This window comes from Cariama cristata, unplaced genomic scaffold (assembly GCF_000690535.1).
Source record: "Cariama cristata isolate BGI_N322 unplaced genomic scaffold, ASM69053v1 scaffold6760, whole genome shotgun sequence".
NCBI classification, from domain to species: Eukaryota; Metazoa; Chordata; class Aves; order Cariamiformes; family Cariamidae; genus Cariama; species Cariama cristata.
The window spans coordinates 1-50,982 of NW_009592858.1; the positions used below are offsets into that span (position 1 = coordinate 1).

The window sequence follows — 50,982 nt, forward strand, 5'->3', positions numbered from 1 at the left end:
TTTCTCCTCAGGTTTTCCAGTGCTAACGCTGCCGTGGGTTCACTCTTTCACGTGAAACACAAATCAGTTCGAATTTAGAACTAAAAGGTCGATCCACTGCCCAATACTCCTCGGTGTAGATACAGGGAAATCATGGTGATGCGCCTGACAACCGCTGGTACCAACACGCGTCCCCTTCCCACCTCCCGCTTGGATCCTGTGCTCTTTAGTGCTTTCCCAGGTCCCGATGTCGTTACTGTGTATTGCTTTTTTTTTTTTTTCCTTTTTTTTTGAAGGGCACGGGCAGTCAAAACACAAACCTCGGCTTGCCAGCACGTGTTCAGGCCTAAACAGAAATATTTTATATTAACTCTTAAATCAAGTTTGAAAATAACTTTCCCTTTCGAGCAGGGAACTTGCAGGCTGTTTCAGGGATATATATAAACGCTGTGGTTTTGACATCTCATTCACATACCACCTGACCACACTAAAGCCAAGGCTTTTCTGTGACAGAGACTTGTACAAGTGGGACTCTATACATGAACACACACAGAAAATGCTATTTGAAGCAGGATTTACCTGGAATGCTCAGGCATTTTTGGAGACTGTTTTGTGTAAGTTCAGTTCAGCCTGTATTTAGTGTGCTGTATTGTGCTTGAAGTTGTAATTAAAAATAGGAAGAACAAAATTAGGAAAGGAGCTAGACTTTCAAAGACAAAAGTTTGATCAGCAATTTTGAGAAGCATGGGACACTTGCAACTTGAGCTTCAAATTGTGTTGATTAAAATTAGAACTTGTAAAAATTTCAGATAACTGATTCATAAGACATTGAATTATCTTAGAGTGTAAGATAAACCACTGCCTGCCGTCAAAATGAGTTCGTATCTAAAACTGGAACTGATGAAAGAAATCTGTCATAAAATATAATCAATTTTTAAAATAATGATCTGGTCATTTTTAACTATGGCAATAAATGGGTCTGTGCTGTTATTGAAGTTTGCTTGTAGAATTAAAATTTCTCCAGTGAGCTTCTTAGTATGTCTGATGCTAAGAGGTGCTGAGCACTTACATTTTGATGCATGTCAGCTCCGTGGGTAGATGGTACCTCTCTGCATGGGACCACGTGAAATGGTCAGGATGGATCCCAAAATGAGGCCAATGCTATTAAGGCTTGCATGCCTTCTCTACAAAGTAAACCGGCAGATTTTGTACTCAGAGCAAACATGGCCACGCTGTCTGCGCCTTTTCCCACCACTTTGGTCCAAACGAGTTTATGACTTGGCAATGCACTACTTCTGAATTCGTGCAGGCTATTCACACTCATTTCACAAGGAGATATTTGTGAAAAGTCCAGAAAACTGCACGGAAAAACTAAGCAAACCTAGTCTGACTTTCATGGAGCTTGTCTCAGATTCCACAGGATCTTTGGTGTTAAAAATTCAGGAATATTTTCTGCTGACAAAATTCTTTTATCCCATTTAAAAATGGCACTTTCTAGCTGAAATGCACAGCCCAGCCTTGGAGAGAGAATACAGGATTTTACAATATTGCTAGCGGTATCACCTCTGAAACACAGATTTTGTAGCACCCTTCCTAGGATAGTCTATGAAGAAAAAAATAGTACGTATACATACACTTACATTCATGTCTCTTCAATTAGATCTAATTCTACATAACCTCTTGCTGCAGTGACTAGTCCCATTACCTTTAATTCAGAGATACTTTCTGCCATCAAGATGTATTAATTTTAGTAAGAAGAAATTGCAGAATTGAGCCTTTTGTTTCTGGTAAGATGAGTTTAATTAAGTCAGAATGTGTAACAATTAACAAGGTTTTACAAGTTACTTTGTCTTTTCTTGGCTTTACCTGAGTTGTATCCCTCCACAGATCAGATTCGCTCTTTTCTCCCTTACATACTTCTACACAAGAAAACTTAAAAGAGCAGAGTTTTGTATACAAAGATGGGAGTTACTGGTCAAGATACAACTTTGCAGTCTAATGTCTGCATCTCTTTCTTAAAAAAAACCAAAAACAAAGCCAAAAAGAATAAAAATGGAAAAAAACTTTTTGGAGCTGGACTTTCACCTGAAACTTTTTTCCATTTTAAGTTTATTATTTATCTCTGCTTTATTTAATTCTTAAAAATAAATAAATAAACTTGGAGAAGGGTTAAGTGTGTTCATTTTTCTGAAGAGTTTCCTTCAGCTGGACCTAGAGAATTAAAATAAAATATAAAAGCTAGAGAAAGATCAAACATCACTAGAATGCGGGATAGGGAAGAATGATAAGACTGTAATAGCAAGTTATAATGGTTGAGTCTAAGTCCCTAATACTAAGCACTAAATAAGCTCAGGAGCTCTTAGGATGCTTGTTTTACTATGTCTCTTTAGGTCAACAACTGCAAATAATAATTTAAAAACATAGAAAAGTGATTAGTTCTGTCCATCAGTTACAGATTGCAGAAAACTAACTAGCTGCAGATCAAAGCTTGGGAATTGCTGGTGCAGCGAATAGCAACTGGGCAAAGAACTGTGCTTAGAAACTGCTTACAATATTTTAAACATCATTTACTTTCCCAAAAGTGCAAGTCATTGTGCTGACAGCATTAATGAAAGAGTAGAAATAGCATCCTAGGGAAGTATCCCTATTAGCTTACATACACACACCCACACACAAGTACTTTCACTACAACTTATTCTTTCAAAGATTAAAATAGCATACATAAGCTGCCTTCTTGCATTTATTTTTCCAGAAAAGTTAGTAGCCTAATAAATGACAAATTGAAAAGATCTTGAACTTTAAAAATACTACTATTGTAACTTGGTATCAAGAGCATTAGAGCAAGGGAAAACTACATCAGCAGGTGTCACTGCAGGCTCCAAAACCAGTCTAAATTTCCAAGGAAGATTGCAATTAAAACCTTTTTTATGTTAGACCTGCATTAGGTCTTGTTCTTCTCATAGGCAGCAAGAATGAGTGGAAATTAATCTCCAATTTAAGATTTCAAACAGTGTTAACATTTCCCATGTGCAGGACTTGTTTGCACTGGGCATGCAAACGGAACCATGCTCGAGTGGTGGCTTACCTGCTGCACGCCGGTGCTGACAAGGAGATCCTCACGAAGAAAGGAGAAAGACCGGCCCAATTAACGTCAAAAAGAGAGATAAGGAAGATGTTGGGAGGTAAACCTGTTGGCTATGCGATATGATTGTCAAAGACTGTAGTAAAAGGCTGTTTAAAGCATGTATGTTCTGATCTTTATTTTGCATGTGAAGATACTGTGTTCATACTTTAGTAATAACTATGACCTTGGTAAGAAATCGAAGTTTAAGAAAAGAGGATTACCAACAAATTCCATATCCAGCTAGCCAAACTTTTTTCTAAACACTGAAAAATTAGAAAAACTGTGTTTTGAAAAATGTCATGATTAAACTAGTGACAGATAGATGCAGCTTCCTATTTTCAAAAGGGTAACAGGAGAAAAATCTCTCAAATTTGTATGAAGCCCTTATATGAGCAACACCTAATTTTCCTGATGTTCTATGGAGCTTAGATCATGTGTTGAATAAATTGAAAATTAGCAGCCCAGATAGACAGCTCATTAAGAGACATTGGTAGAGCATTTTTACCATGTTTTGTAACCGATGGAATGGAGTAGGCTTTGCTGCTAGAGGTGATAAGTAATTTGAAATACGGTCGATTAACAATCTCTTTCCTCCCCTTTGTATTCCCTTGTCTGGTTTTGTTTTCATTATTGTCTCCCAGCTGTTGAATTGGTAATGTTTCAGCTCTCCCAGTACTGCTTGTTCTTTTCCTTTTAGCCCCTGCCTTAATATCGAACAACACACTACCCTTTGTGTTTCATTGCCTTATACATTATGAAGACGATAGCATTATACCACCAGAGACCATGTTAAAACCTGCTGGCTACAGATTAAAACAAAACAAACCAAAAGAAAAGTATTGCAGTTCTTAGAAGGAAATAGCACCCCCAGAATTACTAGAATCAGACTCTGCTTTTGTGTTGACTGTATTGCAACACCTGAGCATGGTTCTGTTTACTGTACAAAAAAAAGGCGTAGTGCTTCTTGACTCATCTTTTAACCTGTGATGCTTTTAACACTCCCTCCCCATAAAAAAAAGAAACCCCATGGTTCATAGCAATACTTTTTTTTTTCCCCCTCTCAAATCAGTCTTGGAAAATGTTGTTTTGTTTGTTTTACAGTGGAAGATGATGAACTCCCAGACTTAAAGAAAGATTCCGATCTGCCAATCATCCCTAATTATCTGGCTAACCCACCTTTCCCTTATGTTTATAACACCACGAGTAACAGTATTCCAGACCCCTCCGTGAATGGGAGTCTCTCGCACTTAGAACCACAAGCTACCGACTCCTCTTCCTTACCTGATGTGGAGACTTACAGATGTGCACCGTTACGGCATGGGAACCCTGCTCCCGAGGCGTGTGACAATGGAGACACACCGTCACTGCCCAGAGGGTGCACTCTGCCACCACACTCAAGATCGGTCCTTCAGAGAGGTCCAGTTTACCAGGGATCTGTGTCTTGGAGCAGAAGTCCTCCTTCGCCAGCTGGATCAAATCAGTCTGTACCTCAGCAAGAGAATGGCTCCTGTATGGGGCCTGTGCCAGCATTTCAGCCGGTTTTCTTCACAGGAGCTTTTCCACTTAATATGCAAGGTAACAGTAAAAGTCTCTTCTCGCTTTATCTTAGAACTTCTGTCATCTTGGGACAGTGAAGATAAACTAATCAGGGTTATGTGTATTCACAACACTTCTACAGATTTTCAGGTTCCCGTGCTCAGGCATTCAGGAAACATTTCAGGGGCATTAAAGAGGCAGATACCCTGTTTCTGCTGGAACTGTTATTAAAATATTCATGAAAATATTTGCTGTTTGTCTCAAATGCTATAAAAGCATACAGACACCAGAGTAATCTAATTCTCTACATAGCATACTCCAAGCTTCCAATAAAGAACGTGAGTACACAGCCAGTGGGCTCGAGAGAGAACCTCACATGGCTCAATCTGCAGACCTGAGTCCTGAGGTGAACTATCACCATTTCTGCAGGTAAATTTTGCCTGCCCAAAGAGGGAAATCTGGAATTTCAGCTTCAGTTCAGAATGTCATTCTTGAAATAAAAGGTGTTCTGATGCCATGAATTAGCAATGAGAAGTTAACTGATGACCAAAAGAATCAAAAACCAATAAAAGCAATCTTGGATTGCTGAGGAAATTGATAATCAGTATAATCTCCTTTTAAGTTACCTTAAATCCAGTAAGATGAGTATTCACGCAAGAGTTCATACATGCATACACACACTGTATTAGATTTGTAATGATTTTTTTCACATAGGTTGATGAAAGTCAATCCAATGAAAATTGTGGTCATACAAGTCCAGTTGTTTGCTTTCTGAGGATTCTTACATTGTTAGAAGTGATACAAACAAAGTTACTAGAACATAGAAATATTTGGAAGTTAGCATAGAGGTATCTTTTCCAATTCCTTTATGCATCTGCCTATTAATGTACCTTTTTATTTCTAATAGAACTGGTGCTTAAAGTTAGAATACAAAACCCTAATCTTAGAGAAAATGACTTCATTGAAATTGAACTGGACAGACAAGAACTGACCTATAAGGAACTGCTACGAGTGAGTTGCCATGAGCTGGGTGTTAACCCGGAGCATGTACAGAAGATCAGAAAATTACCAAATACAATGTTAAGAAAGGTAAGAACTCTAAATTCTGAAGTGTATTAAGTTATAAAAAAGATTTTTAGGTTACCATTAAAAAGGAATAATTTGTTGGTCATATGCATAGGCCCATGTTGGAAAAAAAAACCCAAACCAAAAACATCCCGAACAAGACAAAAAACCTGCCTTCAGTTTTTTTTTTGTTTTTTTTTTTTTTAATAAAAATGTCCTCAAGTTTCTTGATCATTTCCCTTCATAAGCATTTGGTGTTGAGCCCAATTAATACCTGATTTCTCTACTACATTCTTAAATTCAGTGCAATACCACACTGCTGTGACCTGTCATCAGCATTTAAAAGGCCTGCCGTACTCAGCTGAGTTTTGCTAGTTCCATAAGGTCTGTATGCAGTCCTTTCAAAAGCCAGAAAGGTGTTCCAGAATTATTCTGAGTGCAGGTCTCTGAATGTAACTGTCTTTTCTCTTCAGTGACTTTTACCCCTGCAGCAAACAGAAAACAGACCCGCTGACCTGTTTTACTGCTTCACCGTTGACCTTTTTTTCACTCTTAAATCCCTCTAGAGCATTGTTGGCATCAGTTGTGGAGCTAATCTGATTAGTACTAGATTAATAGACTTCGCTGTACTGCATCTTCACTGACTATAAGATGACTTACTCTTTGTTAGTCAAGAAGTGGCGGGGAGGGGGAAGACATAAGCAATTCTATCACTTGCCAACTTAGGTTGTTGTTGAAAGGACTGGTTTTATTTCCAGCTCTAATTACTTCAGGCTGTCTGGGTAGGACTGCAGGACACTTATTGTTCCTTGAGGTGATACCAAACTAATCCTATTTAATGCTGTTTAGCAGCAGAGTACTGCTGCAGAGGGGATCAGAGCTCAAGCTGTACTGTGGGATGGCGTCTTCTGTTGCTCTCTAAAGACCTTGGCAAAGGCAGCTCTATGATGGTGTTGGTGGGCTGCTCAGGAGGAAGCTGCACGCAGGACCTTCTTGGGCAGGTGCAAGAATCAATTCATGAGCATCTTAAGAATTATCAAGGGAGAAAAACAGAGGAGTTGGGGTGGCATGCAGTGGATCTTTCCAAGTGTAATTGCACTCATCACTTGCACTCACCATCAGTGTTGCATTCCTTCTAAAAATAGACTTCAGTGAGTAGCTGAATAGGATCCCAGCATAAATACAAGTTGGATGTTTGCTTTCCAGTTTACTGTAAAGAATTGTCATATTTATGGATAAATACATACCTTGTGTTAGGAGGAGCCTATTATTTTAACTTACCTCTGCAAAACTGAACAGATGGTTTATCACCTAACAACTTACTCTATTTATTTAAAGGACAAAGATGTTGCAAGGCTACAGGATTTCCAAGAGCTGGAGCTTGTCCTAACAGTAAGCGACAAAAACTTACTTTTCAGAGTCCCAACACTTTCTGAACGGAGTGGTTATAACAAGAAGGCATCAGAACTTACATATTAATTGTTTAAAAAATAAAATATTTGTATCTGTCATTTTAAAATTACGTTTGAAATACAGTATCTATAAGGGCTAATGATGTGAAAAAAAAAATCTATTTTGTTAACCTTGAAATAAACTAAAGTTGTTATGCACAGTTACAGCCTCTAGTTAATCTAAGAGTAATGAGTCTGATACGAAAGTAGCTTAATGTAAAGGAAGTATTAGTAGAACTATCTGTTATGCAACACTTTTGCTTATGAAAAGATAATCTTGAAGTGCTGCAGAGTTAGCAGCTCTCAGGGAAAGGCTTACTTTAAGCTGTTCTAATAATTTGTTTGCTATAAAATAGCAGAGGTACTCAAGCTAAAGAACCTGTCGTGAAACCCGTTTAATATTTGTACTGAGTCCATTACTATTAACATTAACTGTTTAGCTTGTATATTTTAAGTCATATCTTACTTAGGAGGAAAAAAAACAGAAAGGTTTAAATCTGTGGAAGAAGCACAAAACCATGTCTAGTTTAAATACTATCAAGTGACTTATAACCTGTGATTTCTTAATCCCTGTTTACACTTTTCCCTATTTCTCAGGTTGAAAATAAAAAGTGATAGTGATTATTCAAATCATAAATATGCTCTGAACCAAAATCCCTTTTATTGTTGTCCATCAATATATAGTATTGACATGTGCAATTTAAAATACTATTTTTGTTACTGTATTGACATCACGTTTCTCCAATGCTGCTTTAATTTTCCCTTATAAAAGCACAAAAATTGTAATTTTATTTTCCTTTTACTGCTACATTCCTGAGAAAGATTGCATCTTGAACCTTTAAAAAGTTGCCTGTGTAAAAAGAAACTAGTGAAATGCCCAGGGTTTTCTGGGCTGGTATTAAATCTTGATGTTCCTATGCAATGTATTTTCTTTTTTTCCCAATGACTTGTGTTTACCCATGTTGTTTACTGGAAAAAAAAAAAAAAATCACTTTTCCTGTTCCTGTTACTTAAAATTCAGAACTAGACTACTTTGCCATGAAATTCTGGAATAAATAAATTGGAACGTATTTAAAAGCTGGATTTTATCAATTTTTTTAGGATTTTAGTATTTACTCAGTCATTTGCATTTGAGGAAGTGTTCTATTCTGGTAGCCTGACTGTAAAAGTATGTACCATGAATTAGATGAACGAACTAAAGTATGAGATGTAACAGGCAAACAGAACATACCAAATTGGACTGAATTTCCCTCTGTTTCTTCATCTTTCCCCTCCCTTCCCCCAGTTTCTTGGGAAACTACAGCAACCAAAGGATTTTTTTGTTGTCTTGTCTAAGCATTTCCAGCCCAAGTTAGCCATACAATGTATGTGGACCCGTAAATGGGATTTATAGACGTAGGCTGCTGAGCAGGGAGCCACCCAAAACAGCTGGAGGAAATGCTGAGGTGAGAACTGCATCTGAAACTCTCTTATGGCTGCAGATGACTTCCCCTGACAGGAGTTAGGTTCCACCACAGCCTCGTCTCCTTTCTCGGAGGCTGCGGCAGGTAAAGAAGTTTGTTCTTCCCCTGCAGTCAGAGCAGTCACCTAGATTCCAGCTAATACAATAGGTATTTTGGTACCCAAATTTACCCACGCTCTCTCTTTCTCATCCAGTGCATAAGTACTTTGTGCAAAGGGAAGCAGCTTCAGCAGGAGTGGCTGAGCACACAGGAGGGAGCCCTCTCCCAATCCACCTTGTAGTCGGAGGTCCACTGTTCACCTGGAAGGACAGATTCATTCAAACACCCAAATTTCCTGTCTGCCAATTAACTAGACTGAAGCTCAGGCTCCTATGGCTAATAGGAGAACATTTTGTCATAACCAAAAAGCCTCTTCTGAAAAGGGTTGGAGGTCAAGGAGGTCCGCGTCATTGGCAATATCTGGTGTTCATACCAAATTGCTGGTGGTATATTAATTTCTGTATAATGGAATAATACAGTTGCTGTTCCTCGTATCACACTGTGATGTCTGTTGCCTTCTCCCTGGCACACAGAACAGATACATGGTTTAGGCATCAGCTGTCTAAACGCCAGCTAAATCCATGAAGGTACCAGGATTAACCAGTCAGACCTACTAGAGAAAAGCTGAGCTGTTGGGCTGATGACTTCGTTGTTACACTGATATTATCTTGCAAAGATGCTGATCGCTATCTATGCATTCCGAGGAATATTTTTATACCTTATGCAGTTTATACACAGAAGATACTAACACCCCTAACAATCTGATCAGTGTATAATCATTACATTACTGTGTATGATAAATAATTCATTACTTTGTGCTCTGCTATATGAAATGTTAATGTCAAATGAATGCTTGGCTGCAGATTCTTGTTTCTATTTAATAAGTATCATTTATAAGAATTAATAAATGATAATTTTTTTCTTCTCAAAGTTTTTCTGAACTTTACTTGTGGTAAAAAACCATAGGAACCACTTCTTGCTGGCTAGGTTTCTAGAGCACTTGGTGTAGGAAGTGAACAACGAAAGCAAAAGACGTTCTATCGGATTCTGGCAGCAAATACTGTTTAAACACAGTACTCCTTTTATCTGAGGAGGCTAGGTTATCTATGATAAGGTAGAGATTTATTTCCGCAAAACAAATCACACATTATTTCAGGCGATTAAGTGTTGAATGAGATAAATTATATACACATCTGCTCAGCATGCACGTTCCGCTTAAGTGGAGTCTTACTCATAGTGACTTCATACATAATACTCCTGTGACAATCATGTCCCTGCAGGCTTATGTGGAGCCTACTACATTGGTAGAAATTGTGTAGTTAATGATTTTTATTAAGCCATCTGTAGGTTTAGTTTTAAATACATTACTTGTAATTCTTATGCTGAAGAGGAATTTTATAATGCTAAAGTTGCCCTGGGCAGGGATACCAAGAGTCCTGGGATAGCTCACAGCTTTGAAGCCATAGCATTCAAGTCCCTTGTCCTGGGGGAAATACTGAAAGGAACAAGTTGGAACTACTCAGAGATTACACGTTATTTCACTGTTTTTCAGCTTAGTCACTGCTTAACTGGGCCTGTCTTTCCCTTCAATGAATCCTTATGCAGAAAACACACAAACCAGGTATATTTTGTACCATTATTATAATTTACTAATTATAAACCTGAATACAGTACATATTGCCCTGCGATACATGTATTTTCTTGGCAGAATGTTTGGCATTCTTTGGGAAAAAAAGCACATAATAAAATACTTTATGTATATAGAAAATACTTAAAAATATAAAATTCACTTTCTGGTCCTTGTAATTGTAAAATACTTTGTTCACATATCACAAGTTTAGTCTACTGAAAAACTGTTTTGTAAGTTACAGTACATTCACAAGTCACTTTTGTGGCAAGTCAGTAATATTAAAAAAAAAAACTAAACACACCAAAAACCCCGGGGTCTTCTTTTCATGCTAGTCCAGCATCTTTGGCCATACTGTAGAAAATACCCTTTGATGCTATAAGGCTTGCAGGTGTATCGAATTCAGCTATGGTTCCGTTGTCTAGAACAAGAACCCTGTGCAAAACAAAAGATGATGGTGGGGGGAGGGAAGATAAGAGAATTCCTCACAAGAAATGTGATATCCCTTTTTATCACAAAGCAAACTGCTCTAATCTTTATCTTGCCTTTGTTTTGCTCAATTATTTTCACACGTTGAAACACAACAGATGATTAACATTCTCCCTGAGCTGCTGTTTGATTTAAAAAGGTACAGGACAGTCACTATCTCCCAGGGGTAATAAGGGGGGGGGGAGGAAAAGCATCATACTGGTAGTTCTGGAATTGAAAATATAGTACTAGAAAGCCAAGCAGATAAAAGCTCATGAGGTATAGCAATATATTTTGAAGTAATTAATATGACATGATGTTAGTGAAAAATTTACAGCAGCTGCTAGTTTAAAAAGGATCCATAAGCTTGCTGACAATGCCATTAATGTCACTGGATAGTATCTCCTGTGCAGCTCTGGTTAGTGAATGTAGAACCTGTTTCTTAACGCCAACAAAGGCAAAGCTGGGTCTGGATATTCTGGGATTATATGGCTTAAACATCATTGCTTACATCCTACCTGACAGGAGCATCAGTGTGACTATCTTGAGACAAGCCAGACCCTTTAAGTGCTGCTTCAGATACCCAGTAAACTGGTGAGCCTCCCCCTCTCCAACACCATTAAAAGATTTTTACCTTGTGTAATCCATAATTGTGTTCAGCCTGTGCGCTATTGTCAGCACTGTACAGTCTTCAAACTGGGTCCTAATTGTCATCTGGATAAGATCATCTGTCTCGAGATCGATAGCAGCTGTCGCTTCATCTAGGATCAAGATTCTCGTCTTGCGAAGCAGTGCTCTTGCCAGACAGACGAGTTGTCTTTGGCCAACACTGCGAGCAGAGACAGAGCTTTCACAAACGAAGCCCCACTGCCCTTAGCTCTCCACTGCTCGGAATCACTTGTGCTATGGCAGATTACTCATCAGGTAAAGTTACCGAACCAAAAAAAGTATTTAGCAAACAGCCCGGTCTGTCAGCCCTAGAGCTAATACATACACACTACAGCGTTACTCAGCTAGTTTTAGCATGTGTGTTCACTTCTAGCCTGACCCAGTACTGACAGAGCCACCAAATGCCCCCTCTCTATCACTGTGACAAAAGCCAGGGAAACTAATGATTACAATGCTGCTGTCTGAGTTTTCTGAAACACACACAGTTGCAACAACACTGAGCATATGCAAAGAAACAAACAAACAATTAAAAAAAAAGAAAAAAAAATGTTCTGAGGCTGTAAGTCCTTTCTACCATCAAATAAACAAACAAACAAAAAAAATCCATGCAGACCGCACTTCCTCCCCTGCTATAAATGCACCCCAGAGGGAGCCTCTGTCTGAGTGTCTCTGCGGGATGAGGAAGGAGCTGAACATTCATCACATACATATTCTGGTTACACCACAGTCTCAGAAGCCAACACAGCATATCACAGCATGGCGTTTTATCATCTCCATGCATGTCTTCATGGGTTTTCCAAACAATAATGGAAAATAAACATTGCTAAAGAGGCAGAGGACTCTAACTCAGCACAGCAGTTATCTAAGTTATCATGGCATTTCCCTTCCTACCAAACCACGTTTAAGGGACTGCCTATTCCTAATACCCTGACATCCTGAGACTTCTTTCTTTACTGATAAGAGAGGATTTTGGCTTGGGAGAAATCCTTCCCAGCAGCAAGGAAGAATCACATCATTTGTGGCAGAGGCAGAACAGTAGGCAAATGTTTGAGCCTTAGTGGTTTTCTTGAAACAGGAATAGGTGGCTAAATAATTTCAGACACAACAGACTACAGTGTAAACCTGAGCTCAAGTGTTCCTCACTGCAACAGCTAAATGAAAGCTCAGTGTGCATTTCTAGTCAAAGCATTCCTTACCTAAGATTTTCTCCACCTTCTGAGCATTCATAGTCCAACATGGATGGCTGACTGCTGACAAACCTCTTCAAATGAGATAGTTCAAGAGCTTTCCATATTTCTTCATCTGAATACTTATTAAATGGATCAAGGTTCATCCTCAGTGTTCCAGAAAAGAGAACAGGATCCTGGATATAAAAGCAACTTTCATTAGACAAGTGCTTTAGCTGTTTTAAATACAGATATTATAGCTACTGCTTTGAAGTCTCCATTGCATTGCAGGTAGGCCACCTCCCAAACCCATCCACTCTGAAAACACATAATGTTATACACATTTTAAACTCAAGTTCCAAACGTAAAGATGGTTTATCCTAAATTCTGTTTTATCACCCAGCATCATCTTATAAGGTGGCAGGACAGGACCACTTAAAGTATAAATAGTTTGTTTTTCTGAAACAATTTTCTGAGTGTAACAAAGCATCTTCCTCTGTGGATAAACCATTATTTATGGTTTGCTAAGCTGTTAGAGATCTGTCCTCTACTGTGATACACAGAAACAGTACCTGAGGAATAATTGTTAGCCTCGATCGAAGGTCATGGAGACCAATCTCTGAAATTTTCACGCCATCGATTTTAATTTCCCCTTTTACAGCTTCCAGGATCCTAAAGAGACAGAGCGTCATGGAGGATTTCCCTGCTCCAGTTCTGCCAACAATTCCAATCTACAACAAATTGCAGGTTTAACAAGAAGCACATTGTTAAAACCAAAACAAAACCCAACAAGAAAACCCCAAACAAACCCCCCAAGAGGGGGGCTGTAACTGTCCTTCCTTAGAAATGCCCTGTCCCACATTATAATGTATATATTGCCATTCCCGTAATTTGAATGATATTGCATATAAATACGTACATAGGCCTAAAGCCATCCTACGTAACTTTGTGTGATTAGCTGAAGTACCCGTGTTAGTCCAATCATTCAAGGAGAAAAAATCAAGGCTTTTCAGAGGACAATTCAGACTTTATGGTAAGCACATGTATCTCTATTCCAGAAGGTGCTTGTCACCTGTCTGCTTAGTGTACGGATAATTCTCTTCTCTTTTAGTAACAGCCTGTTAAGTGGAGGACTTGCCTATGCTAATTGTTCTGTCACTAGCATGCAAAACCCAGAACTTTCAAGTGAAGCATGAAGAAACGAGTCTCCCAGAACAAAGACAACTTCCTGATTAAGGAAGCAAAGAATGTCATTTCCTTCCATGCCAAAAATTTCACAGGGAAAGCCAGAGAACAGAAAAAGCTGGAATTCCTCCTCCCATCTGCACTGCTTCAGAAAAGCGTTCTTGTCACTGAATTTTTGTCACTTGTGCTGGTGCCTCCTACATGGTGTATGGTAGCCTGTTGCCAACCTAACTTGGAAAGTCCCATGAAATTGGTCCTACTGCTTCCAGCCTGGAGGATGCTAGCACACCGACAGCATGGTTGTCACTGCTGGCTCCTGCACACCAGCTTGAGTAGGTCTCCACCACTGGGGCAAGTGTGCTTGCAGACCCTGTCGTCTACTCCATGGTTGTCACTGGAGGCCCAGAGCAAAGTTCTAGCAAAGACATACAGCTGGTAACTCACCTTTTCTCCACCATGCACTTGGAGGTTTAGACCCTTCAGCACTAGATCCAGACCCTTCCTGTACCTCACTGAATAATTCACAAACTCCAGCTCTCCCTTGGATGGCCAGTCTTCTGGGGGACTCTTGCCCTCAATGATCCAGGGAGCCTAAGGAAAACAGAAGTCAGAAATGCCTCAGAGGTTTCAGAAAAAATAATTCAAACTCAGATATAAACATTAACATTTGTGGGTTACTGGAAATAATATATCTGATAAATCAAATCTCCATTAGCAAATAAATTTATAATAATGGGGAAAAACACGGGTTCCTAAGTATCCACCCATTTTGGTCTTTGTTGTCAAGTTTACTGGAAAAAAAGTCTGAGCATATAGGGCCAAATCCTCAATGGATATACATTTACATTTTTTTCTATTAACTTTAATAGAACACTGCCTGTTTCATGCCAGCTCAAGGTCTGGCTTATAACGTGTATCATGCATCTTGTCTAGCTTCCTTTTAGTATCCAGATTAAATACTTGCTCTCCAGAACCATACACTGCAGCTCTCCTCAGATCCTCCATTTCCTAATTCTTAGTCTCCCGTCATGTACACCGGGCTAACAAAACCCAGTATGTCCACAGAGCAGTAGATTTCCCAGCATGGATCCATCTGCCACCTTTAAAAGTCTTTGGCAATAAAGGCAGATGATTAGATGATTTTCCTGGATGAGGCAGTACAGTTGTTCTAGAGATGTTCTTCTCTTATGGGAGACGAGGACTGATTAAGCTGATTAAATAAAAATACTACTGAAAACATGTGCGTAGTCTGATAATCGTACTGCAGCTGTGCTCACTAGCAGGCTCACAGCACCATCCAGGCAGGTAGGACTATGCATCAAACACTTCAAACCCAAGGGGAGCAATATTCCGATGCTGAAACTCGTATCTGTTGTGCTATAGCCAGTAGCAGAAAATGAGATGCTAAGCACAGGCTGCATGATGGCATAGTAATTTGGAGCTGTGATAGCATAAATTAGAGTTCAGAGCATGGCATTTGTTCAGGTTAAACGATAACACTCTCAAGAACAGGAACTGTCTCTCAAGAGTCTAAAGAAAGACCACGTAAATGTGTGCATTAAAATTTGACCACACTTGTTGGTGAGCACGCTTGAGGCTTGGTAGCTGACCTCTGTTTCAGTTTCTGAATACTCTTTTATTCTTTCAACAGCCACAATGTTAGTTTCAAGTTCAGAAGTCATTCGGACCATCCAATTCAGAGACAAAGTCACCTTGGAGAAAACAATGAACAAAATATCACCCACAGAAAACCAACAGATTTAATTATAATAACAAAACCAGACACTGTTATTCAGACACAGATTCACATTAATATTACAAATGGAATAATTATTTTTGCATTGACATTAATACAGTTACTGAGACAAAAAGTCTACAGATAACCAGGTGCTCATGTGAAGCATATGCCTCCCACAGTGATTTAACAAATGGCCCTCTCAAAAATGTTGGTTGGAAGTCATTCCCCTCGTCATGGGTCTCACTGGAAAACTGGCAACAGCAATCCTGCACACTCTTGGTATCTAAAAAGCTTCCGGCAAGAGTGAGGCCATTACATCTGCTAAACTGTCCACAGCTTGTGCGAGTACAGTTTATCTTCCCTATTTATGAATCCTTCTGATCTGTCTGTGATTACTGGGACACACCACTGTGCTACATAGCAGGCATGATGCAGGACATGTTAAGCCCATGCTGCTCAAATGACCTGTTCTTGATGGGTGCACCTGACACTTCCTGAGCTTCCTGCATACTGCTGCTGGGGATACTGGGGTGCAACACAACCTTGGTGCTCCCAAAGTGCCCTGAAGTCCTACTGCACGTGAGCACGCTAATGAACCTCTAATGTTTCTGGATGTCCCACAACTCATTTTTACTGTTTCCTTATTAACTTCAACTTTAACAAGCATTTAAATTACTGCTAATACATCTGTACCATCTATAAAATGCAAACCCATCAATGATGGTAAAAACCCAATCAACTATAACACATACCTGTAATGCATAAGATACTGAAAGTCCTACCAAGCCAGCATTCAGGCTGTTTTTACCAATCACAGCAAAAAGAGCAGCAAAAAGGACAATACAGTTCCCCACAAATTCAACTCGAATGCCCAGCCACCTGGTAAAAAGGCAGACATAAGCAGAGTGGTAAATGATTGCTTGGATCAGTTATGCAAACACAGGATTATCTAAGTAGAAACAAGAAGTCATATGCCTTTTTACCTGTTTGATACTATGCCAGGATAGTAACTCTTTTGATTTTCATCCACCTTCAGATCACTGATGTCTATGAAGGACTTCACCCTCCTATAGGCTCTGATGACACTGGCCCCTGATACTGTTTCTGAGAAGTGCGAGTAGATGGGAGATCTGCTCACAGACTCCAGACGCTTCAGCTGGCGGGAGGTAGCTACGTAGAATCGCTGCCATTTTTTGGAGAAAATTGAAGGGTATGTGAAATACTTTCTATTTAATTAACAGTGAAGAATTTTTTAAGTTAAGGATTTAAAGGAGACTGCTACTGATGCACTTCAACCCTCCAAAATATTCTCTATGATTAAGAAGAATTTCAAGAAAGTTATCTTTGCTTCATTCCACAACAGAGGATTGGGTAACTGCAATTTCTATAGACTGTAAGTTGAATTTATCTATGTCCCTTTAAATTTAGTTAATATAGCCTAACAAAATAAATCCATTTTAGGAGCATCATTTTCTAACAAAATGAAACATGAATTTGCACCTCCATTATCAGGTCTCTATTTATGGCCTATAAAATAAGCTTCATTTCTGCTCAGAAGTCAATAAAATTGATGCTTTCTATTTTCAACATTTTAACTCCTCACCACTTTAAAAACTTGTCAATATGTCAAACATATACACACTTCCATAGAGCTGCAGTGCACATCGATATATCTGTAGCAGTATGCGTATTGGTTATTACTTCAAAGCAAAGAAAGGTTATGACTATTTATTTCACGACCACATCTCACAGGATGTTTCTTTTTCTGAGAGAAGTAAATAATTTTTTGTTTACATAAACATGTAGTTACTTCAGATTTTTCAATTTTTCCCCAAATTCATGTTGTTTTTCCTAAAAAATCATGAACAATGGAATAAGAGTTATTGCAATGGTAGTCAGATATTTTTCCAGTTACCTGAACAAAGAAGTACAGAATTGCAAGTGGAACTATAACCACAGCGAAGAGCGGAGTACTTGCTATAATTACAATCATTGTCGATAAAGAGGTGAAGAACGTTCCAAGGAACATCAAGATGGTTGGTGGGATTACTTCATCGATCACATAGATGTCCTTTGAAAAGCGGTTGATGATTCGGCCAGTTGGAGTGATGTCGTAGAAGGACTGCGGGGTGTGAAATTTGTTCTCCAGCAGAGCAGCGTGGAGTGTCCGGGCTGCATTAATGCCTCCCACGGCCAGGGTGAAGGAGGAGATGAGTACTATGACGCCTAACAGGTGAAGAGGAAACATGTTAACTAGCAAACGTGATGTTCGCGATTTGCCGCTCTTTGACTCTCAGCAGTTTCTGTTGTGCTAGAAGCTTTTTTTCCTTTACTATATTCCCTGTCCACCCTTCTCTTACCATGCATGTTAGCACTGCAACATTGCAGTCACTGCTGCCTTACCATGCACGTTAGCACTGCAACATTGCAGTCACTGCTGCTTAAGGCACAGGAACATGTCCTGTAGGATTTCACCATGCTGTCCACCTAAGACAGATGCACAACCATCTTCCCTCTGCTTGCTGCAAGCCTCCATCAAGTCCTAATGCTACAACTTCACCCCAACCCTTCAGTCTCTTCTGCACCTAAGCCGCTTGCTGCAAGCCTCCATCAACTCCTAATGCTACAACTTCACCCAACCCTTCAGTCTCTTCTGCACCTAAGGTTTCATGTTTTCTCTCCAACTTACCTCTCTAAAGCTTCCATGTCACCTGTTCAACCCCTTCCAAGGGCTTCACAACAAAATAAAGTGTTGAGCTGAGCTCAGACTTTGCAGCTCCAGGTTATGTTACTTCCCTTGCTTAGGATAGGATTATGGGGGCAATTTTGGGCCACCAGCAACCGGTGCTGTGGCTTTCCCACCTAGTTCCTCTTTACTAAACATTGAGTCATCCTGATTTTATCTGGTCTCACCTTGCAAGAGGCCCAAGGCAGCATAGACTCCGATTCGCATGGCTGTGTTGTGCTGAGTCCCATTTATCACCGGCTCGTTGGTCCAGTCGCTGAGCCACACGTTGGCCCCAATGGCAGCAGCATTTTGACAGCAATATAGGAAACATATCACTAAAGAAATGACAGGGCCGACAGCCTTCAGGTATTGCCAGAACACTGTTAGCTTTACCTGCAAAATCACACACCAAAGCTGGTTGGTACAACTGACACAATCAGGAGTTTAGACAGAAGAAGAGAAAAGAATTCTTCATCAGAGGAACTGCTAAGTTCAAAACTGCCCAAACTCTAACATACCACAGAGAACAGTTCATCTGCCTGAGCTCCACCTCAGGGTGATTACTTTCAAAACAACTGAGAAACTTCTCTGAAATACTCTTTCCTCCATTTTGAGGAACTGTATTTTATTAGTTTTGTGGGGTTTTAGTTTTTAAGACTATGCTGGGGTAGGGGGAGGGGTGTGGCAAGAAAAGAGGCTGATCAAATAGCAGCGAAGGATGGGTAACAAGAACAGGAGCCAAGTTTTTCAGGCCAAAGAAGCAACTTGGCAGGCACACTGAGCTCAGGACTACTTTAAAGGAAACTATTTAAAGGACTGTTTAAGGAAAAGTGCTGAATATGCCCCCATTCAGGTGTCTTTACAGCAGCTTAAATGAGATACCAAATGCTAGGGCACCCCAATAGGAACATAAACAGATGATGCTTGTGGTAAAAAGTAAAGATGCTATCTCTAACGTAGTGCAAAAAGGCAGGGAAAGAAAGAGAGGCAGAGATTCAGGACAAAACTCTCAAAACAAAAAAGCATAAGAAGGATTAGTTAAAAGAACAAGTGTTGTTGATTAGGGACTTTGAAAGCTAAAATAATCCATAGAAACAGTTAATGACATGTCTGTGCCATGGACCATGTACATCAGACTAAACAGGACACACTGAGCCTTCTAAAGTAGAGGGAAGGGCCTTTCTTTAACAGAACCTCCCTGCTCCTATTCCATCTGCTGCTTCTTTCTGTCCGTTTATTTTTTTATTCCCATCTTCTCTTTATTTTCCTTCTCTTTTTTCCTGTTCCCATTTCACTCCCTGTCCCTGCTCAGGAATAGTACAGCCCCTTTTGTACCTATAAGCACAAAAAGCTCTCCAAGATGGGGTGGCAGGTATCATTTAGGCAGAACAGATCTGCTGGCACACAGCGGGCAGCTGGCTCCTGTAACCCACTGCTGCAGTTCATCAAACAGCCAGTGCTGCAGCTGGACTCAGCAGCAGCCAAACAGTTTAAAAACCAACACTGCTGAAAGCTCTGGGATGCGAAGGCAGGGCTGACAGAGCACAGTGCTACATGGTATCAGATGACTGTGGCAGGAGCTGGAAGGGATTTTTTTTTTTTTTTTTCTTTTTTCCCCTAAGTCCATAGCCCTTGCCAGGTACAGAAATCTCTGCCAAAGTCCAAAATTTGAATGATCAGTGGCCACCAGATTAATGCGTAAAGCCTGCAGTCATGATTTATACAACACATTTAACAGAACTAGATCAAATTTAAAAATAAAAATTATTTTTTCAAACAGCCAAAAAAATGTAGAAAAAGGGTGGGGGGGAAATCAAACCATACCGTTCCCATTTCAGTTGTTTCAGCCTGAATAAGTTTCTCGTTAGGATTTTTTCTTGGCAGAGGAGGCTCTGCTGGCTTCTTTTCACAGACTCTTCGCTTCGTTGACATTTTGTTGGGACATTCTCCTCCTTCAGAAGATATTACACTAAGTTGCCTAGTTAAAACAAAAAGGAGAAAAAGGGCATATTGTGGCAGTGCTAAGGCAAGACTGGGTTGCAGCAGATTGGACTTATTCCCAGCTCTTCTGCTGAGTTCCCATGCCAGCCTCACTCACAGTTATGGGTGCCTGCGCCACCCCTCTGAATGTTCACTGATATTCAGTGATCCCAGAAATATAGTACTTAACAAAGGCTGTGGCAGGGACTGGGCTCTTTGGTAAAGGCCTTTAGAGGCTTCACGGCAAGACAGACATTTCAAAGCTAACCTCTGAGCTTCTCTGTTTTCACACCAACAGTAGCTGGACAGCATCTGTGGGTATGGTTATGAAAACGTTTAAAGATTTCCAAGATTCCCAATGGAAAGGCACAATTCAAAGGCTTTATTTATCATACAACTGGTAGCAGTTTAGTGTTGTGTGGGTAAATACATACAGTGGTGTTACTGAGAACCAGAGAGTTGCTTTGAGAAATTGGTTCAGTTTGGATTAAAAAGAGGATTGCAGGAATAAATGTTTGATCTCCTCTGCATGTTATTTCACATTTATTTTCAAAAGGCCACTAAACCAATTCATTTATAAGAGGAAACTAAGGAAACTAAAGCCCAGACTGAGAATCAGTAGGTCACTAAGATCTTTCAGATGTGTTTCACCTTGGACACAGACTATAAACACATGAACCTCATGTTTACCTAAGAAACTGCTTGCGGACTTCGTTTGTCACTGGTTCGTTATCTGCCAGATCGGTGTGGATGCTCAGAGTGTCTTCAGCTAGCAGGACTTCTTCCTCCTCCAGCACTGCAAGACAAGATCACACCTCAGATTTTCTGCTGAATAAAGCAGAAAGCTCAGAAAGAGGTGGCTATACAAAGCAAGGGTCATGAAAAACAATACCACAACAGGAAAAATCATAGTGCATAAACTCCCCCACAGTTTTGCTTACATCCCTTCTGTGCATCATTTCTCCTCATTAAATTGCAAATATCTTGTAAGGCAGATTGGCTGCCAAATGCATTTACATTACATTCCTTTAGTGCATCAGAAATGTTAACCAATAGTGTTATAGCTAAATTCACTTATAGGGCATGCTCTAGGCATGATCTAGGGATGGGGAAGTCATGTCAGGAACTACTGCTGGCATCTGCTGTTGCTAGAAGATGTCACGCATGTTCCTCCCTGCCTGTCTGGAGAGAAGCAGTGCTGCAATCAAAGAGCGTGCGAACACTGTCACACAGAGGAAACATTTACCAAAAATGCTTTAATCTTGTATCATTTTATCAGAATCAAACCAAGCTGAAAAGTAACCCAAGATTCAAATGTCACTTGAACTTTGCTATATGACAAAAAGAACAATATATAAGCACAGAAAAAATACCAAACTCTGAGTAGCCCCTTTGATAGCAGGCCCAGTTTGTTCTTGGCTATTCCATTTTCCTGCTGAGCTTGACCTTGCTAATTGCAAAATAAATTCCTAACTTTAAAATAATTTCTAACACAAGAATTTCTTTTTTCTAGGACAAAGCACATGAAATTTTGAAAGAAATTTGTGAAAACATTTATCAATAATACAGACCTGACCATAGACAATAACTTTCATGGCAGTGCAGAAAGGCAAATGCCAGGTTGTCATGAAGAAGCAAGGGACACTTATATAGAGAAAATATCTGTAATCTGGTTGACAGAAAAAGACATGTTTTAAGAAAAAGCAACACTGTACTTGTTGGTTCATCCTCTTCAATGTCTTCATCAAGTGCATAATTTCGCAGGAATTCTGCAAATGCCTTGTTTTGTTTCAGAAGGTCTTGGTAAGATCCCATTTCAGAGATTTTGCCATCTACCAGGACAACTACATGGTCTACCTGAGGCAGGAAGCTGATGCCATGGGTCACCAGAATTCGGGTCTAGATAGGGAAAAAGAGAAAAAACCCACATCTCTCAGTTGTCACTGTGGGGACTAACACTACTCAGAAAGCCAAATACTATCACATTTTTGGGACAGGGAGTGAGTTTTTTGTCAAGGTGAAATGCCAGGGGAAATACACTGTCCTCGTTAGCCAAATTAGCTTGGAAATACGTACATGAATGCATTATGCTGCTCATTGCGTGCTGATATAACCACAGAGGGAAGTAAACCAACTGAAAACTCCTTTCCCTTTGCTGATTTTCTTTGCAGCCCTTCCCTTTTGAGCTCTGAGACAGTATGAGAAGATCACAACAGGAGTAGAAGGGGAAGCAAAGAGATTGCAATTTGGTTGCATACTGCCAAAGATCTCTGTAAAATCAGTAAGCTGTTACAACTTCCTCACTGCACTGCCTCCAAGTAACAACAAGCAATACTAAGCTGACAACCTTAACAAGTTTCTGCAAATGCCTTGTTTTCAGAGATCTCTCAGCAGGGATTTTAAAAGACAGACCAGGTTTCTGCCTCTACATGTTCTGACTAGATCACATCACTTCTGGGCATGCCTAAATAGCAGTTCACCAGAGCCTGTGCTATGGAGAAAAGGTGTTCACATTGCCAAGTAAACACAAAAATTCAGGAATGATTCAGCACTTGAGCCTCGGTGGTGAAATAGCTTTCTTGTAACCCATCAGTGTCTCTGAGTTTGTGCGCATTTTTAAGAGCCAGCTTACTTTTCCTTTAAGTACCCCATCTGGACCAATGACTTTGTCAAAGATGTGCTTTGCAACATGCGAGTCCACGGCAGAAAGAGGATCATCTAATAGGTAAATGTCAGAGTTGCTATACACCGCACGAGCGAGGCTCACTCGCTGCCTCTGGCCGCCTGAGAGGTTGATGCCCTGAAGGGAGAGAGGAGAGAACAAAACATGTCACACAACAACAGCTATGACTTTTCATGGCTTTCACTCAGTCAAACACTCGGATGCTAAACTGAAATATGAGACGCTGAAGAGAATAACCCACTCAGAGCTAGAGACAGGAACAGAACGCCTCTAAATCTGTTTGTTCACTGCCAAACTTCCACTCACCCAGCAATGTGGAGATGGAATAAGCCTCTTGCTTAGTAAGCTCCTAAAGGAAGCTGTTAAAACTCAAAACTATAAAAAGGAAGACCGTCAACCAGGATGTAAAATGCAAACACTCAAAGCAGGGCTGTGGCACCTGGAACATCTTCGACATCTCTCATCTTACATACAAATCCACATATCCACCCTATTTCATGAAATCTATCTCAAATTTAGTGGCCTATAGAAAAAAAAAATCTTTGTTGGTAATCACAGATGTAAAAGTTTCTCATTAAAATGAGGTGTTAAGGGATGATCATATCACTTTTTCACTTGAAGCACACCGTATGTTCCCTCCTTTTTTATCCCTACAGGAAAAGGAAGAACGTCATATATTCTGGACAGATGCACCTTTACAACTGGACAACATATAGAGGATGCTCTGATCTTCCAGGGCTAGATGTGCAATTATGCATCACAGTACAAACACTCGTTTAAAGTTAGCAAAAAGCTTAAGTCCAACTGCCTTCCACAGAACTGCCCCACATGTTTCAGTGTTGATTATAGCAGGGATGCGGTTGTAAAGATCAAACCAAACCAAGTACTGACTTTACAGCATTGTCTCTTTAGCTAGAGCAGGAATCACCAAGCAGGTCTGACTTGGGGGAAAAAAAAAAAAATAAATTACTTTCTCTCCTATCTCAGTCTGATCTCCTCCTGGCAGCACTTCCAGGTCAGTTTTTAAAGCACAGGCCTCCAGGACATTTTGGTATTTCTGTTCGTTAGAAGCTTGGCCAAACAAAATGTTATCTTTCAGCGTGGCATTCTGGATCCAGGCTTGTTGAGGCACATAAGCAACAGAACCCTAGAATAAGGAGGGAGAAAAGAAACCTGAGATTTGTAACAAGCAGCAATTCATGCTTACAACTCTGATTAAGATCTGCAGCACATATATCTATAGCTCCTGTTTGATACACACTCACATTATACATATATGTGTGCTAATTGCTAATGTATAGTTGATAGAATCAGGAAAGTCATTTCATATAAAACACAGCTGAACAGATGTGGGAAAAACCCAAATAAACACGCAGATAAGATGCCATAGGTGCAAACAGAATTCGCTCTCCAGCCTGATGCGTGTTATAAGCAATGACAGGCATAAGAAGCACATTTCCATACCATCATTAAACAGCATGGTAAACAATACCAACCTTCACAGCCACTTCTCCTTCCAGCTTTTCCATTTCACCCAAGAGAGCAGACACCAGAGAAGACTTCCCACAGCCAACATGGCCAACAACAGCAACCAAAGCACCACTGGGGACCAACAGATTTATACTGTGGAGGAAACAGGCTAGAAATTAATTAACATCAGTTTACTAAAGACATTATGGGTATTTAAACTAGGGCTGAAATACACAGTGACAAATCAGCCTGACTGGACATAGTAAGCATAGCGTGGTCACTGGTCTTCTCCTCCCTTTCTTGTGTACAATCAACTGTAAGCAGAACTGTAGGAGTAAATGGAAACCCAGCATTAATTTATCTCGTTGGTTGTTAAAGTAGTAGGATTGGTAGCAAACCTTCTAAGACACTTTGCTGTGTCATACGAGTCCATCAGCAAGTCCAACTGGGTTAATAAGCGTTTTGAAAGCAGACAATCTTCCAGAAGTCTTTTGCTTTTCGATTTTAAAATCAAGGGCAATTGTACAAAAGCAGTGAGTGAATACATCCCATCTAAGAATGTTCAAACCACTTTAGTACTGTATTTCCAGTACTAGTAAATAGGGCTCACAATGACACAAGAAAAACAAAACTTTCCCAACTAAAACCCTTTACTGTTTTCTCCACCATGCTCTTAAAGGTACCGATTTAGGTCCTGGTTTTGAAGGTGAACTGATATGGAAATGACAGATGGACACAGTCTCTTTGCCATCAAAAATGCCTTTCACTAATGAAATCAAGCCAAACTTCTGATTGTATAGATCCTGATGCAGAACTAGGGCTCCAGTTCTCATGCAGATTCTTACCAAGCAGGTAGTTGACGTTTTGAACACTGCAAGAGGGTTTTTTTTTTGGTTGGGTTTTTGTTTTGTTTTGTTTTTTAAAAGAAACATTCAGAGCAGGAAAACTCAAAAGCACTACATTTTTCATTATTCTTTCCCTGTAGCTGAGTTTTACCTTACTGCTATTTTAGGAAGTCACCAGGTAATTTTTAGGTCCAGGTGGCTAGCAATTTGCTCTGGAAATGCATGGTTCTTTCTGAAACAAACCCCAGAAAACTGAAGTCAACCTGGCTGCAGATTTTGATTGTCTGAACCAAACTGGCTCCTCTGAACTCTAAGCCTCTGGCTTGCAGGTTATCCAGGTAGCATAATACAGCATAATACATATACCAGGTTAACCTGGTAGCATAATACACTCAGCACAGCAGCACAAGCTCCTTGGACTGAGAATTCTAAGAATCTACCAGGTTTCTGTGATTTTGATCTGACAACAAAGCATAACATGAGGAAGTATATGCTTCCAGGCAAATTTTGTTTGTATTCAATCCAATAGGCAAATGAGCAAAACATGCAGACTCATAGTCTGGGAATGGTCCATCTACAGCCACAGAGGTGAGCCTGCCACCAGACTCTTAAAAAGAACAGACCACTGTTGGCACACCCAAGTCCAAATCCAGACACCTCAACTGTCCTCACAATCCATCAGATCAATTTGATTTGTCCAACGCTTCAGTTAAAACAATGTCTATTTAAGAAATGTATGTAGCTTTTCTGTCCTTTAATAAGTAACTATTTTATTCTAGTTGCTGAGGAGTTCAAGCCTTACAGCACTGTTCTGTAAAGTCTAAACACCATGAGGCATGAGGATTAGCTCGATGTTTTAAAGGCAGAAGAGATGCACATATGTGATGTGTGGAAACAACCTTTTCTAGAAGTGAGCCTGCAGATATTACTAGACACCTTTCAAACAGACCTCCCAGAAGCCAGAAACCAGGAAGGAGGTAGATGCTGTACTGCAATTGCATAAAGAAATCTTACTCTTTTAAAGACGGCTTAAGTTCCTTTCCCCAGCTGAATGTCGCATTTGTCACACTGATGGCATTGCCTGAATGACAAAAACACAACAATAGAGAAGGCAGGAAATGTATTACACAGAATAGTATGGCTGAGAGACTGGCTGGCAGAGGAATCTTTATTTATGGGTGTTTCGCGTACACTGCAGTTCCCTTTTCTACTGGCATGGGAAGCACAGTGGGTCACAAGACATGCTTGTTCAGAGTGAAAATAACTGATCGCAGCTTAAGCTATAGACTGTGAGCTTACAGACCTATGGAGCTGGAAAGCTGTCCTGCTTCATCCTGTCCCAGCGAGGCTGGTCGCAAACTTAGCTGCTCAGAATCCCCATGCAACTGTTAGCACAACTTTACTTAAGAAACCACTTCCAAGTCAGTAGATCACCGCATGCTGTTGACTTTGATGTATCAGATTAAATTTCCCTCTGCACAGCTTTTTGCTCACCACACTAACAAGTTACAGATCTGCAGGCTTGCTTTACCTCCTGGTGGGGTGGTATATAACAGTAATTGCATGACAGCCACACAGCCATCCCTCCTCCTCCTCCTCAGTCTACGGCATCACACACAAGAGAAGTTTCAAACCACTATCACCAAAGTGCATTGCACAAGAAAACACATTTTTTTGAGACCACCTGGTTTGCTCATTTGTTTTGGGATACTGTTTCCAACAGAAGAAATCAAAACTGTTTGCAATGTTCCTGAGCATTTGTGCAGCGCGGAAGGTCTGAGCAGGTCTTGCTGTCCCTAGTCAGTGGATGCACTTCATTATTCAGTGCTGTTAGCATCCAGTACATTGCAGACGCAAACTCAGGCCCAGTAACTCAGCTCAGAGCTCAAAAATATAGCCAGAAACTTTTCTAATTTTCACATAGCTTGAACAACAAACACATACTTTTCAAAGCAGTAGCTTCTTTTTTTAAAAAACAAGATTATTATTGTTATTTTCTTTTTGTTTTTTTTTTCATAACTCAACCAGTCCAGAACAAATACAAGATGTTTGCTGTATTAGCATAGTTTAGAAAAATACTGATGTCTTTACCTGGTGCAATCACTGTTGTTTCCACACAATTTGGATCAAGTTCATCATGACTCAGGAACTGCTGAATTCTCTTTAGGGAAACGCTTGTCTAAGAAAAGAGGGCTACATTATTTTATCATTCTTTTAATTGGGACTTAATGCTCTTACTACTGAAAAAGAAAGCATGCAGAATGGCTTAAGCTGTCACCCCAGCTTCCTGAACAGTGACTCATTCCTTCCCTGCAATCAGTCTTATGCTGAAATTCAAGCTTTTAACTGTGAAATTTCTCAGACCAAGCTGAGTTCACCTGAGTGAAGCAAAATTCACACAGACAAGCTTACTCAGAAGATGTCAGGCTTTCCAATACAGGGCAGCAGTACGGAAAGACTATTAGAAAGAAAACCAGCTAACAGGCAGATGCAAGGGATCTCTGCATTCCAGAAATCAGGGACATCTGGGATTCTTTTTGTTCAGATTGTTCAAAACAACGTATGCACCAGATCCTCCTTACCTGCGCGATGTTGCTAATGACTTGTGGAAGCATACTGAGGGGAAACTTTAAGATATTAAACAAGGAGAGGGAAACAAAAGCCTTTTCTGCATCCAGGATATTATTTTCATCCACCGAGACATATACAGCAAATGTTGTCAATGCTACCTGAAAGCCAGAAAGCAAGTTTACTGTGACACATACGTAATATTTTGACATTTTAACAAGAAGTCAAGCCTGATAGGCATCTTTGAAATAAAAGTATCAATGACAAAATTGGGCCTGCTCCTGACCTTTTCAACACACTTTAAGAATGACAAGTCAAGTTGATACAAGAAGAGGTTCCCAGAATAAAACAACTTTCAGATTACTAATGGCTACATTTACTTGAACTAGGAGATTTAAGAGGTGAACTACAGAACTCAGATAAATAAAAACATGAAGCAGTTATCTGGCTGTGGTTTGGCTGCATTTCCAACTCCACCCAACCAAATTTTCCCATTGTAAACTCCAGGCTAAGCAAACAAGACTTACTGATCAATAGGAGAGGGAGTAAAATCCAAGTTATTTGCTGGATCGCTGTACGACAGGGACCATCCACTGTGGAGGGACCATCCTATGCAGTAAACTAACGGTGAGCAGGAACGGGAATGTGTATTTAAGGACGTGCATTAACTTAAGGAAACATGAAAGAGGCAGGATCTTGAGGCCATTAAGAATATTTCTGCAGGGTTGGGCCTTTGATCTCGAGAGTAGTTGGCTAGGAGTATTTTTGACAAAGCACTCATCTGAATGTTTCTATTCACCAAAACCAAAACCCTTGCTGCAAAAGGGATCACAGTGCGATGAAGTGGAAAATAGAGGGAAACAGAAAGTTGAGGAAAAGGCATTTCAGAATTGGCAATGTATCATTTGGGTTTTATTTTTTACATTAAATCAATCTTTTTTTTAAGTTGTAGAATAATTTAACAACTCCCTCTCCCACTAGAACAAGCATAGCACTGTAACACGAAAGGTAGGAATCAGAGCTTAAGACAGATGTTGTCCTGACTGACTCAATTAAAATTTTTTTTGCTATTCACAAATATCTCTGAGGTTTCAAATTCTAGTTTCAATTTGTTATGGGAAGTACTTTGAAGTGGTTGGAAATTCTCCTGAGAAAGCAATTCCCAGCTTCCACTGGCAGGCTTTATCAAGAAATAACTTTAATACCGATTAACAAAAAGGCTCTAGAGAACAGAGAACTTTGCTTCAAAGCATGTGAGTAATTTTTTTTAAAAAGTATTTACATTTTATTCCTATGTATATCTAGCAAACAGAAAGCCTCACACTTATCCTTCAAGGATATACTTGTACAGCTTAGAAAGTCATGCAAATTCAATTTACCAGGAATGGTGCGCTGATCCATGCAAAGGTGGACAAAGAATTGAGATAGGCAGACTTTTTTAAAACTTGCAGCTCATTCTTTCGTATCTCCAACACTTTTTCTGAAAATGATGGTTCCCAAGCATACAGCTTCAGTACTTTCATGCCACCCAGAATCTCATTCATTAATTTAATGCGTGAGTCTTTATATCGCATTTGTTCCACCTAGGTTATTAGTAAACACAGGAGACAGAGTGTCACAGGAATGACTAGAAGAGAGCTTTCAAAATGTTGTCTCACAGCTGTGCTGGTCCTTGGGCTATTTCTAAACAGGATGCAAAAGGTAATTAAAGAAAGCCAGACTGTTATCAATAACCTTACTGTGCAAGTCTATAAATCCAAAGAAAGCAGAAATCAAAGAAAATGGCTGAAAAGCAGAGTATAAAAACTTTCCACTCATCTTCACTGTTAGGGGTTACATTTTCAAAACCACCTTAAGGAACAATTCAGGCACTTCACAAAATACTAATCTACTTCTTCCCTTGATTTCTTCAGATTTTCTTCCTGATATGAATAGTTGTATTTCTTCGGGCATCCCTTGAAAATTGTGCTTGCTCCTAGTTTGTTGTCGGTTTTTTGTTGTTTTTTTTTCCTATACATTAGAATACAGTACTTCATTCAGTTACTTTAAAAAAAAAAAAAAAAAAATCCCTGCTCAGCTGTATAGACAAAATGAAAAACTGTGTTCACACTCACATGCACACCAAGTTATGCGGCTCTGGGCATCTTATAATGGGCAAGGGAGAAAAGGAATGTTAATACTAACATGTCAGCATCCAAGAGATTTAATGGGAAGTCTGGATGTCTCTTTAAGGCACGTAATAGTAACACTGTTACTGAGGCTGGGCTTAAATGTCATAAATTATAATCGTTTTCCGACTCTTACTTTTTTAACATCAACAGCTTGATTTTTTTTTAAATCTGCCAAACAGCCACCGATAGGTTGCACAGCACAAGCCACTTATTAGATTTTTCTAGCACAAAGCCAGAGGGCACTATTATATTGATTTTTTCAGCCTTCTATGACTATAGATGACTAAGACTACAAAGAAAGTAATAGAATAGTAATACGAAGAAAGGATCCTTTTACCTTAAGACAGTAATTCAAATTCAGCCCAGCTCAGTAGCAGTGAAAGTCAACATTGGCTATTAGCATAAAAAACAAGTTGCCAGTTTTCAGTTCCCATCTCTGAAAACAGTCATTCACAGCTCAAAGAACAGCATTTGTTTGCCCTTTCTCTAAACACTCCTAGAAGAAACTACCAGGTAAAGGGATATGGAGACAAAGAAACTTCTTGCTAATCCCAGAAGCTGCTCCAGCACTACGAAGACCGAGCCACTGACTCAATGCCACACCCTTCCCTTAAACAGCAGTGAATCCACTATGGAAAAACTATCTGAAAGGATACAGTTATTAAATGTATCACTACAATCTTACTCACAAGTAAATTGGTGCAAATGGCAGCTTATTAACAGCCAAGACAACCACTGATGTCTTCATTTCTCATAGCACAGCTGCCAATTCAGATAATGTCACCTTCTCTGCTGGTACCTTACCTGGAATGCTCTGGTTTTCATTGCTATTGCAGAGTTAAATGGGATAAGTAAAACCATCACGGCAACTCCTGCCAGCACAGAAGGCCCTAAAGTCTTGAGTGAAAGAAAAAAGGTAAGTTGTTGTGGTACCCAAGTACTGCTGTTCCTATGGTGAGCATTAAAACAACAGTAGGTTATGGAAATAGAAATGAATGTTTAACGTAGGTAAGTTGAACTCCTCCCAGTGAAATGTTCTGATTCCACAGAGCAACTATGAGGAGGAGATAGAAAAATACAACAGCATCCACCTTGAATTATTATTATGCTAGTATTGGTGATAGCAGAGTACTTTGATTTACCTGTTAAGTGGGTCCCAGTGGGAGGGGAAAGTTTGAACTAATGCAAATACAGAGCTACTGAGCAAATGTAGAAAGGGAACAAATAAGCCACACAGAAGGAATTTTTCCATTGACTTCTCTCTGACCTAGGGAACTGTAATTACTGAATTAACCGAGTACAGTCAATGCGAGTAAAAGCATACAAACTGCTAGCTACCAGAGTTCAGCTTGCCAGCAGAGCAGTAACTCATAAAGCTGCTGCAACTTAATGGCTTTCAAGTCTAAATCAATATGTTTAAGTTGGTGCTACTGTTTTATGCAGTAAACCAGATTAATTGCATAGAAATATTTTAAGGATGAAAGCCAGTGCTCAAACTGAACCCGGAACAGACCGGAAACAACTTCACTGTAGCAAAGGAAAAGTTATGGTTATTCCAGGTGAGAGTTGTTTCATGTTGACTTGCACAAATCTTCTTTATATGGCATGATAAAATCTTTATACATGGCTTACATTTCCTATGTCCAGGGTTTTTTTGTTTGGTTTGATTTTTAAATCATTTCCCTCAAGCTCTCATTTGTATCAACTGCTGGGAATACTGTGATGAGTCCAAGACTGATCCTATCAAAGCATGGCAGAGACAGAGGCGACATAAAGGCTATCTTTTGCTTCAAATGCCTTATCTTGCCTATCAGCTGAAGAAAATAATTAAACAGACTAATTGATCATGTACACCAGTACAAGCTATTTCACTACAAGGCAGGACAACAAGTTTCTAAAAAAGCAGTGGTGGGTTCAGCTGAACAAAATAATTAAACAGACTAATGTACACCAGTACAAGCTATTTCACTACAAGGCAGGACAACAAGTTTCTAAAAAAGCAGTGGTGGGTCATATTAACAAAAAAATAATAAGCTTGCACATCATTTAGATGAATTCTGAAAAAAACGTGACAACGTCTGTACCTGCCAGAGGAAATACAAAGCTAGAAATATCTGGAGTGGTGCTGACCACAACATGTTCAGGAAAGTCACCAGGTCCATGAAACGCTGGGCATCCACTGACATCAAGTTGACAATTTCTCCAACAGTAGATGAGCGCTTCGCTGAGTTTGTGATGACTAAGGACTGAGAAATAACAGATTCAGTGGATTCACAATCTTGATATGTATGGAGAAACACAGAGAAGAAATCCTCAATTATAAGCAAAGCAAGACACTCCCCAAGAATGTGCTTTTCCAATAAGAAAAAAATAATTCACACCTACATCACTTCCTCATCTCCAAAGAACAAGACTTCATGAAATGGTTTGTTTGTGAGCACCTCTATCTCAAGTAGCACGTAGTATTCTGAAGAAATCCTAGTTGCATCTAATCAACTCGTAGCACAATCACGCTATTCTCATGGATCCCTTTTCCGAATATTTAAAGTGAACCGATATTGGCCTGTGATATGTCTGGTAACCTACCAGTACACTCACATTAAGCTGCTGATTGCTAGGAAATTCTGTAAAGTGTGATAGAGCTACTCCTAAAAACTCACCAAAAAAACCCCCAATCTTAGAGGCTATTCTTCTCCAATATGCCTGCTCTTCCTCGAGTATTTGAGAACTGAGGCCACTTGGTTGGCTATACACCGGTGTTCCATCCCATAAAATGCATTCAGTCTTACCTTTCGGTATATCATTCCAGTGATTCCAGTTCTCAGCCTCATCCCGGTAACAAAGCAGTACTGGAAATGCTGGTGAAGTATGAGTGTCTGCAGCACAGCACAGATAAACATCAAAGCCGCAATCAAAAATCCCCACCAGGCTGGGGCATCTTTGTTCTTAATGAAGCTGATTAATACACTGTTTTTCCAGAAGATTAGGGAAGGAAAGGAAAAAGAAACAAAAATAAAAAACATGCAGCAAGATTAATGGGACATAACACAGCTTCTCTCAACTATGGCATCCTGCCACATCCTCTCTTTAACCACAAAAAGTAAACAGCTCTCCAGGATGCAAGCTGAGTTACGATTTCAGTCAAACAACATTGCAAAGATCCAACAGCAAAACCTTAGGCTTTGCCAGTGAGAAAGTCCGTTTGCAAATGAGCCTGTAGAAAATGAAACATGATGAGAAACACTATGTTTCCCCTAAGACCAGCGTTTAAACACATGGCTCACTGTCTGAGCTCTGTTAGGCAGCCCCCCAGGGCAAGAGGTGAATGATAGGACACAGTAGGGCAGTGTAGTAACGCAGCCGAAACCAGCTTCTTACCCAAATCCTTTTCAAGCAGCCTGACTGTTCCTGCCTGGGGTGTTTTCCCACAAATAAAACCTAGATTAAAAGACATCCTCCTGGATGGATGCATAAAGATTTCTTCACTCCTACTTTTTTTTGGTAAAATAGTAGTACCATTAAACTGACTATATCATCTCTTATTAATACAACATTTCTTACTACACACAGCTGCTCTCCCTGTGAGACCTGCACACTGACATACAGCAAATGAGCAGAACAACATATGGCAATGTCCAGTGTTCTCAAAAATCACATTTGTGATTTCAGCCTACTGACCAGTGTATTGAATTGTCAAAATGTGGGAGGAGCAGAGATTTGACTCCATGGTTCAAATAGCCAGCAGGGGGAAAATTCACCTGGAAACTACAAATCAGGCCCCAAAGCCTTGCATTAGAAGCATAAGGTTGCTACATCTTTCTTCTTCTGGTCCAGAGAGATCTTCCTTCTGCACTGCACCAGGCATTCATGCTCTAAGTGGACAGCTTCAGGAAAACCTCTTCCTCATAGTACCAGCATGGGATTCAGCAGTCTTTTTAGAAACATAAAACTATCTTACGTGCAACCTGCCAGACAGCCATGGCGTTTTGATTTTTGTCTTACCACTAGCAGTCCATTTTCCAGGACTGCAGGAATTTAGACTTGAGAAGAAATTCCCCATCATATGCCTTGAGACATCACTGACAACATATCCAGGAATTCATGCAAATTTGAGAAATTCCCAGAACAGATTATACTTAATGTGTTCTCAGAAGGAAGCCAGCTGCCTCCTCTTCACTAGAGACTCTGGAAGAAGATAGACTGTAAGCTATTAAATGTCACCATACTGGGTCAAACCCTCTTTTCAGCAATTTCTGGGTATGTCACAAACCACCCGCAGAACAACATGATCTCAGAACACAGCTCTTATTTTAAGAGACACTTGTACAACAGGGCCCTCTCCTTTCCCCTTCTGCACATCCACCTGTGGCCTCCATCAAATGCCACTCCTCTCTCATGCATTAACAGGACTATGTGCTTTTCCATTGATTTGGACATTAAAAACGTAATTGTTTGATAGAAATGTTGGTATTTCTACTGTTACTTTCTTCTTACTTAATGATTATCTGGTGAAATTCCCACTTCAAAAATAATACTGACAGAGAAAAAAATGTGGGGATCATAAAAAAATCCCTTTATGGATCAGACTGAGCAACTGGTCCCCCTGGAGATGGGAGATACAGGTGTTCCTCATACGAGGAGAGTTTGAGGACATACCATTTTTGTCAAGATCTTTCTTTTTTTTTAATAGAACTATAATTTTCTTTCAGATGAAAATTTACTGCAACTGTTCCTCACACATTCTCATTTCTGTGCACAACTAAGAAAACATGAACCCATCTAAATGGTCCCAAATCTTTCCCAGATGACAGCAGCATGGCCAAGGCACCACATACTTGAGCATCACGCTTCATTTGTACATCAAGTCATGCTACAGCTGCAGCCGCCACCAATGCAGGTGGGTATCAGAGGTACAGAGACTACTAGATCCAGCAAGCAGTGCTTCTCTTTGATTTCACAAATAATCTTTTAGAAACAGGGAGAAATTGCTTTTCGCTGCTGCATGGAGCAACAGGTAATGTGTAATTCAAAGCTGTCTATTGGTGATGGGCGATTTACAAATCTTGCATTTCAGTGAAGCTTGCCCAATTTACAGCTTATTCCACAATAAAGAACTCCTGTCTTATGGCATTTCAGTGGGAAGGTGAGGGAGCATACACATGAAGCACTGTGAGGGAAATGTGCTATGCATTTCAAAAATAAATACTCCATGCCAAAGCCAAGCCTCCATAGGGATTGCACACAGAAACTACTCACACAGTAAACCAACCTTAACAGCTGAGGGTTGACGAAAGAAAGTAGGTCTTGTATCAGCTTGAAGAAGGAGCCAATCAAGAAGTATGGCCCAAAGGTCCTCAACAAAGCTTTGAGAAAGGAAGGCTTTCTATTGTGCTTTTTGTCTCTGATCAAAACTTCTGCTTCCTCTGGACCATCACCAACATGATTCAGCATATGGTTAGATTTCTTCATATACGTCACATCTTCTTTCCTAGAGGAATGAAACAAGCAAGTAGAGACAACTGACAATGAGAATCTCATGGCCCTATGGGTACAGCACTGCAGTAACATCCAAAAGTCTGCTCTGCTACTGATCAACAGCAAGACTTTCAAAAAGATCTAGATGTGCTCAGGGACAGGCCACTCTTGTGTAATGAGCCTTGCTTTCTTTTTTCTGCAGCACTTATCAGGTGTACTCTGTAGGCCGGAAAATCTATCACCCATGCGATGAGAATGTGGCCCAAAGGAGTAGGAGATGAAGGCTTGACTTCCTTTGGCAGAGGACAGAGTTGACCTCAAATCTCCAATTTCTTGTAAAGGAATCCTCTAACAGTTGCTATTTACATACCACAAAAGGCACTCTCACCTAGTCCTTCTGAGACTGTATTCGTTATTCAATTAGTAGCTGTACTAAGCCTTTAGCCTTATTTGATCACATAGCTGCTCTCACAGAAGTAGTCTGAATCCCTCCAGGGAGACAGGCATCGAATCACACGCCAAGCTAAGAAAGGAAGCAGGCACAGCCCTCTCAAAATACAGAGTTTTGCATTCCTGGAAACTTGAAAAAGTACAAGCCACAGCACCTCCAAAGCTGAGCCATCTCTGAGATCTGGGCCGCAGCTGTCCGACGTTCTTCCAGGACAGGAACTTTGGGTTTAGGTGCCTAAATTTACTCAGATGCCAATTTAAGCATTTAAAACCTGTTTGGCTGTACCCCTTACTTACTTTGTGCCCCTCTTTCTGCATCTGCAAAATAGGCCAACAAAGTGACCTCTTCTGCAAAGCTCTTTGAGACTGATGGATGAAAAATGAACCCAACAGGTCCGTGCTGCTCTCCAGGGCTCTAGGTGGGTTTTCTAGAAGCACCTCAGGGGTTTAGGTGCCTGACATCTGCTGCCTATCAATAAAGAGGGCGTGCTCTGGGAAATTAATTCTTCCATGAATTGCTCTCAAAGAGCAGCCTGGCAGCTTTTCTACCAGCAAATACTGAATTGCTCTGTTTCTCGGGCGGCTATGGGACCTAGAGAACAATTTCCTGAATGTCAGCCAGAAAGGTTAAGCGCCGGTAGAGCGGGGAGAAGGAAATTAGTCTGGGGCACATAAGCCTTATAAGAAGGGATAGATGGAAGAGACACCCTAGAAAGAGCGAAGACTTAAAAGAAGACATTTGAAAAATAACTTGTAAGTACTACTACACTGAGGTTGGATTTATGATTCTTCATAAAGAGTGTGCAGACTTTTTGGAGCTGGCTGGCTGCAGAGTCAATTAATTCCAACAGCCTGTGGGCGTTCAGAATGATCAGCGTGGCTAACAGTCCACAGATAGAAACTTGTTCACATCCTTTCAAACAAAGGTATATGCAAATCCCAATTTCTCTGCAATAAAGTTTGAGGGCAGGGAGAGAACCTAAACCACACAATTTTTCCCCCTCACCCCTAGACAAGAACAAACAGTGTTGTCTTTGTCCTTCCAGATCAAACCTGGAGAGTTTATGAGCAAAGCCTTATTTTTCTGGCAACCAGGCTGTTAAACTCATTGAAGGGTTTGAAGAAACAAGACTACTTGCCCCTGGCTTTGTGCTATTAAAAATGTTTATTACAGTGAGCTAACAGCAATGCAATAGTTCTCTCGCAGCAAAAAATCCCAAAGGGAGAAAACGCACTTCTAGTGTTTACTATGGGTAGCTAGGTGAGGTCAGGTTTTTAGCAGTGTGTGAGACTGCTCACACCCAGTTTTTTATCAAGGCAAAAAGCATGTGCCTGCTTTCCATTATTTATAGCATGGCAGATAATAGATGCTGATTATCTCATGGGAAAACACATAGCTTTCTCAATGGTAATGAGAAGGCCCTGCATCTTCAATTTGTCTTCATAAGCATAGTGTCTAAAATCAGAAGCTAACTAAAAATGAAGAAAAATGGACTCCAGCTCTCTTTTCTCCATCCAGCAGAGCTCTAACTTTCTCAGAAGCGACTGCACTTATCAGTAAAGTGAGCAAGTAGAGACTTCCACCATATGTGCAGAGAGCAAAAGCAAAGGAAAAGTACTCTTTGCATGCTTTATTATCTATAATAACAACTTAAATCCACACTGATCTCTCCTGTAACTGATTAGTAGCAAATGAATCAGTAGCAAATGAATTACTAGCGATTATTTAACAATAATTCACAAGACAGCTGTGAAGCAAAACGTAAAAAAGGTTTTGTAGGTTTAGGAACAATAGAAAAGTGATAATCATTACCATAAAATAAGTTTAAAGCTTTAGCTATGCCAGAGTTGCAATTGATTAAGTATTTTAAAATAAATCACTATGTACATTGTAAATATTTTCCAAGACACTTTCAACATGTGTACAAATTGACACAGCATTTTTTTAATGTCATAAAAGCTTGCTCAGAGCAGATTTAATCAGTTTTTTTTTTAAAAAAAGTATTTAAAATGGTTCCCAAGCAACTACCACTGATGTTATTTGACAGGAAGTAACTGAGAATACCTACTTATAATTGAAGAATAGGCAGAGCCACGCAGCTTTTAGAGTTATGTGAAACCAAGCAATCTGGAGTAGAGTGATTTGCTTTGTTTTAGCTCTTTTCCCCACCTTAGAATCATTAATATAGTTGCAACAAAATTTTACCTGAGCTAAATACAAGCTAGAATTTATGGTTAAATTCATTGCCAACTGGCCCCAGTTTGTATGAATAATTTCCAAAATGCAATGAATCCCATGACAAAACTCCAGGCACAGTTTCTAGATTCTTAGCAAAAGTTTTCCTGGACCCTAGGCACTTCTGCACAATGGCTGTGCTCTTACTATATAAAAGCCTGGGGGAGTAAGATTTATGTCTGTGCAAAAAGACCAGAACCTAGACGATGCATGTTATTCCACACCATAAAAATAGAGACATTAAGAAAACAAAAAAACCCCAAAGTAAAACCACAGCTCACATACACACAGAGCACTAGTGGACAAGCTGCTGGTGTTAGTGCTGGAACCCTTTCAAATTTTAGCTGCAAAGTAGAACTCTCCACATCATATTTAGCCTTGCCAAGAACCTTACAACTCTCTCCTCATATTATCACATAATAGGGTCTTTCCAATTTGGCACGGATATGCACAGAAGAGAACAGAGGAAAGCCTCCACATGGAGAAGAAATCTCCACAATGAAAGGAAATGGAAGTGCAGGACTCCTCCTTATTGACATTTTTCATTTGAAACACACTATTATCACATCTATTTGTTTGGAAACATTTTGGACACTAACCAGTGGGAGAAGGAAATACAGTTGCACAATAGATAATTTCTTAAGATTAGATTAGGACAGAACATGCAATAAAAAGGATATCCTCTCCAGTGTGGATGTAACTATATGCAAGTTCTGATCCTCATCCCACTTCCATCAGAGCCTATGAGAATTTTCCTGCTAACTTTCTAGGCAACAGGAGTAGGGTCTCAGCTCTTAAAGTGGGATATCTCTTCCCGTCCTGTGTGAATGTTTTGAGTTTCATATCTTTACTGCTAGGAACTGATGACTTGCTCAGTCCTAAGAGCCTTAAGGCTAAAAATAGTGTCAGGGCAAAAAACTCATGATGAGGATGATAAGGAAGTCCTTTTGGTTTATGGTGCGTAGCAGTTGTGCTCTAACATGCCCAGGAGGGATGCAATTATGAGGTTAGACATCTACCAGCACAGGGCTGAAAGCTGTTAATTTTCTACAATCCGACCAACTCAATCCCTTCTGCTTATGCATCTTCAGCCCTTCTCCACATAGTGAATGGTACTACCTGCCCATGTCGATTTTAAGCACCTAGTTAAGAAGTGTGTCAGTGGTACACAAGCCCCAGAGCGCTCCTGCTTGCCTCTGCCTGGACATATTAAAAATACGCAAATTTGACTCTTAATATGAATGAAGAACAGACAGGTTGAAGAGGTAGGTGACATTTTTAGTTAGTTCATTTTCAGGGATAAGCAGCTTATTAATGTTGAAACTACTCAGATCAATCTCTGTTTGCAGACTTGTTTGTATACTTACCGTTTGCACTCTGCTTTTTCTTTGTCCCACTCTTTACCTAGATGTTGCACAATGAATTTTGAAGTATCATCTTCATTCAGTGACCACAAATCTTTATCTTCGAGGGGTCTTTTGTATCCAAGAATTGCCATGCTGTACATATGGAGAAAACCAGTCCAATTCAGTTTGGCTAACAGTACTTAAAGCATTGCTAGTAACTCTGGGACTATTAAGCTAACAAAACCAAGAAGATACATCTCCACAGAAAGGGTGATAATTATACCTCCATCTCCCTTTGTTCCTTATATTGATGCTTGCAATTAAGGAAAGCCCATTACATAGTTTTGATTACATGTATTTTATTGAAAATATCACTTCAGGAAAAAAGGACAGTAAAAACCAACTACCAGAAGCATTTGAATGAAACTGTGGTGTTAAATGAAAACAGTGAAGCTTTAGAAGTGAAAATAACTAAGTCTATCTGCAATAACTGTCAGAGGTGAACAAAATGCAAAAGTGAAGCTCACGTAAGTTAAAGGAAAATCAGATTTCTCTGAAAACTACAGTTCCTCAACTCTAAGAGGAATTTTGTCAAGGGATACAAACATCTAGTTGCCAAGAATCTCAATGGGGCAGCCGAACATTCAAAACTCTGGAAGTTTAGAAAGATCTCACTCACTCAAAAGAACTTTATAGGGCTGTTGCCAGGACAATAATGTTACATGGATGGAAGAATGAAGATCTCAACACCCTCAACCACTATGGAAAAAACCGGGTCTTAACATGACCTTTGACAGTTGTTTCACTTCTTTAGCATGGAGTAGTAGTAAGCCCAATCTCAAATTTGCATCTTTAATACACATGCCTTTTGACAGCAGTATCAGTTGATGGTAATCATTTGTATATATAACTCAGTTTACTTTCCATCTTGCACAGAAAATGTCCTTATCAAAAAGCATTCACTCATGAACCTCAACAGGAAACAAAATGCATCCTCAGGTGGGTTAAAGGTTGGCACAGTTAATCTTGTGGAATGCAGTCTTACATCTTGGTTTAGGTCATACTCCAGCATGTGGTAAGCCATATACCCTGGTAGTCACGCCACATTTGTTGCCACTACTCTTCAGAGAAGAGGTTTGGGCAGTATGAGCACTCTGAAAGCTGTTTCTAAAAAGGCAAATGCTAGAAGTGCTGACACCACTGTGGATGAAAGAGCTTCCAACATCAACTACTTACAGAGGAAAAATCTTCATATTGCTAATTCTGTACAACACGTATCACAAGTAGAGTTTGGGGCTGTCAGCTGTTCAACAGCTTGAAAAGAGAAGCTCACCTTGTAAACCACCAAAATGTCAATCTTGACAGGAAGCCTGATGTTAACTCTGGACATGGATTCTATAATAAATTTACGGGGGAAAAAACCCAAAATAAATAAAGCAAGACATTTACCATTACTTTAAGAAGATGACAGTCTACTTTGATCAGTTTCAGTACATTATATGTATGTACCTATGTCCTAACGAGACATAAAATTGATTTCTTTCATTTCCCATGTCATGCAGAACTCTTTTTATCTTTAAAAATTGCTTCATACACTGCCTTTAAATCACACTTATAAATGTCATTCTATAGTTTCTGAAACGTCCATTTTAAGAAATGAACTCAACTTCTCTCTCAGCTTGGTTCAAACATAAATACAATTATAGAGACCATTTTATGAATTAGAGAAGAAATTTAACCACTAATATCTTCTGTAATGAATGTTTTTCCATATCCATTCTCAACACATATAGAACTCATTTATTAGAGTTATAGACTTTAGCTAACTCTAAATGAACGTTAAGCAAGGAGACCACCATCTCCACAAAAACCACTCTTGAAATAATATTACACTTCAATGTTCATAAACGTAATTTAAACTGCTGTGAAGCAGCAAGTAGGAGAGCTGCTTTCACTACATAGCTTCCAGTCATTACTGATGGCACATGTAATGGAAAAAGGCTTCAAACCCCACTATTAGTCTCCACACTCAGTGTTTTGTAAGGGTATCACTAACTACCGCAATCTCAATGACAATCCAAAACTGTTTTCAATGACAAGTATTCTCAGTGGAGCTCTGAAAATGTGATATAGTCTGTAAAATGCAAATAAAGCAAAGTAAAAATACTTACAGGATCTGTATTAACAGGGGAAAAAAATGGAGGCTTGTCTTTAAAACATGAAAGGATCAACTCAATGATTATCAAAGCAAAGTAGATGTAAAATGTGGTAAACCTGAACCTTTCATTTACATGGCCCTAGAAAGAAAAAGAAACATAGTAAATGATTGTTTTTATTGTACTTCCCAACCCCTCCCAACACACACACACACACACACACACACTCTCGCAGGAATTTCACAGCTTCTTTTGGCAAGTCCTTTCTTCCTCTACAGCTGAATACTGCAAAGTAGTTGCTAGCAGGAATTATCTTACTATGCACGTACTCTGTAAAGTGCCTAAGAACATGCTTATTTCCAAGCTTTTCATTAAATTATGTCAAGTTCAAAGTGCTCATACATCTTAACTGCATGCAGACACTCTCGAATCAAGGCTACATGACATCCTCTTAAATTACCTCCAGGGGTTCTTGCAAGATCATGTCTTAAGCATAGGAATTGTCAACCCAGATCAGAGAACAGCCATTTACTTTAGTATCTTGTCACTGACAAGCAATCAGTGTTAAATACTTTCAGAAGAAGCTGCAAAAAACCACTGCATTGCATAATAACAGTTCCATCTGCTCTAGAGATAGTTCCTTCCCCACCATATGAGCCTGCAGTTGACTTAAAACTTCTTGCTGTGATGGTATGTCCCTTATACAGCTCTTTCATACCCTAATGTAGTTGTGAATGCTCTCATTGTTCACGTAAAATGTTTAAATCTTAAGTGCAAGAGAAAGAGTATTTGGTCCTCAGCAGTTGCAAGAACAGGAGAAACATAACCCGTACCCGTTTTAAGGATCTGCAGCCATAATGTTAGGTTGATTAAGGGTTCAAATATTGATAGTCCAGTATTTGTACTTATTCACCACTATTACAGGTTTAAAATTGTCTCACCAGGATTGCAGCTATTTTCTGAAGTTCTGCACAGACTGTCATTTAAGGTTTAATTCAATCTCTGCTGGAATATTTACAACAGCCTGGTGTAGCAAAATCCTTGCTAAAAGGATAATGCTGCTCATAGTTACAAAAAAGTAAGGGTAAAAAAAAGAAATCATCGAACAGAATCAACACTGATTTCACTGAGGAGAAGCAATCACCTTAAGGTTTTTCAAATACTCTTTTTCACTCCCAGCCTTTGATGATCTAATCACTGAAGCAATCTGCTTTGCCCTACTTAGTGAAATTTGGTTCTGTGAAAAACACAACTTTCTTATTGTGGGAGAACCTGCTATGTTTTCAAACAGGAATCATAACAGTCCAGGTTTCTTTCCTCTCCCTCCAACTTTCTGTTCTCTATTTACAGACACAGTTGGAGTCAAAATGCTGTCCTCAGCACATCAGGGACTGACAAAGAAAGCCTATGGAGCTGTATAATGTGGTCAAGCTGCCTAAGCAAAAAAGGAACATTACATATTAAAATGCATCACCTCCGATTACTACCCATCCCTGTTTAAGCATGGCAGGAAAAGAGGAGGAGGAAAAGAGGAGGAGGAGGAGGAGCCTCTTCTAATAGCTATATAGTGTTGGTACAGCTCTTACATGTCTATCAAGTTTCCAGTATAGCCTTGGGCTAAGCAAAATCTGCTTTTTGACATTGCAGGAGAAATCCCAGTTCCCTTCAAGTCACACAAGTCTGAGTCAAGGCAATGGAACCAAAGGAGGAGCCTCTTCTAATAGCTATATAGTGTTGGTACAGCTCTTACATGTCTATCAAGTTTCCAGTATAGCCTTGGGCTAAGCAAAATCTGCTTTTTGACATTGCAGGAGAAATCCCAGTTCCCTTCAAGTCACACAAGTCTGAGTCAAGGCAATGGAACCAAACTTCTCTTTCTCTGGCAAAAGCTGGGCTCAGATCTGACTCCAAAGTGGGTGATTCATTCCTTTCAGAGATATGTTAATGCTACATTTCCTGTTCTCCAAGTGCTAACAAGGATGACATGTTACCTGTGCAGCTGTAGTCATGATCTTAGACCGGAAAGGCCCCACGGCACAGAGCACAGACAAAAACCAGAAGATAATGAGCACTCCAGAGGACTGAACTCCTCTCAGCCTTTCGTATTGAATAAGCAATGTAGCTAACAGCTGTAAAAGTAAATACAGGAACATGTGAACACAATCCCCATCCCACTGCTCCCCCTATTCACACTCTCAGTTGGCCGCTATTACAGTCATTGTTAACAACAGGACCTCTTTGAAATAAGGTCCCATCATAACTTCACAGAGGTCAATGGCAAAACCTCCTCTAAGGAAAGCAGCAAATAACTTTATGAATTAATTTGTTTTTACTGTTTTCAGAGCCTCATCTCCAGAATTCAATTTTTAAACCAGACTTTGTACCTAGGGCTAGGCATAATTAAATATTAGCTACAAACATTTTAAACAAATGTAAGAGCTCATTTCTCCAGTCCAGATGGACAATCATGACTTGTCTAGAAACCAAGATTTTTAAAAAATCTAACCAAGGGAATTAAAAACTTAATGGGCAAATTTTACTGCTTCATTTTTCATACAACAGCCACAGCCTGCTTTTCATCCTGGGCAAAGCAAATTTGGTTTCTCTTTAATGGAGGAACAACTACCAGATAACAGACAGAGTTTTACAAAGTCCAATACAATACTGAACAATGCACAAGCCACACTTTATCATATCTCCCTATTCAGGCAAAGTCATATCCAAATCCTCTCTACACCTAGATCACAAGCCTAGAGAAACAGAAGAGAGCAAGGTGGGAGGCAGAACAATCTCTCGATTATAAAGATTTTAATTTACATAGTTGAATCTACATGAGAGAGAGATCTGTAACTGCAACCTTTTCGGTAAGCAAAATTTGCTTCAGTAATACCAGTACTAGTAATTCAGTTAAAAGAGTACAGGTTAAGGCAATGAATGCAAAGGAACCCTTTTCCTCCTTCATTTGCCTAAGAAAGAGTTATTCTTACTGGTTACAATACACAGAAACAGGTACGAACCACAGTGATGCCAACGATCAATGGAGTTACAAAATAGACTGGTGGAGGTGTTCTGTTTTGCAGGAGCTCGTGGAAAGAGTAGAAGAGATCTGCCCAGCTCACGCACCACAGCAGGACACCGAACAGCTGAAAGTAGTCAAACAGAAACAGCATTTGGTAAACTCATCTCCAGGGGCAGTCACAGAGCTAGCAAAACTGTTACGATTCACGGATTCCCAGCAAGACAAAGCTGCGTAAACAGAACAGCATTGCTGTGCTGATCAGCTGCAGTCAGGCTAATGGAACTGTCCCACTGCACTCAAACCAAGGATCTCATCTCAACTGCTTTCTGAGGGATTTGCAAACACAACCAGTAGAAAGACTCATGTATTTACCTGTTTTTCTTCCCATACTATTCGGTTTTGATTGGAAACACAGGCAGCACCCAGATTAAAGGCAGACATGCCCTGATGCAGATGCCTGGAATTTTTCTCCAGGAATAACCCCAGTTCTCTCATGGCCTATGAAAAGTGACTTGCTTGCTTTCCTTAGACCTAGCCATTTATAAACCAGAGGTGCTGCTGACACCAGCCTTCTCTTAAGCACAAGATGAAGATGAAATCACATAGCTGTTGGGTGGGTAGAGTGGCTTGAGAAAAGAACTCCTTGTGCTTACTTTCACAATGAGATGAAATTCTCATTAGACCTACCTTAAGGTCTTTGTTTTGCAGCTTTCAGTGGTTTAAAGCTTAAGTAAGGGTGAAGCAGCACAGTTTTGGCTCAACAAAGGGGTGAACTCTCTTCTGCAGAGCAATCAGCTCCTCTCTCTACCCAGAAAGGTAGGCTCACAGGATGGATTTCCTTACAGATGAGCTATCCTTTGGTATCCTTCCTCAGAAATCTGTACGTATACTGTTGTTTCCTATAAGCAAGTTCTTCAGTTCCCCCATAAATCAGAGGCAATTTTGTTTAAACCCTACTGCAGCACTTGCTTGGATACTGAACTAATGCTAACAAACTCAAAGCTGCACATTATTTGTGGAGCACTGCAAAGAAATCTTACCGTCTTGAACCTGCTCAACACAGAAAGCACAATGTACCCTCTTTTGTTGTGTTTTAGGTAGAGAAGATAAAAGGGTAATGTGCTCCATAGATAAATGCTGGGGATCCATGCTAGGATGGTATTCTGGAAACACGGTGTCAGGTCTGGATTATCAGTGTGTATCGAAAGATTTGAATCCTGGAAAAAAGATGAGACGTTTATTAATAGAGAGGCAGAAGTGCTGCCAATTGGAACATCTGCTTAAAGAAGCTGTATCCAGATTCTGCTGCAGTTAGCACATGGTCTCAGTAAAAGCTTTCCTAAAATACCTACCCCAATGACTTGCGGTTAATCTGCTACTGTAAAAGGGCTAAGTACAGTTATAAATACTGGGCAAAATCTAAAGAAAAAAAGACTTCTTCCCTCCTGCATCTCGCAGTTGGACATACATTTTGTAGCAGACAAACCCCTTGTGTTTCTGCGTTTGCTAAGGCTTAGTTACAGGTGCTGATACCACGACATTTCTCAGGCATTCCCAGCCTGGAGTGCAACTGCTAAACAAAGCTCTTAAGGCAAAATCCTCAACTTGAGAACTCACCCAGCAAGAATGTCCAGCACTGGAGCAAATGATCAAATCTAGATCAACCGTACACTGACCTGGGAAAACCTCCTCCATTTATGACTAAAATTTTGTCCTTCTGACTCATATGCCTCCAACTATAATTACTTCCCTATTCCAAACAAAGGTAAAAGGAATGTATTGTACATGCAGGCAGGAATATGGGTTTTCTGGCAAACATGGCAAGCAATGCTTTCCATCTGTGACCTTGGACACCACAATTCACATATGCAACTTGTGCCTAAGGATTTGAATGCACCATGTGCAAACACACAGTAACACAAGTTCAAACTAAAATAGAAATTTCAGTACAGTTAAGGGGAACTTGGTTTTAATCAAACCTACTGGAAATTCACAACTTGCATTTCGCCATCTGATGTGTCATCTCAAATGTGGTAGATAAATACTTGCAGGAAATGTGAAATTACTTTGTTGTACTATCATTAACAAGCAGATGATAAAACTAAGATATTCGTGGTTCAAATATGCCTTATCTCTGCACTAGAATCATTTACTTGTACTTAATTATTTTGGCGTATGAGCTCTCAGTAGAAGTATGTTTCAGCTAAGCTCAGCCACTTCTCCCCACCCCTTATAAATGAATGACTGACCAGTCTGAATATGAATTCTTCAAAAGTATTTCCAGTCCTGCTTTTGTTTACCAGTACAAAAAGAGATCCAATGCTGAAAGCAATGGTTGATTTCAGGAGAACTGAAGAGCCCCAATCTGCTGACAGTCTTTCCATTTTGGTGATGATCTGTCAGAAGGGACACGTATCACTGTTATCAGTCCACATACACACGAGAGAGTTCTTAAGTGTAATGAAACTACAAAGCCTTGGCAGGTTGCAGGATGGTTTAGCTGAACTGTGACAAGTTCGTCACTCAGTACTTCAGCTTTGGCACAAATGAAACCTCTGGCAGTGGTGAAGGGTGGCACAAATCCATTAGCTGTGCATCTGAACTGTGTCCTCTAATGCCGCAGGGTTAGTGCTTCTCCAGCCTGGAAATAGTTCTTCTGGAGGCACGCAAGCACCCAGCATGGGCCAGGGGAATAAAAACATTCCCATTTACCTGAACAGATTTGTCCAGACCGAGGGGAAATGTCAGCCACAAACCAACAATGCAGGGACAATTACACTGCAATTCAAACACAAGATCAAAACCAAACCAAACTCCAGCCTCACATTCAAACTATTTTTGTGTTTTCCTCCAGTTTGCAGGTCTCTGGCATCAGAAAGGAAGACAACGTTTAAAGAGCACCCATTTTTGGCTCATTACCAAAACATTTCAGCATCTCTAACATGATAAGCTTTCCTAGCAGCTACCCTGCCTGGGGCAGGAGATGCCCTCTAGAAGTTTGGAGCTGAAGAGCTCTTTAGTTCCAAAGCCGGACCTTCTCTACTATCATTTATTCAACAAAATACTAATTTCCTTTTTAAATTACGCGTGGTTTAGCAATGTCTTGAGCATGTTTGCAATTGTGCTCCTTTTTCTTGCTGGAAAAAATCCTGGAAAAAGGAAAGCTGAGGGCGAATAGGAATAACTGGGCACAGAATAAAACAAAGATTCTGTTTAAGGGAGAAGTTATCTGGTAGGGACGTGGGGAAAGCAGCACTCTTAATTTAAACCTTTCCTATAAGACCAAAATGCCCAGAAATGGCTTTCTGTCTGACAGCCACCTAGAAACTGCCCCAGATGTCCATTAACTTCAGACTGAACACAAGCTGACTATTGTATCCAAGACACAGACTGTATGGCTGCCAAGCCATTTAAAGGTTTTCATTAACTCCTATTTAAACAAGGCAAAGGACTTGCATTTCTGAACACATAAATATAGCTGGCCAGAAAACAAAAATTCTGTCTTAAAAAAACATGTAAAATTTTGAGATTCAGTTGAATTATGTCCGAGAATAAAAGTGGAACCTTTCCAAAATTATATGAAAGTACAAGAAGCAGCACCCACCCAATGTCCAACAAGAGCCCACTACTTCCATGGCACATGGGAAACGGGGATGTGGGCTGAAGAAGAAACCTATGTCCAAGGTGACAGACCTGACTAGTGGCTATCTTGGGAATATTTTCCCAGGTCCAATTCTATCCCGGGCCAGATAAACAAGCTTTCCTGGAACAGATCTGTTTCTGTAAAAAGTTTCCCTTTTAATGAATTGGTGTTTTCTGACAGCAGACTCTTTCCATCCTTGAATACAACGAGAGGGATTCCTGTCAGAAGACACAGTACCTAAAACATTTAAGTAATGTAATTCCATGCAAATTACTTGCTCCCTCTAAGACCGGACCACAGTAGACTAATGCTGCCATGCCACTTGCCATGTAGGGCGGACTCTGCTATGAATTATTATTATTACTTTTAAATCTGGGAATCTGAAAGTTGCATTTCTTACCACATTTCTTACGAAGCTGGATCTGTTTTCACAGAGCTGGCAGTTCCACTGCTTACGGCTTTATAAATCACCACACTGACAGCACATATTACAACATCCACTTCAACCCTAAACTCCTCATTTTGAGTCAGAATATGACACAAAGTCTCAATACAATCTATCGTGACCAAGCCAACAGTGTTAAATATAACTAAATACCCTTCAGTTCAGCAGTAAATTTATGGCACTCCACCCTTGAGAACAAACACAAGAAGCAATGGCTGGAGAGACACACCAGCTCTTTGACTCCTATCTTTAAGGCTCCTGCTTTAATACAGCTTTGCCTTTCCATATTCTGAACTCTGTCTTGGTAAGTCGAGTAGGTTTAAACGCTTCTTGTGTCCCACTCCGATTAAGGACGAAAATACCCACCTTGAGGTGTATGGGTTTGAGGGTTTTCTTTGGACTTGCTCCTGAAAGAGGTCTAATACATGGCTGTTGGATAGCACACATGTTCCTTGGCTTATGGCTCTGTGCTGTCCTGAGAGCCGCTCACCTTCCTCCATGCATGACAGCTCTGCCTCAGGGTTGTCTTCAATGAAGGCTCACCAAAAACACTCTGCAGGCAGCTCTGTGACCCAGAGCTGGGGGGACCCAAAGCTGGAGTGAGCCAGAGCTGGGATGACCCATCAACAGGCATCTCACAAGGGGAAATACTCAGCAGCACATGTTGGGAAACACCACTTTCTCTAAGAAACTCATCCCAGGGAAATTCTAACAGCCAGCGTGACCATCACAGATAACATAGCTCTCAGCTTGCTTCCCCACAAGCAAGTCTTAAGGGCAGTAACCTGTGACCTCTTCCTAATCCAGACTCCCACTGTGCTCCGTGGCTCCTCCAGACTGCCAAGAGCTCTCTGGCGGCTGGCTGTAAGCAGCAGCACTTCCTTGGATGCAGTATCACGGATCAGGTTGGAGGCTCTGCTGGTGAGATACAGCATTGTGGAAATACCAGCCCTCTGTACTGGACTCCTGGGCACACAATTTACTTAATTAGTACTTACTGTACTAATACTTAAATGCAATGCCAACATCCACGAAAAAAGAGATTAGAGATGCTTGTTACAGCGTCACAGCAGACAAGGGGTCCCCTGGAGTCTAAAACTTAGAAATTAGTGGGGCTTCCTGTTGATCAGTTAAGAACATCATTGACCTCGTCCCTTGCAGTAGTTTTCAATCATACCCATCACTCCAGTCACAGTCTTTGGATAACACAACCCTCATATTAAAGGTCATCTGTGCAGTAGGAATTACATTTAGATAAGCATTTTAGAATATGTGATTTTAATTTAAGGGAAAGTATTCAACAAGGGAAGCTCTGAGAAACATTAAATCTGCTTTAATGCTTTGTACCTTCTATTACACTTTCCCCTCTGGAAAAGAACACTGCTATTGAAAAGGCCATCCTTAAAATGGATAATGCCTTTAAAGGAAACAAAAGTTAAATGCAACATATCTTGGGTTTCTTGCACATCATCCCTTACAGCTTTCAAAGAAAAGGAGGAACAAACAGAAAGCCTAAAGCTAGGCTGAAAAACAGGAACAGGGAAATTCCTGCCTATCCCTTTCCCAAACCCCAAGGATGATGTTAATAGAGCCTGCTGAGAAAGACCAGTTGGGGTTCTGGTCTTGGATCTAAGTCTAAACCAACTCCTACTCCATTACAGAAGTTTAAAATAAAAGTGGCTCACACTGGCTTTACCTGGCGTACAGCTGATGTTGCAGTAATGCTCTGCAAAGAGCTGGCAAAGGAAAGCTTCCAAACCTTAGGGAAGACTACCAAGATTTTTTTCTAGTGTCAAGCAGTTATCTCCACTGAATGCATAAATTAGTACATGTTTCTCTCTAAGTTTCTACAGAACAAAAAGAATTGGGAAAAGCACAGGAAACACAAATTCATTCTTTATCTGCTGGGAAGGTGAAGGCTGTTGCGTTGACGTCATTCACACGCTACCCAAGGTTAATACATGTCGTATCACTGATTGTGTCAGTTATCACCAGTTGGCAAGTTATTTAAGATTAAAAATGAAACTGGAAAGCTGACCGGGAAGGTATACATGAAAAGTAAAAGAGAGCGAAAAAAAAGAAAGCAACAATGCTTCCCTGCAGTAAATAAACATGGAAATGGTATCTCTTCTAGAAGAAATTGTTAGTAAGAACTTAAATGCAGAGGAGAATCTTCTTGCCCTTCTTTTGCCCCTAGATCTGGTAAACACCCTGACAGTGAGTTTCACTTGCACAGCCTAGCAAAATATAAGGGGGT

The 50,982-nt window shown here is 40.1% G+C and overlaps 2 protein-coding genes across 2 annotated transcripts; one reads left to right on the plus strand and one right to left on the minus strand.

Moving 5' to 3' along the window:
- Positions 1 to 3,012: 3,012 nt before the first annotated feature.
- On the plus strand, positions 3,013 to 7,314 carry LOC104160490 (ankyrin repeat domain-containing protein 40-like; the record flags this gene model as incomplete). The annotated part of the gene is made up of 4 exons (XM_009698656.1): positions 3,013 to 3,161; positions 4,205 to 4,678; positions 5,547 to 5,728; positions 7,043 to 7,314. Coding segments are annotated over 4 exons (946 nt in total), but the record flags the coding sequence as incomplete, so codon positions are not given.
- Positions 7,315 to 10,292: 2,978 nt separating this feature from the next.
- ABCC3 (ATP-binding cassette, sub-family C (CFTR/MRP), member 3) lies at positions 10,293 to 45,848 on the minus strand. The gene is made up of 30 exons (XM_009698543.1): positions 45,678 to 45,848; positions 44,636 to 44,761; positions 43,610 to 43,747; positions 41,634 to 41,759; positions 40,796 to 40,857; positions 39,484 to 39,615; positions 35,225 to 35,443; positions 32,745 to 32,922; positions 32,040 to 32,201; positions 30,760 to 30,852; positions 29,164 to 29,367; positions 27,799 to 27,945; positions 27,308 to 27,395; positions 26,231 to 26,297; positions 24,398 to 24,524; positions 23,872 to 24,048; positions 22,851 to 23,018; positions 21,934 to 22,117; positions 20,909 to 21,014; positions 20,063 to 20,216; positions 18,424 to 18,631; positions 17,426 to 17,736; positions 16,494 to 16,693; positions 16,263 to 16,389; positions 15,383 to 15,484; positions 14,217 to 14,363; positions 13,160 to 13,318; positions 12,618 to 12,784; positions 11,387 to 11,581; positions 10,293 to 10,719 (listed from the first exon to the last, which is right to left on the minus strand). The coding sequence occupies exons 3-30, from the start codon at positions 43,625 to 43,627 to the stop codon at positions 10,611 to 10,613; spliced, it is 4,137 nt and encodes a 1,378-aa protein (XP_009696845.1). The 5' UTR covers positions 43,628 to 43,747; positions 44,636 to 44,761; positions 45,678 to 45,848; the 3' UTR covers positions 10,293 to 10,610.
- Positions 45,849 to 50,982: the final 5,134 nt, after the last annotated feature.

Coding starts and splice junctions, on each gene's coding strand:
- ABCC3 (XM_009698543.1), bottom strand. Junction 40,858..41,633: donor CCCCTGTTAATACAGATCCT/GTAAGTATTTTT, acceptor AATTTATTATAG/AATCCATGTCCAGAGTTAAC. Junction 39,616..40,795: donor ACATTTTGGTGGTTTACAAG/GTGAGCTTCTCT, acceptor CCATATGTACAG/CATGGCAATTCTTGGATACA.